The sequence below is a fragment of the Gymnoscopelus microlampas genome, assembly GCF_963454915.1.
Source record: "Gymnoscopelus microlampas genome assembly, chromosome: 2".
In the NCBI taxonomy this organism is placed as follows: Eukaryota; Metazoa; Chordata; class Actinopteri; order Myctophiformes; family Myctophidae; genus Gymnoscopelus; species Gymnoscopelus microlampas.
The window spans coordinates 44,175,172-44,236,119 of NC_139939.1; the positions used below are offsets into that span (position 1 = coordinate 44,175,172).

At 40.0% G+C, this 60,948-nt stretch overlaps 4 protein-coding genes across 8 annotated transcripts in view; all 4 read right to left on the reverse strand.

Moving 5' to 3' along the window:
* Nucleotides 1–16,441, reverse strand: part of LOC311037158 (butyrophilin-like protein 1) — a 17,185-nt gene extending 744 nt beyond the window's left edge. For 2 of the 3 annotated variants that reach the window (XR_014599929.1, XM_084046266.1), the window contains exons 1-8: nucleotides 16,266–16,441; nucleotides 7,598–7,661; nucleotides 7,124–7,480; nucleotides 6,714–6,992; nucleotides 5,296–5,427; nucleotides 3,599–3,643; nucleotides 1,403–1,480; nucleotides 1–1,298 (exon numbers count right to left, since the gene is read on the reverse strand). The exon at nucleotides 1–1,298 is cut by the window's left edge. Coding sequence is in view for 2 of the 3 variants with exons in the window: in XM_084046266.1 (XP_083902392.1) it covers nucleotides 1,210–1,298; nucleotides 1,403–1,480; nucleotides 3,599–3,643; nucleotides 5,296–5,427; nucleotides 6,714–6,992; nucleotides 7,124–7,480; nucleotides 7,598–7,658 (1,041 nt within the window). In the remaining variant the exon portion in view is untranslated. The remainder of the gene's footprint in view (nucleotides 1,299–1,402; nucleotides 1,481–3,598; nucleotides 3,644–5,295; nucleotides 5,428–6,713; nucleotides 6,993–7,123; nucleotides 7,481–7,597; nucleotides 7,662–16,265) is intronic. The other variant, XM_084046267.1, reaches the window with a different exon arrangement.
* Nucleotides 16,442–20,328: 3,887 nt separating this feature from the next.
* jpt1a (Jupiter microtubule associated homolog 1a) lies at nucleotides 20,329–34,744 on the reverse strand. Its single transcript, XM_084078965.1, has 5 exons — nucleotides 34,528–34,744; nucleotides 31,200–31,342; nucleotides 26,094–26,188; nucleotides 24,435–24,468; nucleotides 20,329–21,888 (listed from the first exon to the last, which is right to left on the reverse strand). Exons 1-5 carry the CDS (start codon nucleotides 34,581–34,583, stop codon nucleotides 21,740–21,742), a joined length of 477 nt encoding a protein of 158 aa, XP_083935091.1. The 5' UTR covers nucleotides 34,584–34,744; the 3' UTR covers nucleotides 20,329–21,739.
* A 1,224-nt stretch (nucleotides 34,745–35,968) lies between these two features.
* On the reverse strand, nucleotides 35,969–40,965 carry LOC311060934 (small ubiquitin-related modifier 2-like; the record flags this gene model as incomplete). The annotated part of the gene is made up of 4 exons (XM_084079336.1): nucleotides 35,969–36,443; nucleotides 38,202–38,273; nucleotides 38,821–38,952; nucleotides 40,858–40,965. 4 exons carry the CDS (start codon nucleotides 40,963–40,965, stop codon nucleotides 36,378–36,380), a joined length of 378 nt encoding a protein of 125 aa, XP_083935462.1. The 3' UTR covers nucleotides 35,969–36,377.
* A 2,417-nt stretch (nucleotides 40,966–43,382) lies between these two features.
* Nucleotides 43,383–59,936, reverse strand: gga3a (golgi associated, gamma adaptin ear containing, ARF binding protein 3a). Of its 3 annotated transcripts, none has more exons than XM_084076997.1 (17): nucleotides 59,849–59,936; nucleotides 57,760–57,844; nucleotides 56,642–56,717; nucleotides 55,443–55,541; nucleotides 55,205–55,328; nucleotides 54,545–54,648; nucleotides 53,836–53,916; nucleotides 52,731–52,868; nucleotides 52,196–52,277; nucleotides 51,865–51,987; nucleotides 50,779–51,006; nucleotides 49,923–49,999; nucleotides 48,981–49,471; nucleotides 47,719–47,996; nucleotides 46,453–46,622; nucleotides 45,989–46,099; nucleotides 43,383–44,928 (listed from the first exon to the last, which is right to left on the reverse strand). In XM_084076997.1, exons 1-17 carry the CDS (start codon nucleotides 59,886–59,888, stop codon nucleotides 44,818–44,820), a joined length of 2,418 nt encoding a protein of 805 aa, XP_083933123.1. In that variant the 5' UTR covers nucleotides 59,889–59,936; the 3' UTR covers nucleotides 43,383–44,817. The 3 variants fall into 3 exon arrangements, with proteins under 3 accessions (XP_083933123.1, XP_083933124.1, XP_083933125.1); XM_084076998.1 differs by having other exon boundaries at nucleotides 57,760–57,866; nucleotides 59,849–59,874; XM_084076999.1 differs by lacking the exons at nucleotides 57,760–57,844; nucleotides 59,849–59,936 and having other exon boundaries at nucleotides 55,443–55,563.
* Between the last annotated feature and the right edge of the window lie 1,012 nt (nucleotides 59,937–60,948).

The following is a 60,948-nucleotide window of genomic DNA, read 5'->3' on the forward strand; positions in this document are numbered from 1 at the left end:
AGTTAGGCTACTTAACTTCCACATTTCCAATAATCACATTCACGTTTCCTCTAGTAAGTGCAATGATCATGTGACAGTATAGTGTAGCCTGTGGTGCAAGTATTGAACCTTCCATCTGGTGTGCAATGGCAATCAGAACATGTTGAAAATAAAGTAAAATATTTCAAAAAGATGTGAAATAAAGACATCGTGGCACTAATTCTGTGGTCTACTGGTAGCATGGGGGGGTGGCCCTGTGTGTTATGTTACATCGTTGCTGTCCGGCAGGAACCAGCTAACTCAAATTTTCCGCTTTTGCATTTTTTTCCCCCATAAATCAATGCTATTGAACACCCTTTACGTCTGTGTGTTGGTAAAAAAAATATTGAACCAATGAAAAGTATTAAAAAGTGCTTCTGACAAAAGCAGTCCATTGGATCCTCAAACTTTCTGTTAAACCAGCCAACTCCAGCAAAGGGGGGTGGAGTTAGCTGGTTTTGCTGACTCCAGGCTCCACCCCCTTTTGACCTCCAACCTCATTGTGAGCTTGGAGGTCCATTCAGCTGTTATTATCAATGATGAACAAAACCTCCTAACTCCATTTTTGTTTTGTTTTTTTCATTTCCTGAAAAATGATCCTGCCGGACAGCAGAGATATGATACTGTACATATACACAGCCATAGATCACACCCATGCCCTCCCGTGTAGGCGAGTCATCCTGGCACCATTATAAGTTGTACCGCAGTGTATGTACTCACTCAATGATTAATAACTGCAACTGACGAACTCATCGCCAGATGGTTGAACAGCCTCAGTGATAGTGTAATGACAGCTAGAAGCAAGATTGCGTAACTACATGGCATAATTACTGTCTAAAAAGCTTTACACTCCTTTACACACCTTCACAAACAAGCTATGAGACTATTCCTTACACGTCTGTGTACTTCTCTTCCCTGTCTGTCGAGCTCTCCTCCCCGCCACGCAGAGACGTGGCTCCGCTTCCAGGGGAGCACTGACATCGTTCTCTTGCTGAAGCCGGTTATAACTTGCTGATTCACGACACCGTTACATAGTCGTAAATCAATGGTATATACAATAGCAGATGTACAAGCTTGTAGATCGGCTATTTTCAAAAAATGTTTGCCAAGTGTTTTGGTTGCATACACCTTGGTTAGAGGAGTGTGAGAAAAAACACTCTGTCCATATAGATATAGATCAACAAAGAAGTGTTAATTTAGAGCTGCCGATAAAGGAATCATCACTTGAAGTCCTTCTTCATCCACTGCGTTCATTTCCCCACTATGATCACATTTCTTACCTATGAGAAAGATGTATCATATAAAATGATATAGAATTGAATACACATCTGCAAAGTGATTGTCACCATAGCAGCAACAGCATAAGAAAACATCAGAAGCTCACCTCTCTCTGCATCCTCACCATCTAGACAGTTTGCCTTTTCTTCATCTTGGTAAACTGGTGTATGGGTAGTTTGGGGACCTGTAACAAATCAATGTTTGGTAAATATTACTGAGGTAAATTTGTATTTGTAGCCAATTGTCTGTGAGATCCATTGTCATAAAAGCAAAGAACAGTTAAAATGCATACTTTCCCCTTATATTTGAAACCATCACCCTGCACAGAAAGATACAGGTGTAACTTAACCCATTAAGACCTGTGGCCGATTCTACATATCATCTCTGTCGGGTGGAAACCTCATATGTCCAAAACCACTCAAAAACAGCAAAAGTGGCTTGTGGATCTGCTACTTTTGATGCTTTTGTGTGACGCTGTAGTATGATCAAGTAGGGCATTAAAAAAACACACAAGAAGTTAGAATATGGAGATAGGAGGTTTTTGCTCGACAGCAACTAAATGCCTAAGAGTTTTCTGAAAAAAATATGTTGCTATATATATATATAGCTCAAATCTAGATGCTTTCCTGGTTTTAATGGGTTAAGTAAGATGAATAAAATGTCCCATGCCTAGATTTCTGAATTCGGGATTAGATTTCCATATAATGATTATTATAGACGTTAGTCATTGTTCTTGTAACTATAAGCTACTCATACAGCCATTTCTTGTAAGCTGTCATTTACTCATACAGCCATGGGAACTGTGTCAGCCGTGAGGACATAACTATGCTTGGCCTGTCCTGACAAGCACCCATGCTGGGTTGAAATGAGTTCACTAGTCCCCTGCTCCCAGCAAAATACCTAAGGGTCCATATAAGAGTTACCCTAGCATCTATTGGCCATTTTAGGAATTCATATAATAACCGTGCATTACATGTAGGCAACTGTTTTAACTGATTGCTGTTAACATGCAACTGTTTTAACTGTTTGTGTCAACTTTATAGTTTTTTCTTGTTGTTGTTCTTATGTTATTTATATGTGTGTAATCTCGGCATCATTGTAAATGAGGGTCTCCCTCAATGATCTCTCCGAGAATCTTAAATAAAGGTTGAATGAATCCCATAATAACACTTATGGACCCGTGACTTAAACAAACTCTTTATTCTTTACTACACATGATCACCAGTGTGATATCTTTTGCAAAGCAGTTGAATATGCTACTCAATACCGTATGGTCAGCATACAGTACCACAAATGTCACAGTCTTATGCAAAGGTTAAAATGTAATTTAAATAACATGTTACTTTAGACAGATGCCATGTTCATTTGTTGACCTGGCATCCTATTTTTTTTCTTTTGTATTATACTGTTTAGACGGATGCTTCTTGGTTTATCTATGATCCTAAATTACTGAGGCACTAAGCGGTCTCTAATCTCTATGCATGTTTGTGTATACCTTGCGTAAGTCTTGCAAGTCTTGTAAATCGCTCTTGATTAAGAGCGTCTGCTAAATGCCTAAATTGAATCTGAAACAGTTTTAAGAGTGAACGGTGACAAGTTCAAATATTGCATATTGTCTGCCAATATATTTGAATGGTTTACCACTGCAATGCAGTCAATGCTGTACACTGAAATAAAATTAGAGGTAACAAACCCGAGGCTGTGTCATAAATTGCAAGGAGTGGTATGTACACTCAGTTAATGAAGGCAGTCCCTTGTTGAATGATTGATTTTGTATATATTTTTTAATCAAACTTCACCCAAGCACAACATGTTAGTTCAAGCTTCAGATGTGATTCAGAGACCTGTGGTCTTTGGTTTAACCTTTTGTAGTATAGTACAAGCAGTAGGCCCATTCTATTTTTTTTTCTCTAGAGGGCCATTGAAGATACGTTTGAATAAACTCATGAAAAAAGTATCATGGTAACATAAACCCTTTCCTGCAAACAGCAATATTATAATTGAAAAATATATATTTTTCGTTATTTGTGGGAAAATGGAGATCCTGCACACTGTCTTCAATTACAGCAAAAAAGTAATTTATTAGGATTAACGTTTTGGTCCAACTGACCTTCATCAGGTACTTGACCAGTGTGCGGGATCTAAATGTTTCCCTGGCTCATGCACTGGTTGCCTGCTCCTACGCACCTATCCCAGTAGGTGTGCAAAAGACATGCTTTTCACATCTTTTTAGTTATTTAGACCACCAACCAAAAACCACCCAAGGCCTGTAAAAGGCAAGTTGAAATATTCAAAGACATACTCATGAGGGGTGTTGTAGACTGGTGTTGTAGTCTTCTTCGGGCCTCTGATATTGAAAAAAATATATCAGTGACAATGCTGTGATGCTTTTGACACACGTTAAAGTGTGCTTATTACACCAATATAAAGCTCTCGCCAAGGAAAACCTTTTGTCGCTTCCCGATACTGGACTTCAACAGCTAAAGTATTCAACAGCTAAATACTATGTGCCACTTTTAAGTCTCTCCTTGAATGTACTTCCTTTTGCACCACAGTAGTTCAACTGGTTTGCCAACTATCACTTGATACTAGTATCAGGTTTCAAAATATTGTATGCTTCTTCTAATTTAAGCCCAAAATTATGCGTCTGCCATTTCGGGGACTTTATGGAAAACATGTGCATGCTGCATGTCCCCTGCCACAGGTGTGCCAACTCAAAATAAAGATATAAATTTGCTCTTTGGTTGACATGTTATATATGTGCATTTCTCTAAACTAAATGACACACTGGATAAAATATATTGTAGATTATCACCACGGCATTCGTCTTTGCTTGAGCTTGTCCAACTCAGGGCTGACATATCAGCGAAGGTGGAGGGTTGATCTACTCTATGTTTTGGTTCTTTTGTGCCCTGAATCCCAGAAAACATCCTGCCTCCTCAGCCATGAAGAGATTAAAATGACTGTCAATGATGAACTTCCCACTGGTAAACAAAACAAAAACGCATCACATATGCTACGTGGAAGCAGGGAACTTCCTGGACCTACACAAATAAAAGCCTGAAACTGGACTGGAATGACGCGACAGGTGTTTTTAATGCCTCCAAGTACAGATCTAGGGTCTGATTTCCTGACTTATTTTGAAAAGCCAAATCGGGTCGCGAATCAACAGCCAGGGAATTTAGTAAATTCACTCACTTTTTTTGTGATATGGCGAAATTATCGTACATTTGGGCATCTTTGGAATTATTGATCGTACATCGTACAGAGGATAAAATAATCGTACAAATACGATAATTATCGTAAATCTGGCAACACTGTTCCTCATCCTCAGCTGTGAATTCTACCAATCCATCCACAGTAATCGTGATTGATGGCTGAGTTTGTCCATGTTGGCATGGTCAACTCCTTAATCTAATATTGTTGATCCAAAGCTGAAGCAAGAAGTATCTAACTGTTTAAAATGTTCCCACCTTTTTTTTGCACTGATTTGTTATTGTCGTATATGTACAAGCCAGTGCTAAAATAGATTGCACTGATTGGTCAACTGCCATGAAACACCTCAGAGTTATACAGCAGCTCACCAATCAGCTACGAGTCCTCTCACCCAGGTCAGATAAAGGCTGGGTATGTGATAAATAACATTTATCAAAGGGCATTATGCTATTTCTCTTCCATATTCTGTGAGACTTCTTTCTTAACCACTTCTTGAGCCCTATTTTATATTTTGTCAGATAATGGTGTTGGGCGGGGAAGACAGTCCATGTACAAGCTCAAAGCTATATAAAATGTTTGAAAATGTTAACTATAATGACATGTCCAAAATAGGGACATCAGATTGAAAGTGGTTAAGACAAGTTAAAGTTAAGAAACATTTACCATTACGCTTAAATGTAGTATCTTATGTATTTCCGTAAGATTGATTATTTTTTTAAGGATACATTACACATCACTTCAATACACATCAATAACCAGACAGAGATGTGTTTGTGTGCTTACCAGTAGAACGCCTTCTCTTCAACAGCAATAATATCAGGAGTCCTACAATCAATGAGCCAATGACCACAACAGGAGCAACTATTTTGGATGGAGGATATTCTTTTCCCTCCTCGCCCGTCAGACTCTCATGATCTGAAAATGTTATAATAGCTGTTTTAGGTTTTTAACAAAACTCATTGTTCCAAAAGCTTTTCCGATTTTGACACTTTGGGCAGAAATGCTCAAAACTGATCAGAATAAAATGAAAATGGAGTACTGACTGACAGGGAATTATCCTTTATGTGTTTTCTTTAGAACAGTGCTTCTCAACCTGTGGGTTGGGACCCCCAGGGGGATCCCCACATGATTTAGCGAGCGTCCCCAGAGGACAGTAAAGTGACAATTTAAGAACTTTTAATACCTAATACCAAAAAAAAGAAAAGTTTTTTTTTAAAAGACCATTACAGCATCAAAAGTAATCAACAAACTATACTAATAATATAATATATATATAATATAAGACAGAGGCAAAAATAAATAAATAGATGTTCTACAAGCTCACAACGCCTCGCAACACAAGGTGTTGTGAGCTTGTAGATTGGCTAGTTTCACAATATTTATCTGTGGAACCGAGTCAAACTAAATGTAATGCCTCAACTCCTACAATTCCAAGTGCTTATCAGGGTGGGGGGTCCCCAGCTCAAATATTATTATTTTGGGGGGCTGGGGCCTGAAAAGGTTGAGAACCACTGTTTTAGAAGACAGACATGCTCTCTAACACTGAAGACACAGCAGTCCATGTGAAATGCATACAAGTATTCAAGACCAAAAACATGACCACAAAATTAGCACCTGGTACAGGTAGGCTGTACACTGCTTGCACTATTGTTAACAGATCTTGATAAGAGTTTACTATGATTAATGTGCTGTTAATTATTATGTATTGATATGGCAGTGGTGAACATAGCAAGCAGGTGAGTGTGAGTCGTTCAATAAATTTAGTTTTTCACCAGTTGTTTTCACCAAATTTGATGAGCCAATTATTTAAAGCCAATCGCATTTGAAGGTCACAGAGTAATTTCATTTTTTTTTAAATTGAGAATTACTCTTTTTTGTTGTGCTCTTCGTAACAAAAACAAGCATGTTCCTATTTTTAAGTGTTGTAGCATGGTTAATCAAAACGTTCATCTAAGAAAGGTTCTTTGGCAAACTGACATGTGTTAATGGCAGTACAGATAAGGCTGCAGTTTGTCAAGGGTTGGAGATTAACATTAACCCATGAAGGGGTATCACACCTATTTCAGTTGATTTATCTTTAACTTAACCTTTGTGCCCCAAAAAAAAAGGAATCTACCAATATATCCTGTCCTAGGATATACTGTACTAATGCATAAAGATAGTGTCAAGCTATCAAACCCAGAATAAAAAGAAAAACATACCTTTGGAGGTAAGATCAAGCTCAAATGTAGTCCCTCCTTCTTTGTCTCCATTGGCGTTGTACACTGAACATGTGTAGGACTGGGAGGAAGCTGGGTTCTTCAAGGTTGAGATGAGGTTAAAGCGCCCATCATCCATCTCTTCAGGATCCTGAGAGCTGCTGGTTAATTCTTTTTTATCCTGATCGAACCAGCGAATTGTACCTTTTGGGTAACCACCCTCAGAGTTACAAATAAACGTGTCCTTCTCTGGTGTTCTTACTTTTGGTTCACTATATTTGGCTGCAAAGAGAAAGGCATGAAGACATTAAGACAACAGTGACAATTTATAACCACCATCCACCCCCATATATTATGATGTGTAAAAGGAAAATGGCCACTGTGTGAATATGGTCAATATAGAGGGCTCTCACCTGTGACAGTGAGGTTGATTTTCATGGGGTCTGCTGAACCACGGTCGGTCATCACCCTGCATTCATACTCTCCTCTGTCATTAATCTGGGTGTTGTTGACAATCAGGGACACGTTCCTGGTTTTGACATTAAAGTTTTGCTCGGAAAACCAAAAACGTGGTTCAGTTGTGGGTTGAAGAACAGAACTGTGAAAAACAACTACCGGTAATGTTTTTTTGCTCCCTATTTTCTTCCAAGTGACCACTTTGATCATTGCATCTGTTGCTTCTTCTGTTGTTTTGATGACACATTCAAGCATCGAAACCTGGCCATATTGACCACGGTTTTCAGATGATTTACAGTCCACCTTTACATTGGCTGTAGAGTGAGATATATACATATTTTAAATGATGGTTAAGTAACAGCAACATGTCAAACAGTAAAATGTCAGATTGAAATTCTGGAGTTCAGGATAATTCTTAAAGCAATCATTACCTGCAGTAGTGAAAGGTATGATGGCCAAAAGCAGCACAAATGTTCCAACCACGGAGGCCATGATCTGTAGTGAAAGAAAAATAATTGTTTATGTGGGGGTTGTTTGTGACGTCCACGATGTGAGTCTGATCGTCAATAACATGACCCATGTAAACAGTAAAATCATTAGTATTTAACTCTTAAGAGTGTAGCAGTGTTATTGTAGTTAGAACTACAGTAAAAGGGGGGTGGGGGGGGTTGTAAACTGAATAGAAAAAAACTAAACTGAAACTAAATACAGACTAAAGTGATCAATGCAAAACTAACTAAAACAAAATAGAATTGCATGTAAAAAAACGTAGGGAAATTAGTTTTCCCACTATCACATCTGATCTGTCATGCATCCTTAATGGTAACCGGAAGACTCGACCCAAAACACACCACACTCGCCCCCAACACGCTCGCCCCCATTTATTTTGCGGACCAGCGGTTCTTGTATTCTTGTATTTGTTTTTACTGAGGATAAGGTTAGAAATAAAGTTAGGTTTAGGCATATTTCACTGAGGTTACGTTTAGGAATATCTTTCTGGTGAATACGGACGGATTTGCCCCGGGACGACATTTGGTGGCTCATTGATTATAGGGCTAACATTTGGTGAAAATAGCAGATCTACAAGCTTACAACGCATCACAATGTGACATGCTGTGAGCTCGTAGATTGGCTATTTTCGGTGAAGATAATCTACTGAAGAGCAAAAACAAGAGGGGGCCTAGTATAGAGCCCTTGGAAATCCGGGTTTAAGTGGTTATATGAGTTAACTTCAAGTTATGAGTTAACTTAACACTATGGATTCTACAGCATAGAAACAGATAACTAGATTACTGTTTCTATGCATTTGATGTGTTACATCGCAGTTACCTTGATTACTCGCTCTTGATTAAGAGAATCTGCTAAATGCCTAAATTGTAAACTGTAGCCTAGTGTGTGCATCAATACTCACACGTATAAGAACACACACAGAGCTACAAGCTATTCAACTTTAAGTGTGTCGAGGTCAAAGTATGTTTCCTTTCCAGGAAATCCTAATATAAGGTTCAGCATGTTCTTTATCAATTTTCACGCTGAGTCACTGATGCATTATTACACTGATGCAATACACTGCGGAAAGCCTCTCACATTTTTCACCAAAACAGATGTTGGTGGTGGGAAAGTGAAAGAAAAATGCTGTTCCAAACACATTCTCTGGCAACATTCATTTATTTTGTCCGGCAACATATAAAAGACTTCCTGGGTAAAGTCCCTAATGTGCATGTGTGTAAGCTAGGGTAACAGGATATAGGTGGGAGCCGAAACATTCTGGGCACTTAGGGACAACTGTGAAGAAAAAATAAATAAAATAAAACTAGCCTATATGAAAAAAAGTCCTCTTTCAGGGAAATTGTTAATTGACCAATTCTGATTTTTATTAGAATACACAACCAACCAACTGTCCAGGTTGTGTATGGACATACAGACCAACATATACAAAGAACAAAGTTATTATGGCTCTTCTTTGAGTGAACAGATAAATGTAGGATATTAAAAAAACTGTTAAGCCTGTTGTTGTTTTAACCAGAACCCACAGTCACGCAAGCAAGACTGTTGCCTCCCACAAGCCTAGATAACGCTATGGACCAGAGCCAGTGGTGTAAAGTAACTAAGTACACTCAAGTACTGTACCTAAGTACAATTTTGAGGTGCTTTTACTTTACTGGAATATTTCCAATTGTCTATACTTTTACTTCTACTCCATTACATCTCAGAGGCAAATGGTGTACTTTTACTCCACTACAATTATTTGAAAACTTTAGTTACTAGTTACTTTGCAGATATACATTATTACGTTATAAAACATACATTAACCACTTTAGCCCTATATTATACCTAGGCTATTTGAAAATAGCCGATCTATAAGCTCTCAATGCGTCACATTGCGACGCGTTGAGAGCTTGTAGATCTGCTATTTTCAAATATTTAGTACTTACTTTTACTCAAGTAAATGTAGAATTCCGAACTTTTACTTGTAACAGAGTACTTCTACATTGCAGTATCAATACTTTTACTTAAGTAAAATATTTGAGTACTTTTTCCACCACTGACCAGTGGTTTTCCACCACTGACCAGTGGTTTGGTCTGCAGATTCCTCCGTCTGGTGACGCGAGTATTAGGTCTGCAGCAGCCAGCCCGTTCACTTCAGGGACTAGCCTACTTGAACTTTCACTTATTTATTGTTTGTTTGACAACCAATTGAGGTCCTCCAGACCCTCTGTCTACTTCCTGACCAGGACAGAATGGGGGAACTAATTGAATATAGATATGATGATTCAAGAATAAAATAAATGTCACCCGGTAAGATTCATAATTTTCACAACAATTGCACATTATTAGTTTAGTACACATATATAGCTAAAAAGAAAACTTATCATGAACACCACGTAATAATAATAATAATAATAAACTTTATTAGCACCTTTCATGACAAGACATGCAGCTCAAAGTGCTTTACAGAGTAAGAATACAACTAATTTAACAATAAAGCAAAAAGGAAAAGCAGAAGCATAAAACAACACTAAAATAGCAAAGGGCAGTGAATCAGGCAATATAGTGAGGACATGGACAACAACAACACAGAGATTTAAAAATCAACCAAAAAAATCAGCTAAAAGCAAGAGTGAAGAAGTAGGTCTTGAGCTGTGCTTTAAAGCAGGGGTCTTCAACGGGGGTCCGGGACCCCTAGGGGGTCCTCAGAGTTACCACACGGGGTCCGACAAATCTTCGTATGATATGATAAAAAATAATTACATTAACCACTTCAACCCTAGCATCCCTTTTCTGAGGAGAACTTTAGCCAAAAATAGCAGATCTACAAGCTCACAAGGCCTGGCGCTGAGGCGTTGTGAGCTTGTAGATCGGCTATTTTTGGCAAAGAGTTATAGGTGTAGACTAGGGGAAAAAGAGCAGCAAAAGTGTATCTGAAACACAATTTCATGCAAAACAGAGGGGGTCCCTGCTTCATCTCTCTCTCAGCTAGGGGGTCCCCTTGGCCTGAAAACGTTGAAAAAAAACCCTGCTTTAAGCTATTGACAGAGGCTGCCTGTCTGATTTTATTAGAATAAATAAAATAAGACAGGCAGTAGGCTGCCTACAACCCTATTTCTTAAACGTAGACTTAAATCAATCATTTGCACATTTTGAAGCATTCATTGTTGGCTTAATGGGATAAATATCCTATTATGCACGTCCTGTCCCCACATGCCCGCGGCAACTGAACACACGGACAGCAGCATGTGACGCGCGTCGCGCGCGTGCCCCGCACGGCAGTTAAAGTTCACATATCATTATTCTGTATAGCCACGTGTGTAGCCTAGGCTACTAAACATGACCAAATAGAAGTTATTGACATACATTTTTGATTACACATATGATAGGCCTATGTGGTGTCTGAACATAGCGGACCGGTAGAAATAAGAATCCATATCCGGCGGCGGAGAATAAGCCAACGCTCAGAGTCCGAGTTTACATTCTCAACAATTCACTTTATTGTCAAAGATAGGAGTTTTTAAAGCTCAGCCTAAAACACTCTGTTTTAGGAACTTATAATCTTATCAATGAATAGTTAAAATCAAGAATCAAAGATCCTTCTTTCTAGAATTAAGACACTCGACTGGGACTACACTAAGCCCCTCTCGTTACTTTCAATATAATCAAATATTCTAATTTTGCAACGGTTTAAAAGTCTGGTCGATACATTACTCCTTCCAGACTGGACCTGTCCTTGTTAAGCGGGCACTAAACACTCAAGTCATACTGACAATCGTTAAGCCTCCCTTGTGAAGGCTATCTAGGAAATAAACAGATCAATTGTTAACACAACAGACAAACACTGTTAATCAAACATACTTAACATACTAGACCTAGAAATAATACTAAGTTACCTCATTAAACTAAGAACCGTTAGAAGAAAGCAACTCTGTCATCATGCAAGAAAATAGTGTCGAAAATACCTAATAACAACTGTCCTTAATAGACAGGCTTCATACTTTGACCGCCAGAGGGAGCCAGTCTGACTCTGTCAATCTCAGCTTCCTCTAGTGGTAAAATACGCTTTAATGGCGTCTAATAGGTCACTCCCACAGGCAACACGTCATCACGAATGATCACGGGACGATCAGTGCGTCCAGTAGGGTGAACTCCTAATTTCTTCTTTGCAATACTTAAACCCAAAACGTATTTCAACTTATTCTTAGCATTGGTGGTATATCACAAAAATCGAGTATAATTACACGTCTGTAGCTTCAAATCATACACATTCGTGTCATTAAAATAGTAACATAGACCGATTAACTGTTCATAAGTTGTCATTCAATTTCAGGTTTAATCTATTTAAAAATATCCACTTTGCTTTTAACATATCAATCTAAATAAGTTACTGTAGGGTGTAATAACTCATATCATCCACCAGTGGGCATTGGCCATCACTTGAGAGGGACAAAAATAGGCTCGAATGGACGTAAGGCATGCCCCATTAAACAATCACGGATATTAAACAATTTTAATTTCTAGTAAGATTTTAAACATTTTTAGCACCACTTTTTTGTACACCATTCAGACATTATGGGAGAAATATCTTATGTGTGTACTTAAGCAGGCAATCATTCTCATCTATTCTAAAATAGTTCGTTTTAAATTGGACGCATCACTTCTTCCCACCGCCCAGTGAGTCAAAATGCAACACATCTGTGAATTGCCACACAGATGTAAAACACCTTAGCCCAGCCTAACAAAACAACCATGAATAAGCCTAAACATGTTATTACAGAGTACCATAGCCAACATGATCAAACCCTGGATGCCTCTGGAGGCACACAACAGAGTCCTTTCCTCTGGAACCAGCCATAATGAGGGACCTTGGGAACGCGTACCCCAAGGTTCTGCGTGTGCACTGAAAAGGACCCTAAGTTAACACAAAAGACAATGTTCTCCATAGCACACATGTAAACGACCAATCCATTATTAATACGGGCGTGTATAAAGCACACAAGCAGGCCAAATTCAAATTCTATGTGCCCAAACATCAAACATCCCTAGACACAATACCTTAACTACCCTAACTGGAACATCAACAGTGATTTTAGCCAATTTAACCTATCCCTCACAATAAAAAGCCCACTTCTCTTTCAAATACATAAAAACATCCATTCTATTAGCACTCATACCATACAATCCACCTGAAACAAACAACCAGTTCCCCCCACCAACGGGACTAACACGCACACGCACGCACACACACACACACACACACACACACACACACACACACACACACACACACACACACACACACACACACACACACACACACACACACTTATTTGTAACAATAGCCCTAACCATAAACAACGACAAGACAAAAGAAGGAAAGCATTTCCAATCGGCTCTTTTTACTGGCTCCCCACAAAGGAACTGTGACATTCAACAAGTGTCCTAAAGACACGAAAATAAACACAAACTATACTTGTGCTACTGCAACAGAAACCTGATCCATGGTTTCTTAAGAAGACATGTCTTCCTATAAAATAGAAAGAAAGCAAGAATGCCTCAAAAACGAACAGCGTGTAAAACTAAACGCCATCTTGTGCTTAAAACGCAGTCGAAAGAAGCCTTTCCCACACACGAGTGCCTTTGTACAACTACAGGGTATAAAGTGAAATCATTTTAAATGCAAAAATAGAAAATAAATACTTTACTCCCTCAAAAGACCTTATTCCATCCACACAAAGGAATCTTGTACAAGCGTTGAAATAAGAATATATTACGAATGTAATATAATAAAAGTAGTTTCTAAAGATTTAAAAACTAAAACTCAGCAGTCGCGTCTCGCCGGATATGACGTGGCAACGAGGAAGTCAAGACATGTAGCAAAAACTACATTTCTTGGCCAAAAAAAACTACAGAAGGCGCTCGCTGACGGCTCTCATACAGAAGAACAAAGGAGCCATGTGAAAATGCCATCCCCCTCAAAAACAAACAACTACACAAACAGTAGGGCTACATTCTCCCCCCATGAGACTCATGTTACAGTAGATAATGCTTTAAATTTAGACCTCCTAACCTCACCTGTTTACAGTCAAAAGCAAGAACGCTTCATTAATCCTGTAGGCCTACACAGCCACATTCTAACTGGCTCTTACAACAAAATTGAATAATTACACAAATTTCCACTCGACACACTGGGCCAAGATAAAATGCAATTTAACTCCACTCTTTCACTCAACCAAAATATTCAAAGCCAGAAAACTAAGTCCAAACAAAGTTTTTTGAAAGCTTATAATACTCCACTCCCCTCTCGAAAACATTATTCCCTATAACAATGTTTTCGAACAAACACGAGATCTACGCCATCACCATAGACAAACTGCTGTAAAAAAAATTAAACATGTATACTGAATGTCTCGACGCTCCAATACAGCAAGAATCATTCACGTAGACAAATTATAAATGGACCCAAACCACCGTGTACACCAGCAGCTTAAGTCCACGCAGTTACTCCACACACAGCCCCCACCAAAGTGGTGGCATGCATAATAGGAGAGAAATAATACCACATGACACAGCTTGTAAACACACAACAAAAACACAAGACCTCACAAGCAGCAATAACCAATCGGCCAATATCTGAGACCCATTAGAAGCATATCATCGAATAACACACACAATAAACAAACAGGTCACAAACGCTATATGCAAAAGGTTACCGCGCCGTCTGGAAACAGCACATTATAACACACTCACAAATACTCCATTCAACTTCTCCCGGGGTCACAATAAGTACTCACCAGATGCAAACACGTCGCTTTCTGGCACGCTGGCGAACGCCAAGTTCCTCTTCTGGCCTCACCGCTACAGTCCTATCTATACGCTGAATGTGAGAACATCACTTTTCAGGTGCCTAATGCCAACCGCTGTGCTTTTAGGACTAGCAACAAATAGATTTCTTTCCCGACCCAGAGTCCCACTCAAGCCAAATGCAAATTTAAATGCCCCTTCAGCCGTCGTGAGTTACCAGGTAGCTCGCGTATAAAAAAACTGATCAGGCCTAGTTACCAGTAGCGAGAATCCATTTACTATACCCTGGAGATGAAACAACATTGTCCAGGTGCCGGATGCAAACCGCTGTGCTTTCCGGACTCGCAACTAAATCCCTATCTATACGCTGGATATGAGATACCATTTTCCAGGGATAAGATAGAGTTTTAAACAAACCAGATGTGCAACTAGCACTTTCTAGCCTGTAAATTTAATTAAGCCATGACTTGAACAGTCATGGAGTAACCAAAAAACACGTCTCCAAAAGACGGTATAAGCTACGGCTCTGAACGCAGACTAACAAACCCCGCCGGAACCAGACACGCATCTCCACCGGAACGCAGACCAGACACACGGTTCGGTTCTTTTCCATCATACCGAGGGAAAGCAGATCAGGCAACGCCAAAACATAGCACACATACCTTTAACGCTGCAAAATCGACCGGTATCCCTTCAGCAAGAAACTAGCTGGTTCGCCAAGTAATTGTGTGGTGTCTGAACATAGCGGACCGGTAGAAATAAGAATCCATATCCGGCGGCGGAGAATAAGCCAACGCTCAGAGTCCGAGTTTACATTCTCAACAATTCACTTTATTGTCAAAGTTCTCAGCAATCCATACATCCAAGTCAATTCAATATATGGCGCGGCCCATAGAATTTCCTTTATTCTGTAGGCCATGGCCTCTGCGTAGATCCAAATCACAGAGCCCCGTTTCTCACAAACACATCACATTATATGCAAGCCACGGGCCCTCTTTCTGACCATTCACAATACAGGTTGCTAAGAACAATGGATTTCTTGGGGTGGGCCTAAAAGTCACACACTGGGTTACGATCTGCCTTAGTTTTAGTATATAACATTTATCTATCAAACTGTACCTTTACACAAGCTCACATTATAACATTATTATTCAACATTTTATTAGCTTCGAAATGAATCTAAACATTGACATGTCTGACGTTGTATGAATTATTTAGATGATTAAAATGACTTAAAAGAAACGCTTTTCTCCAGCTCAGCTCCTCTGGAGAGAGAGTCAAAATCCCTTACACAATGATGTCGTCTTAACCTTGGCTTAGACACAGAACGATCTTTATTTTACTAAAACTTAGTTCTATCCATCTGTATAATTAGAAAAGACTAGTACACTTTGTATAGGCTTATACTACTTGATTCTTGTCAGTCTGATGATTTGGGAGAGACAACTGGCAGGCTCTCCTGCATATAATTAGGCTCTCTCTGAGTAAACAAAAGAATTCGGCCGGGTGTGGTGTCATAGATTCACACTCCAGACAATAGGACAGGATGGTTGAAGGTAATTAACTCAACTGCAGCTTTTTGCCACAGACTGACCCAAACTTTGCTAGTTTTGGTCTCTGCCTGTTATGAGACATTTTGACGGTTTCTGGGTTATAATGTATTAATAACATAATATTTTCATATTTCATAAGCACAGGACCCGATATTACACGACACCTACTTGATACAGTACAAATATATTACAAATAAAAAATAAATAAATAGGTCATCCGACCGCTCCATAGATAGGTTAGTAAGATTACCTTGCAAAGAAGTGAATTCACGTCTAGATGAAATAAGCAGGCTAGAAGCGTCCAGGCTGCAGGGTCTGTCTTCGTCTTCAGCCGATCTTCACGTTATGGCGTTGTCTTCGATCTCTCCACACTGTCTTCTCCAGGCTGTCTTGTGCGTGTGTGTGCCTGGTTCGCCTCATAGCAATAACCGCCCATGTGCTGACACTGGCGCTCTGGCTGTAAACCATGCTTTCACTTTCATTCTTACGCTACAGATAGCCTATCGGATGTATAATCTGGACTTTCCCTAGGTGTTGGCAGCGTGCGTGTGTGTGCGTGTGCGTGCGTGTGTGTGTGTGTGTGTGTGTGTGTGTGTGTGTGTGTGTGTGTGTGTGTGTGTGTGTGAGAGTGTGTGTGTACGCGCGCGCGCGCGCGCGCGCGCACACACACACACACACACACACACACACACACACACAGTTGCCAACTGTAGTGGCTATTTTGTCGGCTCCAAACAGCTCACCAAAACCCACTGATGCGCCTATGGCTTTGGCTTTGGCTACGCAGGCGAAATAAAACATGTTGTCCACAGGTTTGAATTGTAGTTTTGCGTTCCGTTACTTCTCCAAAGTGCATGATACAAACATCTCCGTCATGGCATTGTTCCTGTCGTACTGTCTGTCCACCCAGGTGCATACCGTCTTCCAATCACTTGTCCACTGATATGCCCTAGAGCAGGGGTGGGCAGCATTTAATTCCAGAGGGCCATACTGATAAAATGAGTGAAGGGCCATACGATTGAATTTAAACTTGAAACACTGCTGAATGATGTTAAAACTGCATGAATTTGGTAGACATGCCAGACTACTTTAGAATAAGGTCCTTGCTTTCACAACAAGAATGTTCATCAACAAATGTTGATCTTTCTTTTTCTTTTTGTATCACTCTGGTGTACTACTCTGTAGTCTGTACAAGATTACAATGAAAAGATTACATAAAACAATCCACGTCTTTTTTTTTACTTTACATTTTTATCCCACGATTTTGTAACCCTATTTTTTACACCCAGTGCCAGTTGTCTATGTAATCCTGGGCACTACCTTCCCTCTGCCAACCTAAGGAGGCCAGGGCCGAGCTCATGCCTCCTTCAATGCATGAGAGCCAACTGACCTTCTTGTCACCTCCTTGTCATCTTATCTATCTTATCTAATATGCACCACTCCATAGGTCACTGATAAAAAACACATTGCATTCACATTGAATTCATTATATATGGACTCACGGCAGACTGTTTCACTGTTACATTATAAACATTAAACATTTGAGTACATACGGATGGAGGAATGCAGGTATGTACTCAAATGGCAAATATTAATTACTATTAATTGGAGTGAAATTAATTTGTCTCGCACCAAGGGCACGCCTCTAGGGCCTATGAGGCGTGCCCTTGGTGTCCACAATCTAATACCAATAAACCAATAAAACTAATAGAACTAAAAATGCTAAATAATAACTACAATAATGATAATAACAATAAACAAAAACAATGAAATGGCTTCTACACCAACAATACATTCTAAAGGTTAATAATTGGGTTCGATCGTTCTCTGGTGGGTCACGTGGGTGCTGGCCCCCCAAACTGTGGAACAACATCCACAGCAGTGGTGGAAAAAGTAGGCTACTCACATTTTGTACTTAAGTAAAAGTATCATCAATACTGCAATGTAGAAATACTCTTTTTACAAGTAAAAGTCCGGAACACAAAAGTATTGGTATCAAAATGTACTTCAAGTACCAAAAGTAGAAAGTAGGCCTACTCATTATGCAGAATATCCCATTTCACAAGTTTAAAATGTGTAAAGATCCTTTGAAAATAGCAAATCTACAAGCTCACAATGCGTTGCGATGCAACGCATTGTGAGCTTGTAGATCGGCTATTTTCAAATGGCCGAAATGTATATAGGGCTGAAGTGGTTAATGTATGTTTTGTAATAATAATCAAAATCTACAAAGTAACTAGTACCGGTAAGTAAAGTTTTCAAATAATTGTAGTGGAGACGGAGTAAAAGTAGGCAACAACATTTGCCTCTGAGATGTAGCCTGGTGGAGTAGAAGTAAAATAACTGAAAATTGGAAATACTCAAGTAAAGTAAAAATACCTCAAAATTGTACTTAAGTACAGTACTTGAGTAAACTTACTTAGTTACTTTCCTCCACTGATCCACAGTTTGCAGAGCAAGCTGGTAGGCCTTTTTATCGTTTGATTATTTTGTTTTTAAAGTCTATTTTTACCCTATTATTTATCTTTTAATGAATAATTATATTTTTACTGAGTGTACAGCACTTTTTCATGTGCTATATATAAATAAAGTGGATTGGATTGGATAATTGGGCATGCCTCATTGGAAAATTTGACCAACTGGCCAAGTAAAATGGCCAGAAATGGCAATTCATCTTTTAAGGGCAAAGGCCACTTCACTTGGCTTGGTGTTGTACGTTTTTTGAGCCAAATGTCAGGTCAGGAAGGCCATCAAATAAAACAATGATTTTAAGTTAACAAAAATAATTAATTTCATAATAATGTATTATTATTGTCAATACTTATTAGTATAACTATCAGTGAATTAAAGAAATACAATGTATATTTCACACAATTATTTATTGGCATATAATTTACAAATTATCAATAGGCCTGCTTAGGAGCAATTCAAGTTGGAAAAGCATGTCCCACCCGATTATGCACCCGAATGACAGAGCGTTGTACCCATCTGTCTGTCTGTGTCCCTTTTATGCCCACATGTTGAGATTTCTGTATCTGTCTGTCCGTCTGTGTCCCCTTTTGACCCATTCCTCCCTGGAGGGCTATCAAGAGTTATAGGTTTTCAATGTAAAGGGTCCGGGGACCGACGGGTGGTCTTATGCTGTAGGTCCCAGGGAAGTTCATGGGTCCCCAATAAACTTCCACGCCAGGCCACACCTCGGCCTGGCGGAGACAACAAAAGACACTGCTATTTAAAGAGGCAAAAACAGGGGCTGTGTGGACAGGGCATCAAGGACACTGTGGCCTCAGGCCAAACTGAGGGGCTGTCATAGCCGTCATGGCCTCCATGGAATTCCTATAGGCATACTTCCAAACAAACATGTAAAGACATACATGTCTTTACATGTATGTCCCCTTCCCTGAACTATTCTTTTTTTCCCCTCCTCTTGTACATAATTATGTCTTATTTTTCATACCAGTAACCTGCAAGCTGATTGTATGACGTTCTGTATAGTAGTGTGTATATCTGTCTGTCTCTTATATGTAATCATGATTTGTGTGCGTTGGGATCTCATTTTAAACAAGTTTAGTGCTTTATGAGCCTTCCAGTTTAGTAGACCTTGTATTGTCAATCTGTACTTCCTGTTTTTCTCTTCTACCCTGGATTTGAACCCACTTTCCTGCGCAAGTTGCAATTTAGCTAATAGAGCCTGCCTGCTTACTCAAGGGATGACCATCAGGTCAAAGTTCGTGTCAGATCCTGTGTCTAGGAGAGACATGACCTTTGAGATGATCTAAATGCCTCAATAGAAGAGCAGAGAGACTAAATACAACCAAACCAATTGTATAAGTTATGTTGTATTAACATACTCTACCATACAGATGGAACAAAATTACATTTTATTAATAAAAAAAAGCTATAGTACCGCTTTAAAGTTTAGAATAAAAATTAGAATAAAAATGTATCTTCAGATTGATGAGGTCGGTTGTAATGAAAACTGGGAAAATATTTTGTAGTTATGGAATAAAAAAAACACTTTTCCTTAGGCTAGATATTTTCTTTATATTGTATATGCATGTGTATGCACTGCACTGCACTGTATGTTTGTGTAATATTATTTTGTCTTCTAAAGTCTGTTAATAAAATATGAAAAAAATAACCACAAATAATGTTTACGGTGTATGCCCACTTGCTCAGATAAGTTTTCAAAATAAAATACACTGATACGTTCATGTGAATAGCAATAGTTTCTAGTCTAGAGAATATATATCATATGTAATATTTTTCTCTGCCAAATGATCACAGTAAAAAAAAAAAAGCTACAACAATGGTCCATGAAAATGACTTTTAATACTCATTTTAATTTGCACAGATTCTTGGGATTCAATTTTGTACTGTGACTTACATCCAGCATCAAGTCAATGTACCACGAAAACTGACATTTTATGATCCTTCAAACACCCTCCTGCGTAACTAACCCTAGAGTTTTCATTTCATGTACCGGTGGTTCTTACAATAGACTGACCTGTGATTTTGCATGACAGCTGTCTGACATGGCATCAGACCTGCGACACCAAGACAAAGGTGAGAAAGATAATGAACTCTAGACTGGAATCCTTGCATAACACAATGTACAAAAGAATGTGCCTTTTAGATACAGTATATATTTCCACTTAACAGGAACATAAGTACATACAACGTGAATGCATGGATGAAAAACATAGGCATAGGCTGAGCTGTCATAAGGTCACTTGTCAAATCTGGGCTGGGTCTGTCAGAAACAACATGGCACCAAAAACATTTAACCAATTAAACCCTATTATACTTCGCATGACGAATAGCAGTCGATTTACTTGCACCAGAACAAGAGTTTGTGAGAAACCCAACCCCATTTGATGTAGCCTAACACACAAACAGGCACACTTTTGTTCTTGAGTAAATTTTTACTTATAAAAAACACATTGCATTCATGATTGGGATTACCATATTCTAAGGGCAACTGATACAATACAAAATGGTTAATTCCAATTCTGCTTTAATTATTCATCTGAGAACATACTTTGAGTTTGTTATCCTTCAGTGTACTGACTAATTAATTTGGCTCTTCTATGTGTACAATAAGTATACTGTAATCAAGAGAAATGTTCCAACTTCATGCAACAATAACACTTGTATCCAACAATTTAAAAAGTCATTATTTAGTCCAGCATAACCAGCTTAAATAAAATAAAATAAAAATCCTTTTTTTTTCTCCTGCTCACATTCATACATTACAGACCAGACATGCATGCAGACTTGGCCATAACTGAACACGGCGCAAAAGGGACGACTCACTTCGTATCCATTTTCCTTTGCATTCTTAGAGAGTGGTCACGCATCAATGAGATCTTTGTGCCATTATAACAATGTTAAGAAAAGATTGATTTGGGGGGCAGTTGTGAGAGAAAAAACAGGAACCTCGCAGCCTCCCCAGCAGATCTGATGCACTGCAGACGCGGTGGGACAGGCAGAGGCTCTGAATCAAATACATAAAGTGCTTCGGTCAAAAAGCTTAGAAAACATTAAAAAAAGAAGGTATCAAAGCAATGCAATCCGGCACAGGGTGGAGAGATGGGTGTAGGTCGGGTTCAAGATAGGATTCCAGGGCGACGTACAGAATGACGGGTCCTTCTTATCAAAAAAAGTGGAAAGAAATTGATGAGTTCAGAGAAGTACTGTTAAGTAGGCATGGTTAGCCAGCATTCAGCCCAGAATGAGACTGGACTTGCCACCGGGTGGGTTCCTACGGCCTGAGGGAAGAAGACCTGTGGCAGGTTGCTCAGCAGGGGTGCCCTGACTGACCTCCTCCTTTTGTTCTGGAACGGGAACGTTCTCAGGCTCGGCGCTGTTGTCTGAACACCATGTAGGAGGAGAAACACACGTTAAACCAGTGCCACATGCTAAAACCTGATTTATACCTGGTTGTGTCTCACATTGAAAATAGCCGATCTATAATTTACAACGCAGTGTCGCAGTAGATCTTGTAGATCAGTTATTTTCAGCTAACCAAGTATAAATTAGGCGTTAAGTATAAAAGCAGAGGACAAAACTTTGATATTGCACTGTGATCTTGACCTTTGACTGATAAAAAATACAATTTAATAGGAAGTGCAGTTCCTCACCCCTAAACCCAACTTATCTGTCAAGTTCTCGGCCCGGAGCGCTGGCGTAGCGGTCCAGGCACCTACACTGTAGCCTGACAGCGCGTCGCGGGTTCGAGTCCCGATCCCGACGGCCTTTGCTGCATGTCACTCCCCATCACTCTCTCCCCATTTCCTGTCAGCCTACTGTCCTATCCATAATAAAGGCATAAAAAGCGCCCAAAAATACATCTTACAAAAAAAGAAAAAGTCTGATCACTATGACAGACAAACAGACAGACGCCAGCAATTAGAATACACCCACTCCACTGGGTGTGGTGGTTGTAAAACAAAAAAAAGTATTAGTCAAGGCAAGTCTATATGTGTACCATACAACAACAAGGCAATAAAATCCTCAGAGAGAGGATACTTCCCCCGGGGATGTTTGAGGCATGCACAAACTGGATGCAACCGCCCAACCAAGGACCTTAGTGTACATACTAGACGGAGATGGGGATTGACGTACGTCGGGGGTGAGGAACTGGTACGTTCTTTACGTCAGTGCATTCATAGTTTGACACGTTTCTTATGCGTGATTAGGGCCAAGAGGCTATTCATCCTCCAGAGGGAAGCAGTGAACGTACGTCAGGTATGTCAGGTTCAGCTCAGAGCTCAACCTGACGGATGACATAATCGACGGACAAACCCCCCATCCCCCATCCCCTTTTTGGTCTCCCCCTCCGTTCCTTATGCTTACTTAAGGGTCTTACGTCGAGTATGAATAGGCCTCTAGCGGCTGGTGGTGATTTTGGGTGTGGGGGGGGGGGGTTATAAGAAAATACAGCACTGAGCGCACTGGCCAATACAAACTAATAGGCGAGTGTGCTCCGGTGCGTAATTTTCGAACGCACCCTATATCATACTCACAGTTCCCCCTGCAGCAACAGCATCACATTCAAAGTAGCAAGTTACAGCAATGACACTACTGTAAGTTATCTATACTTTGTTATAGGAAATGCTCCACAACAACACAAGTACCCACAACAAAACAGAGGTTCCACTGCTCCAGTGAACGTTGTTTGTAAGTGCAGAAAGCTTCTCTTATATCATGATTATTGGTGGTGGTGGCAATACTAATAATTTAAGCCTGGAATGACCAAATCCTGTGTTGAGAGTCACACAAGAATAGCATGCACTTTATAAGCAAGATAAGACCAGAACCAGACAATTAATTAAAAGGTTATTTAAGTCTGCTTAAAACATAGCAGCAAGTGGTATGTATAAACTGAAACTCATCTCCTCCTACAGTAGACCTCTTCCCATGTTCCTTATCACTGCTTTTAAAGCTACACACACACACACACAGCCTCTCCCTCCGTGTCTGTCTCTCACTCTCACACACACACACACACACACACACACACACACACACACACACACACACACACACACACACACACACACACACAGTCTGTCTGTCTAAGAGTTCTCAACGGGCCTGAAAATTAAGGCCCGGCCCTAACTGGGCCGGCCCGAACAATTACCATATATTTAGGCCCAAAAACCCCATACATGTGTCGTTATGTGCTTAATGTCCTCAAAGTCACGCATCTAACAAGGTTTGAACTGAGCAGATTGGACCTTCCATTCCAGAGATAATGGCCTAAAATATATTAGCCCCAATGGTGAGTAAATCAAGCAGGCGTGTCATGTCAGCTGTCAATCACTCAACTCAATGAAAGCCAATGGAAGCTGATTTGGGCTAAAAGAAATCAGACCATTTTGATATATTTTGTGTTTTTCTTGTAACTATTTGATGCTGTTGCTGCTCCAGGTTCCACCAGCATATAAAATAATCTCTTCTAAAACATTTTAATAATAATTTCTCATCTTTATTCCATAAGATAGGGGGGGCTTAGCCCCACTAGCCCATTGATACCAGCCAGCCCTGCCTAAGGTGCTTGCTTTCACAGTGCATGTTGTTGTCAATCCTATAGGATCATTACATGTCACACAACCTGAAAAAGGTAAAATTGTGATTACCCACCCTATCAGACTGTGCAAATTGAATTGATTGTACTGAATAGTCATAGCACCAGACACAAGTATGATTCGAGCCTCATTTATTTAATGATAAAATAATTCAAGTTAAATATTTCAAAAGAATATAAAACATACATGAAAATAAATGCATGGCGGTTCAAGGTTGACTTTTAGCACTGATCGGTTCACGGTTTGCAAGATAAGCTCCGGAGAACCCCCCCGTCCCAATAGATAGCTACTAGCCTCCTACAGATTCATGCCATAAAAATACTTACCAATACCAACATCCCCGGCATCACCATTTGCATCCTAAAGGAATGTAAAAAAAAAAGAGATGACAATCAGAATATCGTGAGAGGAAAGCAAAGTGAAATATCAGTAGAATAGTGTGTGTGTGTGTGTGTGTGTGTGTGTGTGTGTGTGTGTGTGTGTGTGTGTGTGTGTGTGTGTGTGTGTGTGTGTATATATATATATATATATGTATATATATATATATATATATGTATATATATATATATATATATGTATATATATATATATGTATATATATATATATGTATATATATATATATATATATATATATGTATATATATATATATGTATATATATATATATATATATATATATATATATATATATATATATATATATATATATATATATATATATATATATATATATATATATATATATATACATACACTAGAAGTTCGGGCCGCTATGCGGCCCGAACGTCTAGCGTGACGCGTCGTTCACTTTGCAGTGCCACCTTACAGGCACCTCACAGTGTGAGAGAGAGTTTTGTGCTCTCCTAAATCCACGGCAGCTTGAAAGTACCCACTTCAGAAAGAGGTGACGTGCATCACCTCTCCAATGACCAAAACCCACTTTGTGATTACTCAGACCTGGTATGGCAGACCTGTGGGGAGTGTGCAGTGGTGTACAATGTGAAAAGATAGTTGAAATCGCAGGAGATGAAGTTAGCAGTTTATTTGTGTAAAGGGTCGTCGGCGTGGGTTGTGTTGAGGATGGAAGCCGTCGAACTGGTGCATCCTACCTATTTATAGGTAGGATGTGATGTCATGCTGTCGTGAGATTACGTCACACTGGCGTGTCTCATCGTGATGTCACGACCGTGATGTCATATGACGTCACACTGGCTACATACATACATACAGACAACCGACATGGCGCAGGATTCAAATTGTATATATAGATATATATATATATAGTTAAAGCTCTATGTTCCGATAGTAATCATTGCTTTATATTTGTTACGTTTTTTGATTGATTGCTCGATGGATTCAATATTTTATTGTCAATTTAAAAATACAGCAGTACGATACAAAAGCCAAATGGATTCATCACAAAAAAGCCAAAGGCTGGTTTCCATTGTGGTCCATGTAGATATTCAACATCTATACAGGCAACAATACAACATATGAATGGTACAAAAAAATATAGTAACAGGGGTCTCCCCATCTTTCCAGCTCTTTTTTGAAAAGATAATACACTTTCAGGTCAGGATACCAATTTTTATCCAAATAGGAGAGAGAGAACTCCACAAAGTAAATAAAATAAAATAAATGTTATAGTGTTCCAGTTTGAGATTTGTCCTGTATGAGTTCTCTCTCCTGATTGGATAAAAACAACTCTGAACACCTTTAGATAGCTGGAACTTGATTCTGTCGACATAACATAGGCCGACAATGGGTTCTGTAGCTATTCACAGTAAATTACATCACTGCCCTATCCCTTTTTTTTAAGGCATGAAGGTAATTCAAGGGAAGCTTAACAGCAACAACAAAATAAGTCACACGTGTCCCTAGTGTTTCGTTATTTATTAGTCCTTGGGGACAGAGGTCAACCATATGGGGTTTAAGTGGTTACACCGTTTCACGTAAAATGAAACCAACTGAGCCATTTATCTCACCATCACATGGTCCTCTGCTGGGTGGTTGGAGGACTGGTTTCCTCTCCTCGGAGGAGCAGAGGACTCACCAACCAGGACGCCTACAGCCTTGCCACCTGCAAGAATGAGGAAACATGTATACTAGATAAGGGACGGTTTAACACCATTGAAAGTTATAAGGTTTATTATGTTCAGGTTGTCGGCCCGTCCGTATCTATAAGTCCATCCATCCCAACTTTGTGAACGGGATGTCTCAGGAACACCTTGAGGGAATTGCTTTTCATGGTTTACATAATTGATTAGAATGTTCTTTTTTAAATGTTAATTATGACGTGGCTCCTCAGAGGCCAGGTGTCTAGAAGAGGGTCTGTATGTCTGTCTGTCTAGCTGTGTGTCTGTGGCTAATCTCGCAAACTGCTGGACCAGTCGAGGCTAAATTACTTGTGCATACTGCCAGTAGGCCACAGAAGTACCCTTACAAAAAATGTTGAAGATCTTGAGGCAAATTCAATAAAGATGTCTGTTCTTTGTTTAGATGAAGTCTTTTACATTTTAGATTTCTTTACACACTCTTCTGTTTATTGTGTTTTCTGTAAGCTTTTTTTTTTTATTATGTATTGGCTACTTTTTACAATGACTGTAAAGTGCCCTCAGGTGACCTGAAAGTTGCTGTGTTGCTTCTCTAAATGTGTTTTGGTTTACAGCTTTACAGTTTCTCTTTGAGGTTCAATGTGGTTTCTTCTTGGCCAGGTGTCAAGAATCTCAGTGGGAGGAGCGCCCTGAGAGTCCAGTGATTAGCGAGCGTGTCATGGAAAGTTTTGTTTCGTTCATGTGCACAATCCCCCCCCCCCACACTCCACCCCCCCCCCCACACACACACACAAATACAACCCCACACAAAAGAATCTCAGTGGGAGTCAAACTGAGGTTGCGAACTCTCACTCAAAGTTGTCAATCAGGTCTGATGAACAATTCTAGTTTTATGGATCAACAGTTTACAGGAATAAAAATCTGCACACCAATATTGCTGCTCGCATATGCAATTTGACTTGGTATTTACCCATGTGTTTATACAATACTAGTTTTATCAACGATGGATATCTATGTATGTAGTCCGTTTACATACAATGCAACAACATGGAAACTGTATGAGAACAGTTCGTAATGTAAAGTTTATAATTAAATCCAGAGTCAGAACAACCATGTCACTACACCCTGTGGAGTATTGCCCACAGGATTTAGGAACAGGAAAGGCCATGATCATTCGTCAGACATTTAGCCCATAAAATTTGCAGATGTCTTTAGACGGACCTTCTTTAATCCCGTGGGGGTAATTCAGTTTCAGTACATATCCCGCGGCCGCCGGTTTAGTCACAATGGTCAAAAGGAAGACATTTCTTTGGCACTGTACTCTGGGAAATTCACATGACGTTGTTGGGATTCAAGTTTCAAATCACATGCTCATGCTCATATATGGAGATCCCCGACGTCACAAATTAATTACGGACATAGCGAGGCGGGAGCTTGATCAGCGCAAAAGAGAGAGGGAGGGAGAGCCTATTTCACTCATGCAATAACCTGGCCGAGAGAGAGAGAGAGGGGGGGGGTTGTGTCAAAATCACATGGGTATAACTTTGTGATAGACATTGGCAAGGAAAAAGTTGTTAAAAAACAGCCAAATGGACGGGGGCTTCAAACAAACAGTCAGTCAACAACCTGTTCTAGAGAAGGAGTGGGCAATCACGTTATTAAGACCGACTGGCTGATGCAGAGGGTCTTTTTGGTTGATCATCGAGTAATTTGAAAACCCAGACAAAAGCATCCATTCATGTCATGAATGGATTGGATGTCCAATCATGCTCAGGTTGGTTTGAAGTGGACCCCAGCGAATCATATCAGGCAGGGACGTCCACAGATAGACTTTAGGTGGTGCTAGAGCACCTGCCCTTTGCCCTCTTGACCAGAAGTGCCCTTTTGAAAAAAAGAAAAAAAAGTTTTTTTTTCCAGTTTACAGCAGGGGTCTTCAACAGGGGGTCCGGGACCCCTAGGGGGTTCCGCGCACCGCGCAAGGTGCCCTTTTTTTTTACTTGAGCACCTGTCCCTCAAAATGTCTGTGAACGCCACTGAAATCAGGGAGAGGTGCAGCATGAATTGACACAGGAATGACCCTGGCAGCATATGGAGCTTTTCTCATGGAAAGCACCTGACACACCTAGTATCTCATTTTCAATCAGAGGCAAGTGGTTAGGCAGGGAATCTGACAGGTGGAGTGACAAGCGGGCACACTCCCGTGAAACTGTCGCCCGCCCACAACAAGAGCTGGATTGTGTGGTCAGGTTTTATGCGACGTGCGTGCAGGACAATGTTTTGACACAGCTGAAGCAGGCATAGATCGCCTGCCTGGCATTTACTCGTGGAGTGATTGTCTGTCTGTAAGATCACATGAGAGGCGCAGTGCGACTCCGCCAGGGGTCATCACCATGCTGTCTTGTGGTGGACATTTTTGTCAAAATTATTTTTTTGCCACAGACATACAAAATGAGTGAACAACAATATTACCAGAAACACATAAAGAACTAGCCGTGAATGACCATATAACAGGTCTGTGACTAATGGAACCACAAATGGAACCAAATGGACTCTTACGGGTCCATTTGGTTCCATTTGTACACTCTCGGAGTTATGGTGGTTCTTGCAAATAAAACATTTGAGAACCACTAGTAGGACTCCTAATGTGTAATTTACTGTATAGTGTCATAGTAAATCAAAGTCATACATATTCTGAAGAAAACCTGGAGACTTGACATTCAGTAAACGGGTCTTATGATCAAAATAAGAACATTATAATGGAGTGTAAATCAAAAATTTGCCACGGACAACACCAAGTCTTTGCCACGGACACATTTGTCCGTGTACGGACATATTGATGACCCCTGGACCCCGCGGATCCAAGCGAGAACCCAGGCGCTGTGTCGCTCCCCGTCTGAAAAGCCCTCATCAGTGGTCCAGGTGTGTCACTTGCTTAGCACAAGGTTACTTACTACATTTCAACCACATGAGACGAGACAGCAGTAGAATGAGTTTTGGAACTGACGCCGTGGCACATACAGTAAGATGTACAGCTGTAGTACAATTCATAATTTTTTCGTCATGTGGAATGAGAAATGTGTTTGTCTCATCAGCAACGACTATGCAACAATGGTGAGGAAATGGAACTTGGAAAGACACTTCATGACAAACCACAAATCATTTGACGACTTCTCCAGCTAGAAAAACAAATAACTGAAATATCAGTCCTATAAGTATACTGAATGTGTACCGAACATGAAACTTGATGAAGTGCTGTCATCAGTATTTGTGAGTATGTATTTGACTAATCAACAACAACTGCACAGGGATGGTGAAGATTAAGAACCATCAAATTATTTGACTGCTGCATAACGGCACTTCTCCAAAAGATGGACGCCACCAGTAAGGACAGATGGACAGAGGTCGTTGAGTCAGTTGATTTCACCAACTCCAGCCGTAAGGCATGGCAGACCATCAACCAGCTGACTAGCAGAAAAAAAAACGTTTGAGCATGGCATTTCTGTGGGCCAGGGGCAGTTTTGCCTGACAGTCACAATGCCAAAGCAGTGAACGATGGTCTTTTGACATGTGACCTACTGTACGTTCAGTGCGTGTGTGGGGACACACATCAGCCTCTCCTCCATCTAAACAAGCAAGTTAACACAACCCACATTCATTCTCCTGCTTCTAATTACCTCTGGTTGTTTACTCTGTCTTCTATAATCTGTGAATAACCTGTGAATCATATTATGGAATGCACTGTAATTACATTTCAAAGGTGCATGTGCATGTTTGTATTCTGTGTATTCGTATGGGCATCTTAATGCTTGTTACTGCATGTGCATGTACTGTATATAATGGACTGTAGTTTTAGTTTTTGTTCATTTAGCTTTATATGGGTATAATAATGGATGAAGTCTGTTATTTTGGGGGGGATCAGGCAGCGTGGGAGCGGCCAGTTACAGGAGAGCCTTTGTTTTTGTTAAGTTGTCCTTGTTTATGTAAGCATGGATGTATTTGTTGCAATGTTCTGTCTACTCTTTGTATATTTGTGATGAGGACCCCCTTGAAAACGAGATGATACATCTCAAGGGGTTATCCTTTCAATGAAAGGTACTATATACAACATTACAGAAAAACTGTGACAAAAACAGCAGAGTTTGATCTTGTGTTATAACTCGCTAACACTCTGGACCAGAGCTAATCTCGTGCACCAAGTGATTGTCTGTCTATCCACATGAGAAGCGCAGTGCGATCCCGCTGATCCAAGCGAGAGCGCAGGCGTGTAACAGCCTCTCCCGGGCTCCGTAGAAAAGCCCTTTAGACTAAGAAACAAATTCTCATTGGATCTGCACGATTCACGTATCTATTTCTGATTAAAAACTGAGAACTTCCGAAAGGTCACAAGTTTGCATGCCTAACAAATAGAGACAACTCATACCCTCAAAACCTTTTGCAATCAGCAGGTAAACTACAGAAAACATTTGATCAATTTTGTCAAGTAAGTACAGCCTACACATACCTTAAAGCAGTGGTTTTCAAACTTTTTGTGCCCAAGGCACACCTATGGACGAGCCAAATATCAAGGCACATGTGTACTGTATTCATAAACATGCAAAATAGCCTTTATAACACACTATGACAGTCTGTAAATGTTTATTTTGATTAAGCCCTATTTTATACTTTCACAATTGTTTTTACAAGCAACACATCGTGTAGTGGGATCTTCTATTTTTTTTTTTTTTGTGTAAATATATAATGTAAATAATATGATTAATTAAAAAAAATCACCTATAGTTACATGTGGTGTAAAGTGGTTTAAATATTCTTTAGGGTATAGAACGTCCCTCTGTATTGGGAAACGAGTGCCCAGTGCCCACAAAGTACTGATACAGTAAATTTAAAAAATATTATACTTTTTATAGAGTTGTATGTATTACATTAGTGGGCACATCATTTGACAACCACTGCCTTAAAGCACAATGTTAAATTGTAATTCACATAAATATGTGAAGGCCTAGGACTAGGTCATGCTGTCTGGGATGAAGCAGGCTGTACCAGGTGGGTTGTTCCTTCGATGAGCGTAAAGGTCTTCATCCTCAGCAAAGACACTGGATGCCATCTTGTCTTTTCGGATGGGGGGCTTCTCCTCGTCTGTGCCAAAAGAGATGTTAGAGGCACCTCCCGGAGGACGCAGAATCCTGAGAGAACAAAGGAAAATTGTATCGATTCAAATTTTGTTTATCATTATAATCTCAGAAGTGTATGTACTTTGGTGTTAGGACAGGTGACTTCTGCTGTATGTTCATTGGGGGGGAATATTTTTCAGACACTTGTATTTCACACCCTTTTGTACTTGCTTATCAAGTTAGTTGCTACCAGTTCTCTTTCTGTTCAGAAACATTAACTTTCTCAACTCCTGGATAGACAGAGGACTGAATGATGTTGTACAGGAATATGCATTTATACTGTGTATACCTGGGTAGAGTTGCACCAGATGTTCTTAAGGTAAGTTCACACTAGGGGGCAGCAGCAGCTTATTAACTAACCAGTTGGCATATAGGCTATACCATTGGTTCTCAAAGTAGGGTCTGGGGACTACCAGGGGTCCTTGAGGGAGTTCCAGGGGGTCCCCAGCTAAATGATAGATAGTTCGGAACCAAGTGTACACTCTCAGAGTTAAATTAACATTGATTTTACAGTATAAATTGGGGATAGAAATGCCATTGAATGGGGGTCCGTAGCCCTCATGCGTGTCAAACCGTGGGTCCTTGAAATTAAAACGGTTGAAAATCACTGCTGGAGCCGTAAAAATCTTCTCTTATGGGGGTCCCTGGCATATCTTTTAAAATGGGGGTCCGCGGGCTAATTAGTGTCAATTTGGGCGTCCTTGACATGAAAAAGATTGAGAACCACTGGGCTAAACCTAGTGTGGCTGTACCGTTACGGTCTAATATAACACTTAGTAAGAAGTAAGCTCTCCATCAAGTAATGTGAAGGCTAGACACTACATCTACCTCGGTCCTCGATTGATGACATATTTGAACAGTTGTGCATTTAAATTTTCCTGACATGTTATTGTTGTCAGACATTCTAATATTAGCAGCATAACTTTGTCTCCTATGTAGGCTACACTAGCTTGTAGTGAACACACATTTGACCATTTTTCATTTAAGTTAGCATATCAATTATTCTCATTATACCCTCTCTTAATATGATGATGTTTAAATATCAACAGAAAATGAGTCGCACAGAACACGTGATTCATCATTATTAACATTAGATGTAATTAAATCGTTCTATTTCAACTGAGTTCTTGTGTTTTAAAAAGATCTTGTGTTTTAAAAACTTCCATGCTCTCCTTCATTGTTCTCCGCCTATAATGTGATTTTGTATTATGTGTTGTTGTATAGCCTACATTTTGTGTAACAGTGTTGTTTTCTCTTGTATATTTTCTGTTGCTATATGCTGTCCAATACTTTGGTCAACCCTGGTTGTTTTTACATGTGCTTTATAAATCAAATTGACTTAACTTGACATATTCAAATATTCAGAAGAATATCTGTCATTGTATCATAGGTAGGCTATAGCATTGGTTCTCAAAGTGGGGTCCGGGGACCCCCAGGGGTTCTTTGGGGGTACCAGGGGGTCCCCAGCAAAATCTGTTAATAAAGAGTCACAATCATTTCAACCCCTTTATCCATATTTTATACTTTGGCTATTCAAAAATAGCACATCTACTACAAGCGCTGCACTCTATGAGCTTGTAAATCTGCTATTTATTTATTTTATCGTGAAACTGTGTGCAAATCTTTGAATATATATATTTTTAAAGCAAACATTTGTAACTCAAGTCTTTGCTTCTGGGGGTCCCTGAAACAAAAATATTTTGAGATGGGGGTCCACAGCCAAATACACATCATTGACATGAAAAAGTTAAAGAATCACTGGGCTATTAGGCCTACGTGACTCTCCCATGGCTAGCTCTCCTCCTGGCATGGCATCCCTCCCTATACCGTAGTCAGGTGTGGCCACACCACGCCAACGGTTAAGACGAGGCCCAGACAGTTCAAGCGGATACACCATCACCAAAAAGACAGATCTGGAGCAGGTGGATCTGGACCATACGTTATCAAAAAAGGCTGTCCAGTAAACGCGACTGTTTATTTCGACCACTGTTTGAAAACGTGGGGGGACCCCCACCATGCATGGACCCCACCCAGCCATAAACTCAGCTCATGCTGCCTGGCTGGCAGCATTACAGCCCAACCTCAAGTGTCTCATCATCATCATGCTTTCTATAACGGCGGATCATGGAGATATAGTGGAAATCTAATTCCTCAAATGATAAAAGGAAAGAATAACAATAGTTTGGACACAAGTGTATGTAAGATCACACAATCTCTGGCCATATCATGATGATTATTGTTTAAACTGGGTACCAATGGAGTTCGAGCTAGCAGCTACACACACACACACACGTCTTATCCCTCCACAAAGGAAGGCAAGACACTGCTGCTGATGCTGCTAGCTAGCAGTGTTGCCAGCTTCTGAGAGAGAAATAAGCAACCACGTCTATGAAAAACAAGCCCAAAAGAAGCGACTATTATAGGCCACATGACATGAGCACTTTAAACCTATTTAAACCATATAATCGGCTATTTGAAAATAGCAGATCTACATGCTCTGAGCTTGTAGATGGGCTAATTTTAAATAAAATTGTGAATAAACATTTCAACAACACAAATCTGGAAGGGGGTCCCTGCTGGCACACATTTTTTCTCAGATGGGGGTCCGTGGACAAATATATATTCATTTGGGGGGATCCTTCACATGATTGTTTTTTTTGTTTTAAACATTTAGGAAACAAGCCCAAAATAAGCACCTACACTTTAGGAATAAGTCAGCCAAATCAGCAACTGCACAAGCTCCCCAAAAAACCGCAACCACCGATATTTTCAAGCGACTTTACAGAAAAACAAGCCCAAATTCGCTTATAAATAAGCGGACCTGGCAACCCTGCTAGCCTAGCGTTAGAATAAGCATCCATCCACTCCATTCTAAGGTGTGGTTGATAGTGGTCTTTCTTTGACCACGTTATAACGTTAGATCATAATGCCCTCGAAACGCCGATCACATGATCTAGGTTTAACAACAAATGCGTTATTTTAATATCAAGTTAAAACTATCTATACCGATGATAATGAGGATTATAATAGCTTCAAGGCTCACCGTTACTTTGTCGCAAGATCGTGCATATAGCAACAACAAAAAAATACATGTTTTCAATAAAAACGTGTCGCCGCTTTTTGTAACTGAAAATGTGCTTTTCTTTTTGTCCAGATATAACAGGGTGGCGAACTAACCCGTTATTGACGTGATTTACCTGCTACTGTTTTTGGCACCGGGCTCCATCCCTTGATAGATCGTTGTCGTAGTCATTTTTTTTTGTTTGCACAGAGGGCTTGTAAAACGATTTAGAAAATCTGATATTAAAGTTACAATAATTGCCACCGGTTAGTAATTTTAAGCAGTATATATTTCACCGCCTCATCGCTGTCTGCTGTAGCCAGTGGCGCCCGAAAATTCATCAACCTGCTCTGCCGTCTGGTGAATGGTTGGTGAAAACTAACTTGAAGGCGTCTTTTTTTCTCCTCCAGCCAATGTCCCGCCTACATGTCGGGGTTTCGTCCATCCCATTGGACCCTTTGAGATCAATCACATATTATGATTGGAGAATCGTTGGGTCTCATGCAATCATGCTCAGAAAAAGGGGGGGGACTTACTTGGTACCACAGCATCCAGAAGCTAGCATTTGGTACCACAGCATCCAGTAGGGAGACTTGGTACCACAGCATCCAGAAGGAAGACTTGGTACCACAAAGAATCTAGAAGGGAGACTTGATGCCACAGCATCCAGAAGAAAGCATGTGGTACCACAGCATCCAGAAGCATGCATTTGGTACCACAGCATCCAGAAGGGAGACTTGGTGCCACAGCATCCAGAAGAAAGCATTTGGTACCACAGCATCCAGAAGCACGCATTTGGTACCACAGCATCCAGAAGGAAGCATTTGTACCACAGCATCCAGAAGGGAGCATTGGTACCACAGCCTCCAGAAGCGGGACTTCTTGGTACGCCAAAGCATCCAGGATGGAGCGTGGTTATGGTGACTAGTCTAGACATCCCGGGTTTCAAGCTGGGTTATAGGGTTAATCCCGACACATACAGTACAACATTCACTACCTAATAGTCCCGGTTTTCACTACAGTTAAACAAATAATTGTTTTGAGTGCTTCCATACAAGATGTTTATCATTTTCTGTTCTGTTTAAGGTATTCACTGGTGTGCTAAGTGGCACCTTGTAAGTGCTAAACAAATTCTACCCAGACATGATGAAAACACCAGGTGAAAAAAAAAAGGGTAAAATAAATAGTAAGTAGTAGAAATAAATCTACAAGCCGCGATGTGTTGTGAGCAGGTCAGCTATTTTCAATATTTTTGAAATGTGATCAAAGGTCCAGGTTTGGGTTTTTGAAAACAATGGTCACCCTAATAGTGGGAGAATGGGAGGGGTCTCATCTATGATGATCAGCAGAACAAGGCATATCTCATCCCACACATGACTTCTGCTACTTTTATAGGACTTATAAGCCCTTTTAACCTGGTGTCCCTATTTTGAGCATTTCATTAGGCAAAAAAAGTGTTGTGAGCTTGTAGATCCGCTATTTGCGCTATTCATTTTACGACAATGTATATAATATGGCTTAATCATTAACATTTGCCATGTTCTGACATTTTACTTAAATTAAAACACGGACAGATATTAATATAAAAGATTCAATTTATTCCAATAATACATTATCCATAATAACAGATGCCAGTGAATTAAAACTCAGGCAGGCTTACTAGACACAAAAAAGGAAGAAAAGAAAACCTCAATGACTGACTGAAGTATAAAAAGATAACTAAAGACAATACGGATCTGGGAAATTTTCCACACCTTACAAAATTTGCAGCTCACAAGTTGTGCACGCTCCTCAGTTCTAATAACAAAAGTTTACGTACAAATGCCGGGGTGATAAATGTATCTACAACAACCGTGCTGCTGAGCATTTGAACAATTCCACTGGATGGTATCAACACTGGTCATGATGACAGTTTAAAAGATGGAGAATAACTGAAACGTTCAAGGGTGAGATGGGAGGTAGGGGTGTTGGTCTGGAAAATTGTTTTTAAATAAAAAACCCTCCCGTTTGTTGTTGGAACACATCGATTGTATCTTCATCCTCCATTTCAAGCTGTCGAAAGAAAAGGTAAAAAGAAAGTCACTTTAGAATCTAAATCCCATGTGTTTATTATTGTGTTTAATTGACAGTGAGACGGTATGATGTACATTTGGGACAGACTAAGAATTCTTAACCATGTCTCTTCGAACAGATCTTCCTGCTTATAAGTTAGATGATGTACAGTGCCAAAAGACAGGTACTGTATGTTACAGTGAGCAAAGGAATGGTATGAGAATTAGGGTTGGGGTCCTTTAGGATTTGAACGGTTCCGTCTTAACGGTCCGATTCCGTAGCGGTTCCTATAGGGGGGTTCCAAATGGATCCTAACAGGTCTGTAACTCTGAGTTGTGGTGGTCCTTCAAATTTTAAAGTGTGAGTCCACATGCCAGCTCTGACAGACAGTGTGATTAAAAACCGGTTCCAGAAACGGTTCCAGGTGTGATGGAACCGATCCGGTTCCGGATTCAACCCTAATGAGAATGAGCTGGACTGAAACACACAGCAGAATGAACATGGGATTAATCTCATCCATTAAATCAAGTCACCTGGACCTACAGTACTCCCACCAAGACTATGGTGAAGCACCACAGGGCAGGAGGCACGGAAAAATCATAAACTGATGCAATGATGGAATGAGAGCCAAGTGCAGCAGGTTGTTGGAAATGTTGTATCTCAGTGTTTGGATCTTTTATCATTAAGCCAACCTTTGCTTACTACTAAACTCTTAAACCAAAGGGATCATCTGAGGACTATCAGCTCTATTTATTGCACAAATCTATGTATGACGTCTAACGTCAGCTACTGAAACAAGAAGACAAAATTAAAGGGTTAGGGAGTTTGGGCATCTTTTGGCAGTAGTGTTAAAAAAGATATCATGAACAGATTCAAAAGAATTTGAGCTCAGCACAGAGTCAGACATAACCTTTTTAAATAAGCAGTAGCACAAATTAAGCGATTTACTATAATGGCCATTGTACAGTCTGTTAATATTTCAGGGATTACACAAAAGTGGCATACTGCTGCTGCAACACATAGCTAGATAATCCTGGTTTGTATTTAAAGACTGTACAAATTGCTGCATGATATGTACAAGTATTCATTTCACATTTTCTACAGCAGTGGTAGTAATCAACTTACTGTGGCAGAGGACTACTGCTGAATGAATACCAAGTTGATCAACTGAAGTTACTTTACATGCATGCCATTTCTGCCACTACGACATTCACAACCCATTAAGCCTGAATAGTAAAGCTTGGGTTTTCTCTGCTGCGTTGTTTGTATAACCGCCTAATCAACAGCAGATGTTCGGCAACAGACGCTTTCCAACACTTACCGACGTCAGGTTGGTGACGTGTGTTCGGGGCTTTAAGGCCATACCAATGCAATGCGACGAAACCATTGCAGAGCACAGTTGCGGTGGGTCTGAATGACCTCGTTGCAGGTCGCAAGTGATTCTACTTGTTCAATCGCAAAATGCAAAATGTTTCAGAAGCCATCAAATGTTTTAGCAATCCGAACGAGTTTTGTGAGACACCAGAGTAGATGCTCTTTGTCTGGCATCTCTCCAGGTGAAGAAACTAGTCATTTGTGCACTATCGCCACGCCTGTGCTAGACAAACAGATTGCAAGACAACGGGTGATGTAATGTGAGCGGTAACACTATTGGGATTTTGAAAATCTTGTAGTCTGTATTTAGAATTAGTCAACAATCACAACCAGTTACTCAATTTAACCGAACAAAAAGGACAAGGCCCTATCCTGCAATCTTACCTGTGAGGGGGTGTCCGTCTCGTTAATAGGCTGTCCGTCAAACCGAAAACGTATTTGCCTCATTGACAGCCCCTAGAGGCACACAGAACAATCATGTCAAAGTTAGAATTCAGAACATGACCGAGTCCTCTTTGCATGGAGGGTATTTGAAGAAATGCATTAATGCTTAGAATCCCTGAGGAAATATATTGTTAAACATTGCCAATACAGCTGGAAGGGACTACTGTTATTACACTGGCAGTATATCCCAGCTGTAAATGCACGTGAGCAGTGCATAGTCAATCTGTCACAGCCGCAATAAAAGCAAACAAGGATAGCACCATGCGTTTGTTATTGTGTACAATTTCAACTTGGATAAGTTATTTTTTAAAGCGAACATTTGTAAAATATTTAGTTGCAGGGCGCCCCAGAAGCAACGATTTCAGTTACAAAAGTCTGCTTTAAAAAAAAATCCAATATTTGCATAAATGTTTTTTCAAAAATAGCAGATCTACAACCTTGTATATCTGCTATTTTTGAATAGCCAAAGACATCTAAAATGACAGAGATGCGTTCCCGGATTGAATGGGTTAATACAATAAACACAAGCTTAGAAGAAGAAATGCAGGGTAGTCATTACCTGTCGTTCACAATACGCCTTCATCAGCTTGCTAAGAGGCGTGTGCCTTTTGATCTTGAACTGCACCACAGAACCATCCTGACCAGCCACCTTCAGGTTGATGTGCTCATTGTTCTCCGTCTTCACGCCCTCCTAAATAAGGATACAGAAAACAGAGCAAAAACGCCATTTATATAGGATGCTATATAGTTCAGTGGTTTTCCACCGTTTTGATTTGACTTTATTAACAGTTTGCCCAAAAAAAAGCACAGAGGTACAGATTTATACAAAAGGATGCTAAAAGGATAACCCAAAAAAGCCTATGGCTTATTTCCATTGAGGTCCTGTGTATTGTACTACAACAGGGGGTCCTCAGAGTTACTACAGGGGGTCCGCCAAATCTTTGTGTGATAGGATTTTCTTTTTTTACATTAACCACTTGAACCCTAGCATCCCCTTTCTGAGGAGAACTTTAGCCAAAAATAGCAGATCTACAAGCTTGTAGATCGGCTATTTTTGGCAAAGAGCTATAGGTGTAGAGGGAAAAAAGAGCTGAAAAAGTTTATCTGAAACACAATTTTATATACGTAATATAGAGGGGGTCCCTGCTTCATCTCTCTCTCAGCGAGGGGGTCCTTGGTCTGAAAACGTTGAAGACCCCTGCTCTAGGGACCATCTGGGTTCCTTGAGAGGGTTCCAAAGACCTTTACAGGTCTGTGACTCTGGCAGTGTACAAATGGATACAAATGGACCCCGGCCATAGGGTTCCATCTGTACACTCTCAGAGTTATTGGGGTCCTTGAGAACCACTACACTAGATGTATTGTCAGAAACATTCAAAGCCTGGATAGGAGGACGATTGAAGTTAGGATGAGCCTTTTTTTTAATAACGCTAATAAGAAAAAGCCAAGATCTAGCAGATCTACAAGCTCACAAAGCGTGGCATAGCGAGATTGTAGATCTGCTATTTTCAAATGGCCGAAATGTATATAGGGCTTAAGTGGTAAGTGTATGTTTTGAAATAATAATACAAATCTATAAAGTAACTAGTAAATAAAGTTGTCAAATAATAGGATCTATGCACAGCAGCCATATTGGAAAGACATTGGGCCCCTTCCCTACTTCCTTCAAAGGTGTTACCAATGATACTAATGAAGGCTCTGTTCCATTCTGGTCAAACAGAGTCAGGGTGCTGATAGTGTGCATGTTGGCTCACTGGAAACACTTGAGAGGGTTCCAAATGGCCCCTTGTGGATGTGTAACTCTGAGAGTGTACAAATGGAATGAAATGGACCCTAAGGGTCCATTTGGTTCCATTTGTACACTCTCAGAGTTATGGGGGTCCTTGCAATTAAAAGGTTTGAGAACAACTGTGCTACACTAAATTGAACAGAGCCTTCATTATTATCATTGGTAACACCTGTGAAGGAAGTAAGAAGAGGCCCAATTTCCTTCCAATATGGCTGCTGTGCATAGAGCCTATTGTAGTGGAGTGAAAGTACAACAAATGAGATGTAGTGGAGTAGAAGTAAAAGTACTGAAAACTTGAAATACTCCAGTCAAGTAAAAAAAAAAAAAATCAAAATCTTATCTAAGTACGGTACTTGAGTAAATTTACTTAGTTACTTTACACCACTGGTTACATACAAGACACTGTATGTCTGGCTCCATTCTAATGGAATGCCATTGTGGCCTGTCAACGTTACATACCGGTGTATAATCCTATCATAGGCGACTTGAATGCCCATCACCGGACTATAGCTGCAACTAAACGTTGATGATGATGCTATGGCTGATTCAAACATGGAATAATACATCATAATAAAGAGTGGCCGTTGTTTTACTTTCCACTGTTGCCCTGCTAAGCTAGGTTAGCTTAGTAAGCTAACTTTACTTAGCTAGCTAACGTTATTTGTGGTGGGTGGCTTTTAAAGTGCTTTGTAAGCAAAGCGAATGGTTCATTATATATAAGCTCAGTAGAAACATGTTAACAATCTTTCTCCACGTGATTTGAGTCTTTTCTTTTCTTTCCTAAAGGATGGATGTAGAGCTCCTCACCTTGGGTTTTTCGTCTGCCATGACTGTGTGTGTGTCTGTGTCTCTGTCTGCCGCTGTGTGTCGTAGTGGGACAACAACTGCGCTCGCGCTGGTGCGCTTGAGGCGCATGCGCAGTGTCCACTGTGTTGCCAGATCTTGCGAGAGAAATAAGCAACGAGGTATATGAAAACAAGCCCAGAAAAAGTGACTAGGCCAGTGGTTCTCAAAGTGGGGTCCGGGGGTCCCCACTCCCAGGGGTCCTTGGGGGGTACCAGGGGGTCCCCAGCAAAATGAGTTAATATAGCGTCACACTATCTTTAACTACTTTAACCTTTTATACTTTGGCTATTCAAAAATAGCAGATATACAAGCTCATAGTGCGGCACAGAGTGCCGTGCTATGAGCTTGTAGATCTGCTGTAAAAAAAAATCGTGAACATTTGTGCAAATCTTTGAATATATATATTTTTAAAGCGAACATTTGAAACTCAAATCTTTGCTTCTAGGGGGGTCCCTGACTCCCTGGCACAACATCTTTTCAGGTGGGGGTACACATACTGTACATATCAATTTGGGGGTCCTTGACTAGGCCACATGAGCACTGTCTTTAACCGTGGCTATTTGAAAATAGCAGATCTACAAGTACAAGCTCACAGTAGATCTGCTTTTTTTTTAATCTTGGGAAAAAAAGTTAAACATTTTGAATATTTCTTTTGAAACATTTCAACAACACAAATCTGGTGTGGTGGTCCTTGGCACCAAATATTTTAGATGGGGGGTCACCGGGTCTGTGGACAAATCACAAAAACATTAATTTGGTGGTCCTTGACATGAAAATGTTTGAGAACCACTGGTGTAAACATAATAACATCAGGAAACAAGCCCACATAAGCAATTACACACTTTACAAACAGCCCAAAAAACCTCTAGACCCCAACCCGCAACTATACAGAAAAACAAGCCCAAAGTGGATTTTAATAAGCAGACATGGCAACAATGGCAGTGTCTCAAGCGCCAAAAATAGCAGTTTTGTTTCAACGCGCGACACCGCTAAATTATGCTTCTTCTATGGGTTTAACAGCACCTTGCATCCTGTGTTACAATACTGCCATCTTCTGGAGTTAACTCCAGAAGATGGCAGTAATGCAAAACTGGATACTGCAGTATCCAGTTTTGTCAGACAGCCTATCACATATGGTTCTCTAACTTTCTTAATTTCAAGGACCCCCAGTCCAGTATGGTATTTATTTGGCCACGGACCCCCATAACCCCCAGGAGTGTACAAATAGAACCAGATTCAGAGTTACAGACCTGTGAGGGTTCATTTGGTTCCTAAAAATCAGCAATTTAGCTGGGGACCGCTTGGAACGCCCACAGGGACCCCTGGGGGTTCCCAGACCCTACTTTGAGACCCACTGGCCTACTAAATCAGTCCTGTTTCTCTTAAAGAACTGACCAGATATTTCACCCAATTCCACTGAACTCCAGTCTGCTCCTGCCAGCTCTTCTCATTCAGTCAATATCTTTCCTTGCTGAAGTCAATTTCCTGCAGTTAATAAGAACATGTTACACCGTTTCTGGTACCTGACAATGTTCATTCACAGTCGGGTGCTGGAGTATATAATGTGGAGTCCCATTCAAGTTATTGGGTTAAGTTTGTAGCCTGGTCATTACAACTTCATCTTTTCTACTTCCTCCCCATGTCCTCTCATTAACACCCACTCTTTTTGTATTGTATGTAGTTACCTTCCTTATATCCTAATCCCACCGCTGCTTCCACTCTTTAACTTCCTTCCATACACACGCTTTCCTACTTCTTAATCGTGATGTATGTTTTTTTTTTTTATATAGTAGAACGTTATACATCGTTATACTGTACAATGTTGTCCCATGGTGAAAATACAGTCTACGACAATGAGCTTGTAGATCTACAATAGTTTTTTGTTGAAAATGTTGGCCTATATGACATGCCCAAAATCAGGACGCCAAGTTGATAGTGGTTAACAGCTTGTTTGGTTAATTTGTCTACTTTCTCATAATTACCATGTGCACAGAAACCCAAACAAGTGTTACTACCACAGTGCTTTGTTTATACTTTGCCATACACCACTGCTACAGCATGAAGGATTTTGAAGGATAGGCCGAATCCGATGTGTGGAAACATTTCTAATCCAGATTGGAGTTGGATTGGTTCTATGCGGTCTGAACAAGGCTAAGGAATGTAATTCAAATCTGAATAGAAGCACACTGCTCTTGCTTAGCAGCATCAGTTTTTATTCAAATTGAGAGACTGATGCTGCTGAACAAGAGCAGTGTGCAGGACTTTTGTTCATGAAATACTTTTTTCATGATCGCTTCAGTTGTCACTGTCCAACGCACCTGCATCTGAACAAAGTTCAGACTTTATGAAACCAATTTGATTACAATCTGGATTGTCTGATTATGGGTGTCAGTGTAAACATAAAAGAACTACATGATTCTAATCAATGTTCAGGGTGAAGTCAGGTACAACTGCATCCACTTCAGTGGACAGAGAAAAAAAGTTCCTATTTGCAAAACCTTTTTTTATTCTTCATGCAGTTTTTCAAAAATACGTATCTCATATGCATTACACATATTCCATTTGACAATATGACAAATCATCAACGTTATCACAATATAATAATCAAAATATGGTGTCACAGTTTTGGGTAACCATAGGCTTACTGCAATGGAAAAAACACCATGTTTTGATTGTTATTCAATACTTCATGGCTTATTCAAAGTAACAACTGCTTTGTACAGAAAACTCCCCAAACTGTAGTTGTCATTCTAGGTAAGCTTCACCTCTGTCACTTCTGTCAGATTAGCCCTGGTTTATACTACAAGTTGTAGCAGGACTAGCGATCAGTCACTAACATAAACATTGCTGTGCTTGCTTCCTTCATCTTCTTGCCAAAAGAGGCATATTTTCAATTAGAAGAAAAAGCACATTTCCATATTGTGTTAATAATGGTGTCGAGTTGGTCATGGCCCTGAAAAGACCAACCTGAAGGGTGGTCATGGTCAACTTTAATACCGTACAGTGAACAGATCTGTCCGAGACCTTCCCTAAACCTCAATAAAATAATACATTCATCATGACAATCACTCACAGTAAATAAATAAAGACAGTGGTCACCCACTTGTCCTGATACATTAGTGTCATAAGAAATCCAGAAATAAACACAATCTCAACATAAAATATAAATAACTCACACAAGATTACTAATCTCACTTGTCAATGCAAAAATGTAAGACAACAAAAAAGTTGAATACTAAAACAGTAAGCTTGGGTGTATGAGCTCGGAAGTTAAGCTGAAACTGTTCTGCAGTCAGCAAATGTTGGTAGGAACTAGGAAGTAACTCATTCTTCATGAACCAATTTAGAACCAGGAAAGCTATGGTCTAGTCCAGTAGAATTTGTTGAGTGTAACACATTGGAACCGTAAACGGTCAATAGCAAAATCATGTGAAAAGTTAAAAGTTCTTGTCACATGTTCATGTGCCATAGATCACCTTTTCAACACTGTTATTGTGTTGTTTTTATTACTAAAACCGAATGCTTTCAGGACTATATGGCATTTTTAAAGTGCAAATAAATAAGTAATTTGTTTTGTAATACAAAAAAGAAAAAGTGCCGTAATGGAAAAAGCACTTAATAACTTAAACTTTCACGAAAAATACATTTGAACGTATTTATTTAAACTGTCTTTTGACCTGTTGTGCTTCACCAGGCTGTTATCCTGACACTTACTGTAGTATGGATTTGACTGTACACTATTTTGACCAGATACAGCCTGAACAAGGACACCTTTTACACCAAAGACAGTGATGAAAATCCCATGTCAGATTTCTTCACCTCTAATGCCATGCATAATGGTGTGATGTTAACTTTGATAACTATGATTTAGATCAAGAAATCCTGTAGGTGGGTGTCCTGTCTTAAAAAGGATAGACTGGGCTATAGAGACCCCCAACGCTCAGCAGGTGGAAACTGGTCTACTTCTCCCAATTCTGTGCGGAGCTCTTCTCCCAGAGTGAATGTCAACTTGTATCTCATCCGAACCTTCTCCTGCAACACACACACACACACACACACACACACACACACACACACACACACACACACACACACACACACACACACACACACACACACACACACACACACACACACACACACACACACACACACACACACACACCTTAGCTTCATAGCCTCTATAGCCAGTAGTGCTTCCTGGTATCATAATACCACCCAATACTCAAGTCTGGCTGATTAATTGCATGCATTTGAAATTGGAACTAATGTAGAAATCTGTACATGAATGAAAATACTGACTTAATCATCATTGTGCCCTATGGGTGAATTAACGCTGCAATCCATAACGTTTTTCTTTTTTGCGTGAATAAAACTGTACTTGAACCAATATGTATTGCAGAGTATGTTACTACAATGTAATTAAGACAACTGTAGTGGTTGGAGGTGGTCTCCCCGCTCTTCTATTGAAACATTTAGATCAAGTGGTCAAGCAGGACCCACTTTTGGTTGACAAGGGGTACCAGTGGTGTGTTCTAGGTTTTTTCAGAGGGCATACTATAATTCTTCCCTCCCACACACACGGCATGTGCACGTGCTGTGTGTATGTACATGCGCGTGAGGTCGGCGAATGAAATAACCGCTCTATTGAATTACTTCAAAACTCCAATGGCCAACAGTCACCTCAAGACATTAGCTTCAGCACCTCAGACGCCACATTATCACATGAAAAAGGCTATTTGAACTGAAGTCTACATTCTTGCTCCCCCAGCCTCCTCCTGCGTATCAGATACACTTTCTCAGACGTTTTTTGGATGGCTACGAAAATGTTCTGCAGGTCACACTACGTATACACCGTAACACATGGTTGAACACACCACTGAGGGGTACAGAATGATATAATAAAACTCAAATGGAGACAACTCTACTTCCCAAATGTGCACTTCCCTTAACGGCTATGAAAGATTTGGCGCTCACGCAGGGCACCCGGATTTGAATCCCGGCAAGTAAATGAAGGTTATGGATTTCCAGCTTTAGGGAGGGAATTTCAATCAACAATGTTTAAATAAAATGCTCCAGGCACCCAGCTTACCTTGAGAGGATTGGCCAGCAACATGACCTGAGTGACTGCAGCAGGGGAGAGGATAGGGTTAAATGGAGCCAGGTCTGTTCCTGAGGGCGGCTGAAGCCTCACCTTCATTGACTGCAGGGCAGAGGAAGAAGGGGTTAATGATGATGACAGAGGATCTGAAAACGTTTTTTTTTGGCTCACATACAAGCAATGGTAGTTTAGTTTTAAATGGTATGTAGCAGCCAGTAGTGTAAAGTAAAACTTTAGTTACTAGTTACTTCGTAGATTTTGATTATTATTACAAAACATACATTAACCACTTAAGCTTTATATATTTAGGCTATTTAAAAATAGTCGATCTACAAGCTCACAATGCCTCGTGACTCATTGTGAGCTTGTAGATCTGCTATTTTCAAAAGATTGTTTATACATTCTATACATTTGAAAACTTCATCACAACAATCAATTGACAATCTGTAATTTACCTTAGGCACGGCTGCCTGCAGAACAACATTGGTGACAGGCAGTGGGGCTGTGTTAAGCATGGACGCCACCATGACCAGAACATCCGGTCTGCCCGACGGGCAATCTGTGGCGAAGTGCAACAGAACACGGATGCCATCTTTGTCATATACCGTCACTGGACACACTTTACCTAAATAACAGAAGAGAAAGAAATGTTACGTTAATCCATTATTCAGGATATATAAGATATATAAGGATGTTATAAGTCAACACTGTTGTGCCATAAAGTAACCCAGGAATGGGAACTGCAATTTCTTGTGGAAAATCAGAATCCTGTCCTGCAAAGTCCACCTGTCAGCGATTCTTTTTGAGCGGTGTAGCCGCTCCTATAAGTGGGTTTGGGTCCCATCCGTGGTGGAAGTTTTTCTTTCCGTCGTGAAAATTTGTCTTTCGCTGTACTGTGATTGGCTGATTGGTATTCAGACCCTTGCTCAGTACTGTGATTGGCTAGCGAGACGCATGATGAAATTAATAACCTATGAATAGCACAACTCACTTCAAAAAAATTACTTTTTTTTTTAAAGTGAGCTTCCATCACTGTGATAGTCACTGTTGTTTTTAAATAGCACCGCTCACTTCACACTGGGTGTGATTTTTTCCAAACCAATTGCATTGTCAAGAACAGCGGTATGGCTGCTTGCATGCAGCTTTCAAGAATCGCTAAGTAAAGTGTGCTGTGAAGTCAATCAGACAAACAAGTGGATCTTTCTGGACATTTTGCACATGAGCCAGTCACACATGCAGTGTACCAATCATTATTCTACAATATGTCATAATAATTGCTCTTGTCCTTTAGAGCTGTCACTGTGTAGACAAAATGCAAAAGATGGAGCTCACGCTAATTGTCACAAGAATCAATTATAAATCTAACCGGGTGGCCGCTGGCCTAGCGGTCCAGGCGCATACCACGTCTGCTGGTAATCCAGCTTGACAGCGTGTCGCGGGTTCGACTCCCGATCCCGGCGACCTTTGCTGTGTGTCTCCCCCCATCTCTCTCTCCCCATTTCCTGTCAGCCTACTGTCCTATCAATAAAGGCATAAAAAGCCCCCAAATAAATTACAACCTTACCAAAGTTTATCTTGAAATAATAACTACACAAACATAAGATTACCTAGACACCCTGGACATCTAGATTGTTGTCACATCATCCCTGGCTTCAACCCTACAGTATATTTACTTTATCATATTATTATACTTAAAAGAAAGGGAATGTTCTGTAACTCACTTGGTGTGATGGCATCCAGTGGAACAAAAACCTTGGCCAGGGAGATCTCGTGCCCTCTGACTGGACTGGCTTGAATCAGAGGTAGGGTTGGAGACAGGGAGCGTAACAGAGGACTATCATTTGTCTGACTCCTAACTGGCGGTGGAACGGAGCCGCCTGGCGCCCCCACCAGGAGCAGAGGACTGGATCTTGAGGACGGCACGCCGTTACTGGAGGATAAGCCAGCGAGAGCACCAAGATCCTCACCCAAATCCAGTAAGCTGCAAGGGTCCATTACACTGGGTGGAGAACAAAATAATGTGTCACAGATTTAACAAACACCAATACACAATAGAAGGAATTCCAACACCTGAAGACGCAAATGTGGAACTTAAAACAGAAGTTAAAACCGAACCGGTGGTGGAAAAAGTACTCAAATGTTTTACATAAAAAGGTAGGGTATAGGTGATTTACTTTGGTTAAAATAAGTGTTAAATAGCTCTATATTCTGATAGTACTCATTGCTATAGAGTGTTTGTTCAGTAAAAGGAGTCTCCCATGTCTCTCCAGCTCTCTCAGAAAATGTATTTTCAGTGCTCTCTCCTGATTGGCTTAAAATGTGTCACCTACCTGAAAATGTATTTATATTCTGTTTACTAAAGAGCTGGAGAGACCCCTGTGACCGAACAAACGCTCTGTAGCAATGCTAACTAGCAGAATATAGTACTTTAACCTTTTTAACAAAACAATAAAAAATATCACTTACCCTACCTTTAAGTAAAAGTATCAATACTGCAATGTAGTACTCTGTTACAAGTAAAAGTCTGGAATAAAAAAAATACTTGAGTAAAAGTACAAAAGTATTGGTATCAAAATGTACTTAAAGTACAAAAAGTAAAAGTACAAAAATGTTTGAAAATAGCAGATCTACAAGCTCACGTGTTCTGAGGTTGTGTTTTCAAATAGCCTAGGTATAAAATAGGGATACAGTGGTTAATGTATGTAGCCTATGTATGTTTTATAATGTTATAATTTATATCTGCAAAGTAACTAGTAACTAAAGTTTTCAAATAATTGTAGTGGAGTAAAAAAAAGTACAATATTTGCCTCTGAGATGTAGTGGAGTAGAAGTAAAAGTATAGACAATTGGAAATACTCCAGTAATGTAAAAGTACCTCAAAATTGTACTTAAGTACAGTACTTGAGTAAATGTACTTAGTTACTTTACACCACTGCTGAAGAACGCAAATGTGGATAACTTCAAACTGAACCAAATTGCTCACTTTTTAGGACAGTCCAGGTCTAGCATCGCGAGGTCCTGCAAACTGTGGTGAAGCGAGGCTGAGGCTGACGCAGGAGGCAGGGCAACGCTGGAGGGAGAGGGGGACGCCGCCACGTCGCACACCTGAGGTAGGATGGCTACGTTGATAGAAGGGGAAGAGGTAGAGATGGTGGTGGTGGTGCTGCTGCATGACTGGGAGGAGAGACAGGCTGGGGTCGCAGAGGTGACCGCAGCACTGAGCGAGGGTTGTGGGAGAACGAGTGACGCCGCCGAAGGCGATTCCGTGGGAAAGGGAGGCGAGGTGGGGAAAGCTGTGTGTGGAGGGAAGGATAAGGTCGAGTCTGTTGTTGTGGAAGAAGAAGACCGCTGGGGCAAAGCAGCAGCAGCTGGGGCTGAAGAGAAAAGGATGTCTGTATGGAGGGACAGCGTAGAGAAGGCACAGTTCGGAAGGGAAGCGCTGCTGCTGAAAAGGTCTAAATCTTGGCTGGTTTGCTGGAACAGATAATGTGAAAACACTGTTATTCATCAAGCGTAGTATTTTTATTTTTTATTTATATGTTTATTTGACAGGGACAATAAAAAAAACAATGAATCAGTTATAAAAACATGAAACCGTTGCAATTGTACAAGGGGTTTATAGCCGAGGCTAATTTGCGACCCCAGTCCCTGGTTAGACCTTTCTATACAAATATAAATATCTACCTAATAAAATTCTGTTACAAAAAGGACACGCATGAAGCTCTAATCTAAACAAGTACAATAACAATAACATTCCCAAATTACATTCATGAAAGCAGTGACATTAACGTTAAAAAACGTGCCTAGCATTAGTGTTCACAGCTTTGGTTTGATTTCAGCCAGTATTTAACCTTTTCATTAAATATTTTGAGTAGTCTCAGCTACAACGGTTTTGACTTAAATGTTTGGGGGAAAAAAGTCAAACCTGTGAAGATGTCAGCTGACTGTTCCAGTTTTCATCTTTAGGTATGTTGGAGTTGGATAAAGTAGGAACAGGGTCACCTGCAAAACAAACAAAAACAAATGTATGCGTTCCTTCTCTCCCGAAATCAGCAACAAGCATCTTTAGATTTATCTAAACAAAATATTAAATAAACCAGAACGCAATCACAGAATGAGTTTCAAGACTGTCATTAACCCATTAAGACCTGAGGCCAATTCTACAAATGCCTTCTAAAGGCCGTTTCAGACCGTTAAGAGATTGACGTTGAGCGGGCGTTCTCGCTTGGATCAGCGGGGATCGCGCCGCGATCGTCGTTGTTTTGTCCTCCTGCACGTAGCGGGGAAAGAAAAAACCCCAATCCAGCTCATGCCGCCCGTGGGCGAGTGCACGAAACGTGCACGGGCGCGATAATTTCACGGGGCCGCGCCTGCTTGCCTCACCTCACTTCTCCGCACGTCCCAAATAAATCGCCCGTATCTCATTGAAAATTAATTACTAAGGCGCGTCACTCGCTCCCCGTCTGAAAAGGCTTTCAATCAGTAGTTCTCAAACGTTTTCGTGCCAAGGACTTCCAAAATGATATGTATTTGGCCGCAGACACCCCCCCTGCCCCCGTATGAAAAGGTTTTGTGCCGGAAGAGAAGATTTGCGTTAAAAAATGCAAAATTATCAAAGATTTTCTTTGTGAGCTTGTAAAATCTAAAATGACCCAGACGCTTTCCCGGTTTTAATGTGTTAAATTAAATATGAAAACCCCTCTAACATTAACATTGTGATAAGACCTATAATAGACTATATCTAATATAATACATAACCGCCATGTATATAACGGTGCTACCTAAAGATAACAGATCTCCATCTAGCAGGGAGATTGCTGCAGAAGGTGAGCTGGGGCCTGGGCCTTGGAGGTGAGCAGACCCGTAGAGCAGGTCGGCGGGGATGGAGAGCGGGGCGGCTCGGCTTGGCTGCTGGTGGTCTGATGACGGAGAAGGGCTCTGGAGATCCAGACCTGCCAGGTCAATCAGGATCTCAGATTCTGTACTGCTGGTACTGGAGGGGTTGACGCCTGCCCAAGGAAGGTGAGCAAAACGGAACAAGGGACAGAGAGGAGTTGGGAGACAGAGAGAACAGAGATAAAAATAGTATTACCTTTTCCATGGTAGAGCAAAAAAAGAAGCAGCAGCAAAGTCTGTGGTATTTGTTATACAATGACATGAAATTCATATACAGTAGGTAAATAAAGTATGGATCTGTGTGAGATTTCTGATCCTACATGTCACCCATTTAGAGTGGGAACCGCTATACGTAACTATGCGTTTCAATCCGGGAGCCCCTTTTGGGGTAGTTGTTGCTATGTACAGCAGTGGTTCTCAAACTTTTTCATGTCAAGGACCCCCTAATTGACACTTATTACCCCACGGACCCCCATTTGAAAAGATAAGCCAGGGACCCCAATAAGAGAAGGTTTTTACGGCTCTCTAGCAGTGATTCTCAACCATTTTAATTTCAAGGACCCCCAGTTTGACACGCATTAGGCTACGGACCCCCATTTAATGGCATTTATACCTCTGGGACCCCAATTCACATTGTAAAACCAATGTTAATTTAACTCTGAGAGTGTACAAATGGAACCAAATGGACCCATACACTCTCAGAGTTACAGACCCATTAGGGTCCATTTGGTTCCTGTCCATCATCTAGCTGGGGACCCCCTGGAACCCCCTCAAGTACCCCTGGGGGTCCCCGGACCCCACTTTGAGAACCAATGATGTACAGTATATGGCAACATTTTTTTTTATTTTTTTTTAATAAATATTTGACATTTTTTAGAAAACTTAGGTCAGGATTTAGAAGGCGTTTTTAGAGTCGGCCTCAGGTCTAAATGGGTTAAAAGCAAAAAGCTACATATAGCATCCATATCTACCCTGTGATGATGGTGACAGTGTATGTGGCTCCTCTGTCTCTCCATTGATGGTCTGTCCCTCCACAATCATCTTATACAAGTTAATGACACGGGAGAGGTCATCACTGGCCAGCAGGATATCTCCTGGTGAAGGTGACACAGTTCAAAGATTAGACTGGGAAAGGGTATTCAGGCCTACACGGTAACAACAATCAAAGTCCCTGGTTCAAGTGCGGAGTCCGGAGAACACTGGTGCTGCAGATTGCTAGTTCCTTGTCAGGCCGTGAGCTGGTTAACTCTGCAAATCGTGGCTCAAGTCTGCTTTACACTCAAGCACTTCAATATTCCTCACCTAAGCTGCTGTCATTGTCTTCAGTCTCAGTGGCGAGCTGGAATACAGCCCTTCTGAGTTTGTCACAGTCACCGTACAACTCCTTTAGACAGAAGAAAGGTCGGGAAAAAAAAATAAAATAAAAATCAGACCACTTAACTGACCATTTACATCTGCAATTCCTTCAAACATTAACGGTACCGCCATCTAAATGCATTTATGAGTCATCAAACTTGATACATTTGATAAATTTTGATACAGTTAGACAAAGGAGTCCTGGCACTTGGCTGAATTACATCTTTTAGGTTACATGTAACTAGAACCTATGCCGAAAACTATTCACAACTAATGTACATGATTTCAAACTGTATGGGTGTTAATATACGTAACAAAAAGCCCAACAGTAGCATTTTGAATCAGGCGGACAGGGATGCAAGATGTGTACAATTTGTAGTCCTGCACCATCAAAGACAAAATTAATGTTAAGTGAATAATAAATATATGATATAGATACAATTTCAGTGGGTAATTTGAGACATAATGGATGGAGACAAACCCTAATTAGCTCCTTGTCTCCATCTGTGGAGTCTTCTGTGTTGAAATGGGCCAACATTTCATTGAGGAGTTTGACACTGTTGTCGACCTCCTTCAAGGTGTTGTTTCGCTTAATGTCTCTCTTTGCTCTCAACTCATCCTGAGGGGGAAAAAAAAGAGAACCTTTACACCCCGAGGCTGACTTAGAACTAGAAGTGACTAAGTAGTGACAAGATGGTTGACCCAGAATTGTGGTGTTTATACCAATGCTGGTCAAACTTGATTGTCTGCATAAGCAAGCACATGCTTGGTGTTGAAAAAATATGAACTGAGTTCAACTGACAGATGGTACACACGGAGCACAAGTTTGTGAATGTGGCGCGCACACACACACACACACACACACACACACACACACACACACACACACACACACACACACACACACACACACACACACACACACACACACACACACACACAAGAGTGGAGCCTGATTTAAACTATTCGACAAGTTGTGAGATTGCAGACAACACCAATGTACAACATACTATAAAGTAAGCATGAGACATTAAGAGTGACGCAGCTGTCATAGGTTGTGCGCTGTCTAGCTTACAGATAGTCTAATATATCACAGTGGCCAATATATCGGTCCACTATTAACATTTTGTACCACATCGGGATTGTCGCCTAGGCTAAGGGTGGCGATATGACAGATTTTTATTTTTAATTTTTATTTCACTTATTATTGTGCACATTGCTGATTACTTATCTGGTGTTTCACATGTATTTTGAGAGCAAAAAAATAACATGTCAAGCACTACTATAGTCATTAAGGGTGCTTAAAGAGCTTGAAATGTAAAACAGGGTCAACAATAAACATGGCCTGCCTAGAATCAAAAGGCATGTGCACAAACTGCACATACAGTGGAATCAGACGCCTTTTCAAAAGTTACAGTGTTCGCTGTATTAATTATAGATATCGAACTCTTTAAGCGAGAGAGAGGAAACAATCAGTCAGCCTTCTTCTTGTTCTCTAAAATATTTGTTATCGGCCTTGAAAGATCCAGATCAGACGAGACAACCTCTAGTCTAGATAGCAACAGTCCAGAAGTGAGAGAACTTGCCTCTTTCACCATGTTCTTGATGAGCTTGTTGGCCTCCTGCAGATCTTCCGGCTTTTTGCTCTTCAGTAGCTCCGCCAATCTCTGCAGCAAGAAAAACAAAACAATCAGCATAAAAGGTGGTTTGACTGGTTTCCCACAGATGTCCCAGCCAAAGCCGCAAAGCCAAACTCGGCTCCCAGGCCTTGAAAAAACAAACTTCAATGATAAATCATTTCGAGTACGTCAAGATGTATGTTAAAAGGTCATAGCACACCATGATTAGTTTGATAAAGCACAACAAAAATAAAACAAATGACGTAGAAATGACGAAAGCGGTTTCAACGTCGTAGATGCATGTCTCCACATGTTTTGTCTGTGATACAGAACGCTTGGTTGCTGGGTATGATTTTATTTTCATTTTACCTTTATTTATACAGGTAAGATCTCATTGGGATACAAGGTCTCTTTTATGAGAGAGCCCTGTCCAGGTAATCAGGCGATTATGAGGCTTTTGACATAGTTATCAAGATGCACAGCATGAAGGAACATGAGCTGTGGGTGGGAAAGATTTCCACCTGAAATCTCACAAGTCTGCTGAACTGAAATCTCAAAATTCCCGACATTGGGATGTTTTCTGGTGAAATATTGTACATTTGCTTATTCAATCTAGCCCCTCCTTTTAATTCAATATTCTATGAATGTTTTATAGATGCAGTAAACAAAAAATGACCTTGCTTTTCTCTTCATTTTCAAACACAGGATTGTTGGGATGTAAGGGAGGCGATGGCATTAGTGTGCCATCAAGGGTAATATCTGGGTCAACCGAAACGATACCTGCAACATAAAGCACAAAAATAACTATAGTCAGGTCCGTACCGTAGGCTTGGGGGAGTTCAAATACAGAGTAAACGTGTATATGAGTGCCAATACTTTTTCTTTGAAACAGTAGTAGCCTGGCTGTAGGAGGCTTCCTGTATATCGGTCATTTATTTTAACTCTAAGAGATAGTTTTTTTTCTCCTAACACAATACCTTGCTACAAACCGAATCATGTAAAGTGCAGTTAGATGCAGAAAGAAAATAAGACGCTCGCAAGCCTCGCATGACAGAAACACCACAAGTGGCAGACTTTCAGCATAATCAATATCATTATCAGAGATCCACATGGTAACTAGCTACAGCATTATTGAACTCCGTCCTGTTTTTGTTTTATTCGTTCATTTAGCGTAGACAATGGACCGTTCAATATCTATCCCAGAATTAGCTACCAAGCTAAATGTAATCTCGCAAGATGCATTAAAATGATCATACTGCACTTATATTTATAATGGTTCTTTAAAATAAGCTACAGAATGTGGTGTGAGGAACGTCTTCAGTCACGTGCATCTCACCCTGCTTCTTCAGCATCTCATATGCTCCAGAGATCTTCCCCTCGTCCGGTAGAGAGACGGTCCAACTGTACAGCATTTCAATCACCTTCGTCTTCACTTTCTCAGACACTCTGTCTCCTAGGTACTGGCAGTGGGAAAAACAAAATCATGACTTTGGATTGTATAACGATGGTGATGATCTGTGCTTCTTGGGGCACCAGATGAACCGGCAGAAACCGAACCTTTGCCTAATACTTACTTTGGGGGAAACCACTTTGATCAGTTCATTCAGAAATCTGAATTTTCCAACTTCACTGTGAAACCTTCTCCCGCAGTTCTTCATGCAAGCTTCTAGAACCTGTGAAAAGACACGATATGCCCTGAGGCCGATTCTACAAATGTCTTCTAAAAGATATCTGAAAAAATATCAAGTGGTGCTCAAACATTTTTTAATGTCAAGGACCCTCAAAATGATATGTAATTGTCCGCAGACCCCCCATCTCAAAATGTGTGTTCCAGGGACCCCCAGAAGCAAAAATATTCGCTTTAAAAGAATTATATATATATATATATATATATATATATATATATTCAAAGATTTGCACTAAGTTTCACGATTAAAAGAAAATAGCAGATCTACAAGTAGCGCAGCACCAAGTGACGCCCTATGAGCCTCTATATCTGCTATTTTTGAATAGCCAAAGTATAAAATAATGCTTTTTTAGCTAAAATCTAAAAATGACACAGATGTAGGGGTGTGCCGATATATCGTCCCGCGATATATCGCGATACGTTTTCGCGACGATATGTATCGTTTTGGGAAAAAAAATGTCGTTTTTGAAAAAAAAAATTTTATTTTTTTTTACAATCATAATAATCAGGCATGTAAACGGCCCCGAAGTGAAAAGAGTGACAACATGTTTTTTTTTCGGGTCAGGTGTCATACTATTTGTATTCAAAACGGCTATTGTAGCTGAAAAGCTACAAGTTTGCATGTCTGAATAATGCAAAAACAGAATTATTTGTTTGCATTTTCTTTTTTTCTCCTCCATATATTTTCATAATAAAAAAAGTGCGTATCGTATCGAAATCGTATCGAAGTTGTGAGCCAAATATCGTATCGTATCGTTTCGTGAAATTAGTGTATCGGCACACCCCTACACAGATGCTTTCCCGGTGTTAATGGCTTAACCCATTAAGACCTGGAACACATCTGTGTCACTTTAGATTTCTTTGGCTATTAAAAAATAGCAGATATACAAGCTCATAGCGTGGCACCGAGTGCCGCGCTATGAGCTTGTATATCTGCTATATTTGAAAAATCTTGAAACTTTTTTTTTTTTTTTTTTTCAAAAAACTGTTAGGATTTAGAAAACATTTTTAAGAATCGCCTCAGGTCTTAATGGCTTAAAAAAGTTATTTCCACTGAAACATACATGTAGGCTTTGTGTAACATACCATCAAGGCTTGTAAAGCCTCCCATTCCTGTGGAGACTGGATCTTATGAGCTAATAATCTCACAGATATCTGTGGACTGAAAAACATATTATGAGGAAATATTATCCAAATTAGGATCCAAATTCAAAACAATCAAAAGAAGCAGATCTACAAGCTCGAAATGCACCGCTTCGCACCGCGTTTCGAGCTTGCAGATCTATTACTTTTGATGCTTTTGTGTGAAGCTGAAGTATGAGCAAGTAGGGCATTGATTTATGAAAAAAACACAAAAACTTTGAATATGGAGATAAGAGGTTTCTGCCCGACGACAGCGGCGATAATATATGTTATATAGCAAAATGTAATGATCATATATCATTCAGTGGTAGAAAAAGTACTCAAATGTTGTAGTGTTGTAAAAGTACCAATACTGCAATATAAAAATACCCCGTTACAAGTGAAAGTCCAGAATTCAAAATGTTACTTGAGTAAAAGTACAAAAGTATTGGCATCAAAATATACTTAAAGTACCAAAAGTAAAAGTACTAAAATGTTTGAAAATAGCAGATCTACAAGCTCACAACGCGTCGCGAGCTTGTAGATCTGCTATTTTCAAATAGCCTATGTATAAAACTAGAAGTTCGGGCCGCTACGCGGCCCGAACGTCTGGTGCGATCTGACGGCATCCTAGAATTTATAGGTAGGATGTGATGCTGTCGTGAGATTACGTCACACTGGCGTTGTCATCGTGATGTCAGATTACGTCACACCGTCACACTGGCGTCGCATACGGACAACCGACATGGCGCAGGATTCAAATTGTATATATAGATAGGGCTAAAGTGGTTAATGTATGTTTTATAATATCATAATTTATATCTGCAAAGTAACTAGTAACTCAAGTTTTCAAATAATTGCAGTGGAGTAAAAGTACAATATTTGCCTCTGAGATGTAGTGGAGTAGAAGTAAAAGTATTGGAAATTGGAAATACTCAAGTAAAGTAAAAATACCTCAAAATTGTACTTAAGTACAGTACTTAAGTAAATGTACTTAGTTAATTTCCACCACTGATATCGTTCATATACATTTAATTCATATGTATATATATATATATATATATATATATATCCATCCATACCCCTCCAGCTCCTTATTGATTTGATCACAGAATCCCATAATGAACTCCCATTCCTCTTGTCTGTTGGAGGGATTGGTGGCTTTGTCTGTCAAAGAAAATCACACCAGCTACCATCAGGATGAATGTGACAACAATATGCATGGGAAAAAGCAAACAATTACTCTATTACTTTACAATCACATTATCTCATGACTGAAAATGTAATGACGATGTTTAGGTATTATCTGACCTATTCTAAACATACATGTATGTCGCTGCTGTTCTACAATACAGCCAACCAGCTTTTATGACTATTCGTGTTTATGGAAGACGCTTCTAAACATGTATTGTATTCTATTGCTAGTTTGACCACTTCAAATATTCTTTAATCTTAACATAAGTAATGACCAAAAATAGCTGATTTACAAGATCACAACACGTCTGCTGGCTTCTATGGAATCTCTGAGACTGAGAACTTTAATCCATGAAATGTGTCAGGTTACTAATTACTGGGACTACAGGGTTGGTTTGTTTTATTGATCATAATAAGATCTTTTAACTTGATGCAAGTGAGGTCAAGAAAGATTGGAAGTTAAGGAATGTCATCCATGATTGTCAGAATGTCTATGACTTCGCTTTAGCTTTGACCAAGGACCTCAATGGAAACAAGAACACAAGGACTTTTTTGGACGGACCTTTGAGACAAAGTCTTATAAATGTAATTGTGATTTTTTGCCTAATAACTTTTTCAATCAATCAATCAAACTGTGTGCTGCTGAAGATATACAGTATTATTCTGTATTAAAGCCAGCTAGAATACAGATATACAGCATTATTCTGTATTAAAGCCAGCTAGAATACAAATATACAGCATTATTCTGTATTAAAGCCAGCTAGAATACAGATACAGTATACAGCATTATTCTGTATTAAAGCCAGCTAGAATACAAATATACAGCATTATTCTGTATTAAAGCCAGCTAGAATACAGATACAGTATACAGCATTATTCTGTATTAAAGCCAGCTAGAATACAGATATACAGCATTATTCTGTATTAAAGCCAGCTAGAATACAGATATACAGCATTATTCTGTATTAAAGCCAGCTGAAATGCAGTGAGGATAACAAAAAGAACAAAAGCAGGTGTCAGTGACAGCCAGGTGACATGAATGATGCAAAAAACAGGCTACAGGCTAGCTCCGACGGAACCTCTCCCTCCGCTGTATAGCTCCGAGATGAGGTTCCTCGTTAGTTACTGCCGTCTGTTTTCGAAATGGTCGCACGTCGTCCACTTTACATGTTTCTTACCCCTTTCTGCACATCGTATCCAAAAAGTAAAGCATTTCCGCCACTCTCTCAGATGTTTGAAGTTTTAACGCGCCATAAAAGCCATCCAACGGGTTGAAGAAAGTATTTAATTTGCCTCGGTTTTCATCCGGTTACATGGTTTTTAAGACATTGCGCAAGAGTTGCGCCCGTAGAGATAACATTACTATTTACTACCCTACTGGTCAAATGTTGAATTGCATCTTCTAATGCAAAATATTATGGAACCGGATGAAAACCGAGTCAAATTAAATACTTTCTTCAACCCGTTGGATAGCTTTTATGGCGCGTTAAAACTTCAAACATCTGAGAGAGTGGCGGAAATGCTTTACTTTTTGGATACGATGTGCAGAAAGGGGTAAGAAACATGTAAAGTGGACGACGTGCGACCATTTCGAAAACAGACGGCAGTAACTAACGAGGGACCTCATCTCGGAGCTATACAGCGTACAGCGGAGGGAGAGGTTCCGTAGGGGCTAGCTACAGGCTAAAAACAAATACCAACTTGTGAGGGATAGCAAGAACATGGAATTGTACCCAACTCTGTGTAAGTCATTTTAAGAGTGTTGTTTAAAACAAAACATCGAGGAATAGTATGTCAAAACACACTCCATGTTGTTTGACAACACTGTCGTAAAGCAGGAGATTCTACTGGGGAAAGCATTGGCATGTGTTTCTAAGCAAGATGCCAAACACCGCCGGCTACATCGCACGTTATTAACATGTTAGTTATTATATGTTTAAATGGCGTGAAAATAGGTTAATTTGACGGAGTACTCACTGAGCCAAGACTCCAAGGACTCCCCATCTTCACCCGCCATGTTTTCTCTCTCTCTGTCTGTCTGCCTCTGTGTGTCTGAGGCAAACAACGCGTGACTGTGTGGATCTGAAAACTCTGCCCTCGTGTGGTCAGAGACGGTATCATGCCACATTGGCCTACTTATAATATATTAGCCTGGCTGGCTGCCACTATAAATAAACTGTGTGGCTTTAAATCAGTTGTGTAAAGTAACTAAGTACATGTACTCAAGTACTGTACTTAAGTACAATATTTGAGGTATTTCTTACTTTCTCCAGTATTTACAATTTTCAATGCTTTGACTTTTACCCCACCACAATTATTTGAAAACTTCAGTTACTAGTTACTTTGTAGATTTTGATTATCATAGCAAAACATACATTAACCTCTTCAGCCCTATATGTATTTCCGCCATTTGAAAATAGCAGATCTACAAGCTTGTGAACATGTAGATCGGCTATTTTCAAAAGATTTTTTTTATACATTTTGAACTTGTGTGAGTACTTATACTTTTGGTACTTTAGTATATTTTGATGCCGGTACTTTTGTACTTTTACTTATGCACATTCTGAATACAGGACTTCTACTTGTAACAGAGTATATCTAGGCCAACATTGCAGTATTGATACTTTTAAGTAAGTATTTTTAAAAGCATGTACTCTTGAATCCAAAAAAAAACAAAAAACATAAGTCTCGCTAGACGAGATTGAAATCTCAAGATTTCAGTCTCATATAGCGAGACTTGGGTTTTGTTTTGTTTTGTCGCATAGTGTTCTGTCATATGAACATCAGATCTCACCAAAAAAAAAGCTATTAAAATGTGATCTAACCTAAGGCCTATCCGCGCACCTTTTAAGCTGTGGCGGACCAGGGGTGGAGTTATGAATTTTTTTTACTGTACCATTCATCCTAAGATATCATATCATAGAAAAGGTAATAAAACTTTAGTCCAAAATTCTCCTTTAACTCCATTATATCCTGTGGGCATATGTTGACTGGGTATGTTGTGTTATTTTGTATTTTGGTAATTTTTATATAAATAATGTCTGGGATTAATTGGTATTGAGGGGTAATCAGATGTT

Bases quoted from the DNA above. Each gene is read 5' to 3' on its own strand.
- jpt1a (XM_084078965.1), bottom strand. From the start codon at position 34,583: ATGACTACGACAACGATCTATCAAGGGATGGAGCCCGGTGCCAAAAAC. The intron at 31,343-34,527 runs GTAAATCACGTC...TTGTTCTCTCAG, and splicing joins GGTGCCAAAAACAGTAGCAG to GATTCTGCGTCCTCCGGGAG. The intron at 24,469-26,093 runs GTGAGATAAATG...ACATTCCTTTAG, and splicing joins CAGCAGAGGACCATGTGATG to GATGCAAATGGTGATGCCGG.
- gga3a (XM_084076997.1), bottom strand. From the start codon at position 59,888: ATGGCGGGTGAAGATGGGGAGTCCTTGGAGTCTTGGCTCA. The intron at 50,000-50,778 runs GTAGCACCGTTA...TTTGTTTTGCAG, and splicing joins TGGAGATCTGTTATCTTTAG to GTGACCCTGTTCCTACTTTA. The intron at 46,100-46,452 runs GTAAATTACAGA...TCTGCCCTGCAG, and splicing joins TGCAGGCAGCCGTGCCTAAG to TCAATGAAGGTGAGGCTTCA.